General features: G+C 47.4%; 1 protein-coding gene and 2 long non-coding RNA genes across 3 annotated transcripts; 2 read left to right on the forward strand and 1 right to left on the reverse strand.

Moving 5' to 3' along the window:
* Window positions 1-11729: 11729 nt before the first annotated feature.
* On the reverse strand, window positions 11730-13693 carry ANKRD9 (ankyrin repeat domain 9). The gene is made up of 2 exons (XM_027674002.1): window positions 13644-13693; window positions 11730-13259 (listed from the first exon to the last, which is right to left on the reverse strand). The coding sequence occupies exon 2, from the start codon at window positions 13207-13209 to the stop codon at window positions 12334-12336; it is 876 nt and encodes a 291-aa protein (XP_027529803.1). The 5' UTR covers window positions 13210-13259; window positions 13644-13693; the 3' UTR covers window positions 11730-12333.
* Window positions 13694-16063: 2370 nt separating this feature from the next.
* Window positions 16064-25091, forward strand: LOC113963152. Its single transcript, XR_003532661.1, has 3 exons — window positions 16064-16272; window positions 17514-17610; window positions 24536-25091. It is a non-coding gene; the product is annotated as an uncharacterized LOC113963152 (long non-coding RNA).
* Window positions 25092-57509: 32418 nt separating this feature from the next.
* On the forward strand, window positions 57510-60687 carry LOC113963307. The gene is made up of 3 exons (XR_003532733.1): window positions 57510-57832; window positions 58504-58598; window positions 60503-60687. It is a non-coding gene; the product is annotated as an uncharacterized LOC113963307 (long non-coding RNA).
* Window positions 60688-60948: the final 261 nt, after the last annotated feature.

The raw sequence follows: 60948 nt of genomic DNA on the forward strand, positions 1-60948 counted from the left end.
AGTTGAGGTCCAGGGAGATAGTGAAGCATCTCTTCTTACTTTAATTTTTGTTTAAATAAAAAACCAAAGGTTAAACCAGCAGGTTTTTTGTATCAAACCTTGTCCAAAGTCTTTTGCAGCATGTTTTTCACCATTCCTGGCTGCTTGCAATATAGTAACTTCTTAAACCTGATTTTATTAGAAGACTTTCAAGACAGAAGGTGGCAGATGGTTGGTTGGGTATTTTCTTTTTTTAATGGGCGAGATGAGTTTTCAAAGCATACTGAGCAAGGTGAGCTCAGCTTTCACTTAAAAGGCCACGCTTCATTCAATCCCTGAATTTCGCAATCAGACAGCCAGTGATTTCTCAAAGCCAGTTTTAGAAGCAGGTTGGCATCTATCTTGCTGTCACCTTCAGAGACCTAAAGAATAATATTGTCTCTGCAGAACTGTGCTGCCAAGAGCCCAGATTTCAGTGTCTCCCTTAGCGCATTTGTTCTGGGCAGCATGGACAGGCTCGTCGCCTACATAGGATTCCCTGCCTGGTGAGTTTTGCCAGCTTCCGTGGTGAATAATAGGAATCTTTTGCAGATCCTGGCAAATACGTGGTTTCTTAGGTCTGTCTCTAAGGATTCTTCCTTTAGGTCTGGAGTTCCCTGCTGCAGATCCTGAAGTGAGCCAAAGTGGAACGCGTCAGTGTAACAGATACATAAATCTCATCCTTGATCAGTTATAACATGTGAAACCTTGTCTATGCTCTCTTCATGATGAATTTCACCAAATCTCATGCAGTTTTTCATTTGAAAAGTTAAAGAAGTTATCATTGAGGGGAGAAGCACAGCCCTTATTGTATCTACCATCTGCAATTTTTTTAGGACATTAATGAGTGACAAGGATTTTCAGCTTGAAATGGGTATTTTGAAATCCAGTGTGTAACGAACCCAAGAATTAGGCCCCTCACCCAGATAATTTGCATATTATTGCCCTATTTACATTCTGCATTCAAGATTCTTACCTTTCATTATTGATCTCTGTTAGTTTTACAGTTACTAACTTGTACAGAGTGAGTAGATGTAAAATAGCAATTCCCCAGATTCTGGAGTGGGTTGTCCTGGGTCACCACTAGAACTTTCTTACAGATTTTCCCGCACTTTTTCCATCAAGCTTTTAATAAAAAGCACTGCAGAAGTTGTACACTTCTGTAAACAAATGTGGCCTGGTTGTCAATGCTTGATGGAACATCCTTGAGAATCGCTGCTTCACAAACACTGCTGCAGTGGGAATATGTACATAGTTTTTCCAAAAAGAATAAATAATCCGACAGCTATTGAAAATGAGTTTACTTTTGTTTATTAATACTGGTATAATTGATGTCTTAGCTTATCTTCAGCTGTTTTCCCAATAGCAGAGTTACACTATCTGAATTCAGTTGTCATGTTAAGCTCAGGAAGAACTGGTCCCAGTTATAACCGTACTGTGGTGACTAGGGGAGAAAAACATTTTTGTTTTGGACTATTTTGAAAAATTATTTTGTGAAAACACAGCCAGGCAAGTAGGGAATATTGGAACTCTTATCTTTCATATTTAGTCCTATATGTATCCATGGCAAAGCTTTCATTACAATGGATCCTGGATATGGCTTCAGGAATATTATTAGTAGGATCTAACACTTTGCCATATGACATCCCTGGAGGCAACTCCGCTTCTCTTCAGCCAAGTATGGGATGTTTTTGGAAGCCATCCCAAGCGAGTGATTTTGCAAAATAAATGCATCTACTTGCTGTGATGTGATAGCCAGGTACTGAGTGTCTTTCTTCTTTGGTAATGACTCATAAAATTTTACCATGGATGACACTTGGGGAAGGAAACATGTTTTTTTCCTCTCTTTATCCCAGTGTCTCTGCTCTGGTTCACATAAGGGATATCTTTGGAAGCAGTTCTGTGCCACTGGTTGGAAAACAGGAGCTTATCTTTTCAAAAGATAGTCAAGTCACGGGAGACCTACATCGTCAGTTTTGTGTAATGTTTGCAGTTTTGGTCCTGGTTTGGGGTGAAGCTCTTCTGCATCCTGTAGTGCTAATGTAGTTTTGTTTCCCTCTGATATTGATGTGTTCACATCTAGGTTACTAAAACAGCTGGAAGCACCTAAATTTCATAACAGATGTTCTGAGAAAACCAGTATGAGCAGCGATAATGCTCCCCCCTGGAGAAGGGGATGAAAGTGGAAGAGCCTTTAAAGAATACCTGCTCAGGAGAGCAGAGGTAAGATGATGGTTTCAGGGATCACTGAAGAGAATAATTCTGATCTATGAAACAAGAATGAGGAAAGAAGAATCAGGCTTAATGGCAGGAAACATTTCCTTATAATAAGACTTAGTAGGTTGTGCTGTTGTCAGGAAATGGTGGTAGTTCCATTCCATGAAGCCTTTCAGATTGGACAAAGGGAACAATCACTGTAATGAGAAAGTGATGAGAACATCTATTTATCAGAGCCATTTAATGTTTTGTTGCTTTGGTTGATTCTTTTATGTAGGTGATAACACCTTCTTTTCACTTTAAGTACTCTTAGGTCCTTTTGTGTTCGGCTTGGTAGGTCTGAATGACATTAGCAGAAAGTCAGGAATCTTGAAGGTGAAGAAAATGTGCATCTTTCTTTGATGTCATTTACACCGAATCACAGCATATTCTGAGTTGGAAGGGACCCACAAGGATCATTGGGTCCAATGCTTGAGTGAGTGGCCCATACAGTCACTTGGTGCTGTGAACACTCAGCATTTCTGCACATCAGTCCTCCAGCAGTTGTCATATCCTTGAGAACATTCAGGGCTCATTGACGGCCTGTGTGAAAACAGGGCTCTTTATTGTAGAGGAGCCACGAAAGCAACGCAATCAGCTGGCTAATAACACGTGTAACATCACCTGTAATACCTGTAACATAAAGGGGTTTGTTTGTTTTTATTTTCAGAATCAGTATGTCAAGAGCATAAATAAGAGAGATTAATTTGACCAGTGATGATTTGGCATTACAACAATATGGAAGATTTGTAAAAGGAAAATGGTTAGACTTGTGTAGTTAATCCATTTTTGTCAAGCTCTAGGTGCTGGTTCCAGTGGTCTTTCTTCACAGAAGTGATCCCTCCACAAGTGGATGCTTACTTACAGTCTTTGATTTCAACAGGCCTGAGCTCTGTGATGTAACCCTTTCACTTATTACCTAGTAATTGTCTCCAAAACCAACCATCTTATGTATTTCTCCCTGTTTTCTTGTGGTAGCAGCACTTTCCAAAGGGATGATCAGGAGTAAATTTGTCTTTACCTTAAGGCAGATTAAGATGGAGAGGAGGCAAACAAGAAACAGGAGTTAAAGCTTTGCTGCTGACAGACTGACTGTGGTCAGGCAGTTCTCAAAAGCTGCTCAGAAAGGAGCAAACCTGAGTGGTGAGCAGGGTGGGGTGACCCTTGCTAACCAGTTCAGCAGAGTGTCACACTTGGAGCTACAGTGAGGATGTGGGATTTGGAGCAGCATGATGATCAGGGCAGGTACATCCTACAGTGATAGAAAAGTAAGCAACAAACCAATAAAGAGTTATGTTTTCCCATAATTCCATAAAGATTTATGTTGCAGAGGCTGGGGATCTAGGAAGGCAGGCAGAAATACCACAAGCATGGTGTTAGTTTCATGTTTTGATACTTCAAAGAATACAGGTTCCCCGTAGGCTCAGAGCTCAACACTTGCTGTCACAGGGCATGCCAGCTTTTTGCTAGCTGAGCTAAAAGTCATGGGCTCAGATAGCCAAATTGGATTTTTTTTCTTCCCAGACACCAGCTAGAGAGGTAGGACACACGTCATTCTGCCACACCATATTTAATGTCTAGGTCATCGAGGCCACTTGTGGTCAACATGGTATTAAAACAGCATGTTTGTTATGTGTCCTGTCTGGAAGGGTGTCTCCTACAGGGTCAGCTGCATCAGTGTCGGGTTTGGATCTGAGTAAAGCTTCAGTGTAGCCTAATTAATGAATAGGGCCTGGTAAGGTCACAGTCCAAAGCAGGGATTTGGTTGCATAAAATTCTATGCTTTTGTTTCAACAGGGAGTCTACAAAAGATTTGTTTGGTATCTGAGCAACCAGTTTCTAAAGCATCAAATCCAAGAAGGAGGCAGGAAAGACTTCTTTTGATTCTGGAACAAAAGACTTCCGAATACCCTCCCAGCTCTGTGTCCTTGGTTTGGTACAGTACAGTGCCACTTCCCATGCATGAACTGCAAATGCTGAAAAGGTGAATAGATGCAGATCCAGACTAACAGCTGGGACTTGTTACCTCCCAGAGTGAGTGCTCAGTGCTGTTTAGCACCCTCTGAAAGGCACAGCATTTGCTAAGCAGAGCTTTTCTTTCTGAATTGGAGGTGGGCAGAACCAGGCTCTGTGTCACTTCTTCCCTCTTCTGCTTGGCTCTAGCTTGGAAAATTACTCCTTCACTGTCAGGGCTGGCAAAGCAACTCACTTCCCCTTTTTTCTCCTCCCTTCAGCTAAAGTGGAAAGAGGATGGGAACACATCAGAGTCCTGCTGTTTGAGCAGAGCGTTGTGGTTCTCCTTCTAGCCCCAGAGGGCTTAGCTGCACAGCAGAGAGAAACACCTGCCTAGTACCAGCAAAAATGCTGTTTGCAGGTGCAGCATGGACCATTGCAGGACAATGTCTGCTGCTAGCTGGCTTGTGTTGTGAGTGCCTGCGAGACTTGAGGATTTAAAGGCCACCGCAGGGCCATATTGAGCTAGAGACCTCCGGTGATAAGAATATTTGCTGATATTACTGATAAGAATATTTGCTGATGTTACTCAGAAAAAGCTGGAGCTCAGAAGCTGGGATTTAACTGCTCTGTGTCTCTCTAAATTGGCAAGGGGAGTAGATGTGATTTGAGTTGGTTGTTAATCACGTGGGCAGTGGCTCAGTACCACAGGCACATCGTTACTAGGCATATCTAAGCTCTTACATAAGCACAGCTGATACTGTGTGGTACCAAAGAATTAGGACCTCAGGTTCTCACATTATTCATGATAAAAGTGTTGTGGTGCTTGGCCCCACTGTCTGCCGGGCTGTGCTGTCTTCCCAAACTCCCAGCTGCCTCCTACTCTGTGCTTCCACAGGGGCCTGATCTCACTGGGGAGCTGGGACTTACCCAATCCCTTCAACAGTGAAGGATAGGTTGGATGCTCTTTGCCCATTACCATGCTGGTAAGTGTGCTTTCCCTGTATCCTAAGGCAAGGGGTCAGTGGCAGACAAGAGTCTTTGGACAGGCTGTGCTGGTAGAGAGGACTTTATCCCTGAGAGAAAGAATGGAGGGTGGAGTGCCTCCCACTGCACACCCAGTCTGGAGTGACAACCCTCAGGAAGAGTCATAGTCTCATAGAGACCAGACTGACTGGAGCAAAGGATTATGAGGAGATACACCTTGAGTCTTTCACCTAGAGCACGATGGCTGATGGGATGATAGGCTTGCTGACCTATCGTGAAGGTTGGGATGAAGTTGCTGGGTGTGAACTGGCCATCTCTGGCTGACATGTTGTACAGAGCTCCAACACCACAGCCAGCGTTCTCCATACTGAAGGCAGCCTGGGTGATATGTAGCTGGCAGTTCACTTTGAAGGAAATTGTCTGGTTTTATCCTTCAAAATATTCTACCTGATGAGTGACTCAGTGAGTGACTCACCTGGTCTGCCCTTCCAGCAGCTCACAGCTGTCACAGGAGGTGTTTTTCTGCCAGGGTGTTTGTGGTTTCACCACAGCCCTGGTGCTGCTACTGGCAGGGAAAATGAGGTGGCAGCAAAGCTGAGTCAAACCTTGGGCATCTGAAGGAGGAGGCAAACCCAAGGGAGTGCCAAGCCCTTCTCACTGGCATGTGAGTGTTTTTCCCATTGCTAGTTCTGGGAGCTCTGCAGTGACTCTGTGGACCTGTGGTGCTCTCAGCAGTTTTCGGAGGCTCAGGGTCCCCAGGGTCCCAGTCCCACTCCTGCTGGGCAAGGCTGCAGATGTGTTACACAGAGTGATGTGTCCATCTCCTCACAGAAGCAGTGGGCAAGCAGTCACTTGGGTCACCTTCATTACTAGTTTGGGACTTTTATCCAGCCTCCCTTTGACCACAGCCCTGACTGAGCATGTCATTAACAAGAAACTGAAATCAGTTTGAGTCTGCATCCCTCTTTCTTGTCACTTTGAGTCACTAACCATCATTAGCTTTCCTTATTGCAGGAGTTGGAGAGAGCAGGAGAGCATTAGCAGATGGTTTTGGAGGAAAGCATGTTCAAAAACTCAGCTCCTCAAGGGACTTCATTCTCTCTCTTACTGTGAATTAGAAATTACTTATCCATTTAGGCTTTGCTCTAAAAACGCTGCTGCAAACATTGTCAGGGAAATGACATCACATGAAAAACAAGTGTGATGTAGTATGTGTTTACTACAATTTACTTGCCCTATTAAAAAGAAAAACCATAATGATTATAAAATAAAGCCTGAATATTAAGAGCATGATGGCAAAAAACACCCCTTACATCAAAACAGTAATTACCACTGGGGCTGGAACAAAGGAGCAGAGGGAGAATTTTGGGCAAAGGAGCTTTGCTGGCTGAGAGAGAAGATAGGGCTGCCCAGTCTTCCAAACAGAGTCAGGGGCTGTGGACACTGCCTGATTACTGGTGGGAGCACAGACAGTTGGCCCTCAGAGCCATGAGGCTGTGGGAGAGGAGCCGTGGTGCTCATGGCAAAGGGTGCAGGAATCAGTGAGCCAAGTAGCAGGGAGGGCGCTGCCCTCGGAGCTGGAAGCTGCTCCCTGTCCTGGCTGAGGCATGCAGCCAAGTGCTTTCTGCCTGGAAGTCTCTTTCTCCTCCCTTGGCCTCCTTCCACTGCTTTCCACAGGGGACCCTAAGGGAAGAACTTGGCTGGCCCCAATGCCTTGTTCATCTCCCTCTTCATATCCATGGAGCTTATTGCCCTTGTGTTTGCTTTAGTTGGGGAGTACAGGGAAGGGGAGACTGGCCCATCATCTCCCTTCATATTCCAGGTGTGCAGGTATCTTGCTGTGGCTCCGAATGGGTTGCATCAGGCCTGAACTGGGGAATTGGGCTTTTCAGGCCTAATATCCTTTCCTGAAGGAGAAGTGTTGATTTGCACTGTTTCCCATTAGATTTGTAGTACAGGGAAAATAACTTTACAATGGCTGGTGTGACTGGAGCTCACCCATGGTCCTGACTTACTGGCTCAGACTTGCTGAAACCTTGCTCACAGAGCTGAAGTCCAGGTGTGGGACAGCTCAAAGTCCTTCTTTGCCTTCCCTGCTTCTCTGAATTGGGTCTCTGCCTCTCTCCTTGCTGACTCAGATCCAGTTTGGTCCATTCTCACATTTGCATTAGGAAATTAATAATTTCTCCTACAGAATAAGGAGGAAGGGTTGATGGCAGGGAATGTTTTGGGGTTTAGGGACAGATGAGATTGAGGTTAGCTGGATGGGACCTTTGCTTGGCTCAGCCACAGGTTCCCCAAAGAGCTTTGGATGCTTCACAGTTTAAAAATCTATAAAATAGGGTTGAATTTAAAGCAGATGCTGTCAGTCAGTCATGTGATAAGCCCAACATGGGAACTGCTGGCCTGCATCATACACAATTGAGATTAGATGACTGGACTCTTCTGGCTATAGCAATAATTCCTAAACATAATGAGTTTCTCTTTGTTTGAGGATTCTAAAGATTTGCTTTGTTGATTTATGTGATTTTTTTTTCATTTATCAACTAAACCACTGGGCAAAGAGATACCAGTAATTTCAGAGGTCATCAGGGCAAGTGGGGACAACCTTTGTACCCCAGCTAAACTTGGATCCATTTCTTGTAGAAGCAGTGAGGATCTCTGATTTTTTTTTGCAAACTATATTTCTGTTTTTTGCTATGACTGCTGAGTTAGGTTTTGTGAGGGAGCTCGGCTCCTTCTGCTCTTGTGCTACACATGCAAACGTACCTGCATGGTGGAAAGAGCAGGAGTAAATCAGTGCAAGCAGCAGCCTTGCAGCACCATAGATGTGATTCTTGTGCATGATAATAGAGGACAGTTTGATGTGGTCTGAGCAAGTCATAAGCAGAGCTTCTTTTTCACATGTTGTAGGTGGAGGAGGAAAGACCGCTGAAGCCAGGCTGGGATGTAATGGTGGTGTAGCCTCAGACAGCTGGACACCAAGCAGTGATGGGAATACTGCCACCAACTTAGGTGTTATGAAAGTTGGTTTGCAAGGATTTACAATGTTCTTTAAATATTGAGCATATGGCACGGGTGCCTTGTTTGCCCAGACGGGATGATGCAATGCACAATGATCTGCTGATGTCAATAGATTTCTTATATTGCAAGTCAAAAACCCATATGGCTTGAACACCAGCCATAGGACAAATAGGGATTAGGAAACAAACCTGGAATGCTGGCCCATTTCTGCTATCTGTCTTTCCATGCTTCTGTGCCAGATCTTACTATTTTGAACTTTATTTTCAAACCAGCCTATAATTGCAGCCTCTTCTCCTGGCAGGCCTTGCGCTTGGTTTCATCCTTCATTTTCTCCTTTACTTAATGCCTGCCTCAGTTTGCAAGGCTTGTCTGCAAGGAGGAGTCTGTTCATTAAGAGCCCCATTTCTTTCCCTGTGAAGCTGTTATGAAACCCTTACCTGTTTGCAGCAGATATTCTTTGTATGGTCCTGAGTGTGAAGCTCATGTTAGGCTTCATATTCCATATCTGTGCATATTTGTGAAGCAAGTGATTTTTCAGGTGTGCTTAGTATTGGCATCTTCTGCCAAAATTAAGCACTGCCCACCTCTGGCAATGCTCATACCAGGCTGTGACCATGGCAAGGACAAGGATCCAGCTTGTATGGCAGGACAGTATATCAGAGACAAATGTTATAGTAAGGGATTTTTTAGACTGTTTAAACCACCTAATTTTGTGTTTACATAAGTTTGAATTCTTTAACTACTTAATATTTTAGGTAAAAGAAGACCTAAAAATCACAAATCCATCTTTAAATGAGTTACTCAAAATTACAGTAGACTTCATCTCCTTCAGCAGACTCTAGACAGGCTGAACTTTGGGAGCTGCAGAGAGGAGTCAATTGCAGAGTCAAAATTAAAAGTAACTCAGTGCTTCCTCTCTCCCCTTGCTTTCTGAATGAAAATGTTTCAGGCCTTTTTTACCTGTCACAGCAAATAAAACCACTTTGTACTAAGTGGTGGGTAGTATATGAATATTTTGGTTTTAAAGTGCTTGAGCAACCCATTGGAAATATTTATTAGATTCCATCACTGATGATAGAAAGTAGTTTTCATAATAGAAAGCAGTTTTTTAGAGGACTGGCTGTAACTAAGCTTTTAAGGAATGCTGGCTCTGTATACTGCCTTACATGCTTTTGAAAGCTTTTCCTACAGATGAGTGATTTGCCTTGTGTGACTACATTAACCTATGCAGGTAAGACAGAACTTACCTTGCAGGTAAGACTTTTAAGTATATCTCCTTACCCCTGTGCTCTCATGGTGTTAGGACTTGGTGAATCTTCTTTCCCACACCCTCGTGGCCAGCTCCTTGGCTCTAGCACCACAGTCCTCTTCTGCAGTGACATAATCCCTGTCCACATTTGCTTTATTAAGCTTGTCAGTGGTGGTGCAACTGGCAGTGATTGGCACTTTTGTTGGTAGCCTTCTCCAAGAGATGGAAAACTGAACAGGCTGTGGAGCCTGCACTCCACTGTGCTCCAAAGGTGGCAGAGGACAGAGACATGCTGGCAGGTCAGTCTGAGGAAAGCTGATGCTGCTATTGCTTGGTGTATAAACAAAGGGCTTCTGTTTCCAAAGCCAAGAAGCCTCAGCCTTTTTCCAAGCTGTGACTCTGTCTGAAAAACAAGCCTGGACCCAGTTGGGTGAGTGATCTGTGTAGTCACCAGTGCGGTTTGCCCACAGTTCCTCTCAGCCCCTCCATGTTAAGCATCGCAGACATCAGCGAGCCACACGCAGTGAGGTCTGTCTGTGATCTCCAGCAGAGCAAACCCCGGTGTGGGCTCAGCACTAAGTCTGACTTCTGTCCCAGAATAACAGGAAGGGCACAGCAGTCAGCTGGCTTTGGACCCATCACAAACATGTGGAGGGGATCTGTTTTGTTTGTTGAAAGGAATTACCCCAGGGCTGGTGGGAGGGCCATAGGGAATCACAGAGCAGCCTTTGCCTCGAATTCATGTTTTGTTAAGGGCTCATTTTAAGGTGCAGGATGTCCCACCCAGCCTGTCATGCTGTTCCAATGTGTAACTACCCTCACAGCTTGGGAGCAGGAGTGTCTTCCAGCACTCAGTTCAACTAACCAACTCCCCACTGCTGAATCGCATTATGTCTCTGTCAGCAAAGCTGATAAACATTTCCTCCCACCCCCAGCTCTGTCTCTTCCCCCACCTCACAACACTTTGCCATGTGCAAGTTAGACCTGACTGCTTTACTACTTGTAAGTGGCTGAGGGATTAGTTCTTTAGATTTCTGTATTTTTATAATCCACAAGGTAGCTGAAGAGAACAGTTAGAATTGTTCCATGCTTTCCAGCAAGGGACCTAAATTTCCCATGGTAATTAGTTTAAGCATGTATCAGCTTGGTTTCTTGGGAAAAAAGGAACATTTGCTCTTCTAGGAAACATTTTCAGTGCCCTTACTCTAAGAATAGCAATCTTCTTTCTGTTTCTTCTCAAATTTCAGTAGTATGGCTTATCTTTCATTGTGCTGCAGTATGGAGATTATTTTAGATGATATACCACTATGTTCTGCTGAAGGATGAACAGCTTATAGTGCCTCATTCTGTGGTTTTCTCTTTTTTTTTGCCTTAACCAAAATTAATTCACAAATAAAGACACTTGTGCCTTGAACACGGCCTCTTCTCTCTGAGCGCATCAGTTCCTTGATGACCCCAGAGGGAACAGCAGTGCTGAAATACTTCAAGTAGCAAACAACTCCCTGGCTATGAATTTAAGCACTGAAACAAAACCCTCCAGTTTCAATGACAACTTCCAAGAACAGAGCCAAAGCTCCAGTGCTGTGGCCTAGGAGATTGCTATCATTGCAGTGCCGGTGGAGCAGGCACAGCTCCCTGCAAAGGACGCAGGGACAGTGCCAGTTCTACAGGGACTGCCTGGAATGCTGTAAAGGTTGCAGAGCAAAGAACTGAAGCTGTACCCTTTGCTTGGTCAAAACAGAAGTATTGGAAGCAGGACATTACCCCTAAAGGGCTTTTTGATCTGGAGCAGCTGTGAGGGGGGTTTTTTTGTACCTTGGAGCATCTTAGAAGGGATAGTTGGGGGAAGGTTGGATATCTAAGCTACTCCTCTGGTACCCAGAGTGGACACGAAGACTGCTGCAGTGCTGACAGCTGAAGCTAAGCCTGCTGGGGAGAGGCAGTAGAGGGACCAGAATCCACAATCCATCCAAAAAGCCACACTATAGGGTCCTGGGCCCTTGCCATACCTCCTTAAATCCCTCTGGGACTAGCAGAGAGCAGGCACAAGCAGGTTGGCCCTCCTGCTGTGTGTTACCCTCTTCACCCTGCAGCAATCACACAGAGGGGCTCCAGGGTCCAGCCCTGCCAGGGCAGGAGCAATTTTGGCCAGAGCAGTGTGTGTACTCCAGGTCTCCACTGCCTGACAACAAGCACCTTGGTCCTCCAAGAGGAATAGAGAGAACTTTAGAAGGAAGCCAACTGTTATTTACGCATATTTTAAAATATATTTTGTTCACATGCACATCTCTGGCAGGCTTGTTTAGGAAAGTTGTAACAGTATCTGGCATCTCTTTGGTCTTGTGTACAAGATGAGGAAGTTTTCATCTGTGCCTTTAAAAAAACCCGCATCTCTGCCAAGATGTATTAGGAGAGCTGTAAAAAAAGGAGTCATCCTGTTCCAGGACGGCGAGGCTTATGTAACAGGGAAATCCTAACAAAAAGATACTCCCCCACCCTGCACACGCTCTTCCAAGGCACATGCCACTCCAGGGTTTTCAGTTGCTTGATTTGTATTTTGATCACATCTGCCACTGGTTTATTCAGATGTATTTACAAATATGTTCTTCCACATACCCTCATTTGTACATGCTATAGAACAGCTTTATAAAATGCAGCATGGCCCTCACCTCATCACAAGGGTCTTTAAATAAAATATACTGTAAAGTGCCATATATAATTCTTTTAAAAATACAGTTCTCATTAAAACAGATACTTGGCCACTGCATTAGCAGCTTTGTATACTGATACACTTTTAGCACAAGTCTATTTCTGTCAGGTGAGCGGGAGGCTCTCATACCGCCCCTCTAGCTCTCCAGTTTCAAGTCCAAAGGCTTTAGAAAATGAGGCAGAGGCAGATTGTCCAGAGCCTCTGGGAAATGCTCAGGTGAAATGGTCCTGATCAAGACACGCATGGCTCCGACAAACAGTGATGGGGGAGCTAAGCCCACCAGGCACTGGAACCTGTTCTCCCCCAGGAGGTCCTGCCACTGCTGCCGGTTGTCCAACAGTTGCTGTTTCATCGCAAACTGGAGGTCCTGAGGCACGAAGAGGAAGAGGCAGTCGAGGCAGAGGAGCTTGGCACGCATGTTAGCCGCCGGCATGTGGGAGATCTGCTGCAGCAGGGTGTCGACGGGGGTGTTCCCGGAGCTGTCCCGCAAGGAGGGCGATGCTCCGTGCCCGAGCAGCAGGAGCAGGCACTCGGGCCGCACCAGTTCGCAGGCCATGTGCAGGGCTGTCTTGCCGCCTTCCACGCGGCTGCAGCCTCGGCGGTCCAGGTGCCCGGCTCTGTCGCCCGGCGGGAAGGCTTGGATGGCCTTGAGGATTCGGAAGAGGATCCGGACGCGGTTGTAGCGGACGGCCATGGCCAGGTGCGGGGCCGACTGGCAGCAGCTGAAGCTTTGGCTGGGCACGGCCAGGGCGCTCTGGGGGAACTTAGTCAGCAGGTGCCGGGCGTAGGGCTGGTGGTCGTGCACCAGCGCGTACAGCAGCGCCTCCGAGGGCGAGTACACGCTCACCTTGCCCCCGTCCTCCCAGTGGAAGACCTCCATGGTCCGCATGTCCTCCAGGAACCAGACGGGCAGCAGGTCCCTCACCGCCTGGTAGAAGGCGAAGGAGGATTTCTTGCACTGCTTCTGGGACTGGGCGCCGCAGCCGCCGACCCACCGGACGCTCCAGGGCATGGCGGGCGGCCGGGCTCCGCCTGGGGCTGCCTCCCACCATCGGCCCGGACCTGCGGGGACGGACGGACTGTCAGTGTCGGGATGCTGACGGGATTCCCGGGGCTCCGGCCGGGAATTCCCGGGGCTGCGGCAGAGGCTGGCCGTCCCGCTCCCCCGCCGGCGCGGGGCACAGCGAGCCGCCGCGGCACCTCGGTGCAGGAGACACCCGTATCCCGGTGCCCGGGACGCCCACGTCCCCGGCGCACGGGCACCCGGTAACAGGGGAACGGCCTCCGCTCAGCGCACAGGACGCCCACGATCCTGGTGCACGGGAACCCGGTACGCGGAAACGGCCTCCCCGCGGCGCGCAGGACGCCCGTACGCCGGTGCGCTACGGAGAAACGGCCTCCCCCCGAGCGCACGGAGACCCCTCGCCCCTCCGTCCCCCCGCTCACCTCCCCGCCGGTCCCGCGGTGCCGCCCGTGCCGTGTCCGCCGCAGCGCTGGGGCGGGAGGCGGGAGCGGCGCGCGCCGCCGCGGGGCCCTTTTATGGCCCCCCCCCGCGCGGGCGGTGAAGGTCGGTCAGGACCGGGGAACTGTCCGGCCGCCGCCGATTGGCCGCCGCCCCGGCGCCCCGCGCGCCCATTGGCTGCGCCGGGAGGACGGGGCCCGGCGCCGGCGCGCGCGTCACGGCAGGCAAAGTTCCAAGAAACTTGGCTGAGGGCGCGGAGTCCCGGGGGGGCGGGGCGGGAATGCCGCGGGGCAGGGGCGGTGCTGCCGGGGCTGGGTTCGGGGGGGGACGGGGATTGGGGGCATGGGGTTACGGGGGCGTGGGGGTCTCGGGGTCTGGGGACATGGGGGCCCGGGAGCGTGGGGGTCCTGGGGGCATGGAGTCGCGAGGGTCTGGGGACATGCGGTGCCAGGGATATGGGGTCTCAGCAGGACGGGAGCCATGGGCTCCTGAGGTCCCAGAGGTATGGAGTGCAGTTACATGGTGTCCTGGGGATATGAGGTCCTGGGGATAAGGGATGCAGAGAGCAGAGAGCACAGGATCCCGGGGTCATGGGCTCTTGAGGTCCCAGAGATACAGAGTGTCCTGGGGGGTATGGTGTTCTGAGGATATGGGTTTCTGGGGATAAGGGGTACAGGGAGCAGAGAGCACAGGATCTTGGGGTCCTGGGCTCCTGAGGTCCCAGAGGTTTGGAGTCCAGGTACATGGTGCATGGTGTCCTGGGGGTATAGGGTGCTGGGGATATGGGGTTCTGGGCATAAGGGATGAAGAGAGCAGAGAGCATAGGATCTCAGGGTCACAGGGTCCCAAGTCTGTGCCTGGGGCACACCAGGGCCTGGACACATGGGTCAAGGGCACGTGGCATCTGGGCCACAGTGGGACCTGTGCACGGGGGCTATGGGACAGCCGGGCTCCTGGGCGTAGGAGGCTGCAGATGTGCAGTGTCCAGGCACATGGGTGCAGAGCAGGCGGTGTCACACCCCCCGCCCATCCTGGCAGGGCCCAGCCTGGCCTGTGCCAATCCCCGGCTTGTCCTGCCCACCCCCATGGGTGGCTCTGGCGGGAGCCTGGCACTGCCCTTCGGCCAGCGCACGTGTGCGCACATGTGCTTGTTGCTAAACTTGTGCCTCTCATATGTCTCCCAGACATTTGCCTTGAAGGTTTTGCTACAGAAGGGTGAAGAGATGGCCATGGTGTGGGGTGAGCCCAGCACTGCCTACAGCCCTGCACCAGAGATTCCCTTGGGGCTCCTGCAGTCCCTTGGCCCTAGAATGTGTGTGTACAGGGGACAGCCACACATTGGGAAAGCAAGTGCCGGCATTACTGGGATCTGCTCTCTCATAAGGCCTCCTTACTTATGGCAAATCCTGGGATCTGCTCCACCCTTATCTCCACAAGTGGGTTCAGAGCATTTCCCTCTGTGTTTGACCCCAGTGCTGCCCTGCTTGCAGCCATTGTCCGCTCAGTCACAAAGATCAGACTCTGCAGGTGGGCAATGCCAGTCAGGGATGGGTTCATGGCTGACAGCTCTGGTTTCTCCACCTTTGGGGTTTCCCAGCATTCCCCTCACCAGCACTCAGCTGCTGCTGTTCGCTGCTGGAATGGGAGACACTTTCCATACATCTCAGCACGACCTGTGCTCCCACATGCTGTGAGGAATCACCAGACATGGGCTGAAGTGCCCCACTTCCCTGCAGCCCTCTCTGTGAATCTGCTCGGGGTGGCAGAGAGACCAGAGCTCCCAGCGCTCCCCTTGACCCCAGTGAGCATGAAGCTGGTGAGGAACAGCTGTCCCCTTTGTCATGCCTCTTCTGAACCACCATTCAGCCGGGGAAACAATGCTTAAACTGTGCTTGGTTTGCTTTGTAACTTCTTCCCCGCCACGTGATGCTCACACCAAACCCCAGGGGTCTGCGTGAGGGGATGCAGGCAGGTGGGTCAGCCAGGCAGGATACTGCACACAGTGTCGTGTTTAGAAACTCTTGGTGACTACATCTGAGGAAGGGAATAAAAGAAGGATAACATGAGCTGAGCTGCTTTGCCGGAGAGAATTACGTCCAGTGTTTGTCAGCACGATTCGTCATCGGAGGATCCCCGCAGATCCACCACAGCTCCTGGCGTCTTGGATGTCAGCCACGGCACGGAAAATCCTCTTTCACCGCTCATTTCCGATTCCAGGTGAAAACTCATTAAAGGCAGCCGCTTCACCACTCCCTGCTGTCAGCAGGGCACTCACATATCAGTCATGTCCTATCACTTCAGGCATGGGACAATTTGTACCAAAGTGCAGGATCAAGAGAGATGGTTTAAAAATAGATAATTCTGCAGCCCTCCCTTTGTGTCTGCTGCAGCCTCACCTGCCTGTGCCTCACCACCCATCGCTGATGGCAGCAGTACCCGCCACCTCTCTGTGTGCCACCTGCTCTGGGAGATGGCCATGCGCAACCATGAGTCCCAAATCCTTTCCTCCTCATTGCCAGGACATTGTCATCGATTTGGATGTCTGATGTAGTGACCAGCCAAGTTGCCCAGTGTTTTTACTCATCGTCTACATGTGCCTGGGCAAGCCAAATGGTATTGAAGCCCAAAGGCAAGACATTAGCACAGTTGCAAAGCAAAATTGGCTTTTGTTCAGGAAAGTAATGTCTTTGGTTTGGAAGTGGGACTTTTTTTCGCAGGCCAAACGCTCCTATGGAGGTGGAGGAAAGAGTTACAACCATAGGGTGCTTTGGGCCCAGCACTGGCTTAAAAATTGGCCAGAGTTTGCTGAGTCCTTGCAACCTCACAACTGGATAACCCATAGGCTGGCCCCTGTTTGCAAAATGTGTTTTTCACATGCATTTGTAGGAAAGGCAGCCTTTTTGTGGGCTACACTGGATTTTATTTGCCCCCAAAATTGTTTATAGAGTGCCCAGCACTAGTGATGAAACAAGAAAGGTTTTAATTTTATGATATATATATTTTTTTTGTGCAGCACCATGGGCATGACTTGTTTGTTTGAAGTCCAGCCTGGTTTTAATCACCTTGAATTAAGTAACTGATCTTATTACTGATCCGACTATGAGAGGGCTTATCACAGGTTCCTTGGCACATGACGAAGATTACTCTGTTGGTGCAACCCCTTCTGAGTAATGTGACGTGTCCTCTCAGAGCTATTTTTGTCTTCACCCTCATGTGGGACCTTGATCCTTTGGTTTCTCCAGCCATTGACCAGCTAAAATCCTCTTAATGCTACGGAAACCCCAACTACGTAATGGGACGACAGAAAAAGCTCTGCCATTTCTTGTTGCAAACGTCATTTGCTTCCTGAGGCTTTCATTAAATTGAGGGCAGGATTGTATGGACTTAACGGACATGATTGTGGGTGTAATTAAAAACAAAATGAAAAGAGGCAGTATCAGGGAGCACACTGAACATGGTTAATGTTTAGTGCTAGGTTTGAGCATGAGATGAAAATGTGACGAGTACATCCCTTATCCTTGAACAGGGCTGAAGGATATGGAGTTTACTCCAGTCCTTGCAAGGATTCTGTGCATGGGTTTGACTCTGAATATTTACCAGTCTCCCCTCGAAGACCAAAGGTCAGCAGAGTTAGGACAACAGCTCCAGACCTGTAGTGGGCTGGAGCAGCAGAGCTGCCACTTTGCTTTAACCCTCTGGGGTCTTCGTCAACAAGTCAGAGAGAAATGCCTAATGTCCTGTTTAGCTAAAATTAAACATCTTCAGAGAGGAGTAGGGAATGAGGAGAGTCAGGGGTTTGCAGCAAGGGGCACTGGGCTGGAATATACATACTGTATGTCGCCCTCTTACTGCAGGTACATCACTGATCTCCAGTTTAATCTCTCTGTGCCACCAGCATCCTGTCTGTAGAAGGGGTGTAGTAATGCTCCTTCAACTGTCCTGTTTTAGCTGGTGAGTTCTTTAGGTCATGGATAATATGCAAGTATATTGTTTTGGTCCTTGAGGTCCTGGCTCTGTGTGGGGAACCCTCTGCTCTGCTGTGTTAGACTGGGACAGAGGCTGGTCATTCTGCGGGGAGACACAGCGCAGAGCTGCTGGCAGTCACTAGACAGGATTTATTCTCCTTTGGTGAGGACAAGCCATGTGAGGAGGTGGATGGCAGCCCCAGGCACTCTGTTCAGCTGTGATGAATAATAGCTGCTGCTGACACCTCGTGGAAGCCTTACACAAATATTTTCTCCAGAAACCTTTTGGTTTCGTTTCCCCTTCTGCTGCTGGTTCCCTGCCTGAGGAGCTGGCCCTTTGCTTCTGTCATCTCTGGAGCATGCAGCTGGGAAGGAGGCAGCAGGGCCCTTGTCTACCTGCAGCACCAGGGATGGGAAGAAAGCCGAGGAAGGCTGCCCGGGGCTGTCCTTTCCCTCCTAAAAATGGTGGTGAGTGAGGGCAGTTCACTATAGATATGTGTTGCACATCAGATGCAGAGAGGAGAGCACTCCCCTCCTATACATATCGGGGTCTGTAACACCCATCATGCACATGCCTTTTGTGTGCCTGTTTGCCCATCTCCATTTTTCAGGGGAGCATATTGGGAAGTGGCTGTTACAAATCACTCTGTCCTTTCATTTCAGCATCCCAAATCACTTTGAAAGAGAAAGAAAAGTTTTCCTGGGGAGTGCAAAAATATTTTCATTTGAGAAACAAGACCACTGAAGAAGCTGCAGAGTGTCAGTGGTGATCTGGGTTGGGGCATTGCTCCTGGCTCCTGTACTGGAACCATCAGATAACATCACTCCATCCGGGGGAGGAGTCGTGGCCTTGAATTTCGCCCTGTTCTCACCACTCACCACCACACTGCCTTGCTCAGCACCCACTTCTTCTTCCTCCTCAATCTTCATTTGTATTACAGTCACTCTCTACTTGCTTGACTTTGTATGAATCACCATTTCACACTGAGCCTGAGTTGCCCATAACTCCAGCTGCTTTGCTTTCTCTGCTGCATTATTGGGTCAGCTCCATCCTGACCCATGGCATGAAAAAAGATCTGCTTTGGAAACAACAAAGTGAGCAAGTCTTCACTTGTTACTCTTGTTTCCTGGCTGCTGCTGAGTGAATTCCAAAAATATGCATTCCAAATGATACTTGGTGACTGAGCGCTGGAACAGGTTGTCCGGAGAGGTTGAGGAATCTCCTTCCCTGGAGATATTAAAAGCTGTCTGGACACAATCCTGAGTAATGTGTTCCAGGAGACTCTGCTTGAGCAGGACTAGATGACTTCCACTGGTCCCTTCCAACCTTACCCATTTGTTATTCTTGGGAGCCCAAGTGATGCTCTGATACACTTTGTTTTGGAAAGGAAATGTCTCAACCAGCTCTGGAGGAAGTATATGATGTGAGGGTTGACCATTGCCAAACATCACTCCCAGCTGCTGGGAGGCTGAATAAATGGCTCAGTTGGTGTCATGGATTTTTTAAGGCTGTCATTGTCCACTTGGTGGGATAACCCAGTTTTTAACACTTTGAAACTTATTTTTTATTCTGGTTCCTCGATAGAGAAAAGTGGTCTTGCAGAAGTGAGATAGGCAGCAAGGTGATGAGATTCTTTAGCTGCAGCTGTCTCACAAGCCCTCAGGGATGCTCACAGGCTGTCATCAGTGTCCTCTTCACTTTGACTGAGTTCGTGGGCCACCCCTCATTAAGCCTTGATTTTGACACCTGTAATAAAAGAGCCACATTCATCCTTTTGGGAACTTGGGGAAACCCCCAGAGCTGCAGCAGAGATTAAATTTCATGTTACAGGGGGAAGCTGAAATGTGTAGTTGTCCCTTAAAAGACTGAAAAGTAGCCTTTGGGGAGCCTTTCTGTTTCGTAAGCAAGCGGTCGAGAGGGGTCAGAGAGCTCCTGGTGCCTGTGAAGGATTTTGGCCTTCAGCTTGATGTTGGTTGTTAAAAATATTTTCCCAGATGTATTAATACAACCAGACTGGATTGCATCTGAGCTGAACATTGTGAGCCTCAGGCAGGACATAAATATAGAAGCAAAACAGCCTGACATAAGAGTCATCTGTCCTCTTGTACACAAGAAGTGAAGGGGAAAGAGAGGGAACTTATTCTGTTGCAATTTTTAGACACTTCCAGGAATTAGCCCGAGCCTCAGAGATTGCCTGCACGGGGGTCCTGGGGCACAGAAGCCCCCATGTATCCCTCTCAGCCCCTGGTGTACTATGTCACAGGACTGCACATTTAGCACATTTTTAACTCAGGGTTAGATTTGCCTAGACAAGGTCTGCAATCGGGAATGACTATTTGTGTGATGTGTTTGCCTAACAGGATTACCCTTATCATAATGATATAGCAACCTGGCCTTGGCAGAGCAAACCCCAAGGGCTCAGGGGGTCAAACCCTTGCCTCCATTGCCCCAAATATGCACAGCACAGCTTGTCTCTTATCATGCAATAACCAGCCCTGCTTCAGCTGGCATTCAGATTTTGGAAAGAGCAATTGTGCCATGTACTGCTGCCTGCTGACATCACACTTGGCATTTCTCTCTCTGCACCCGAAAAAAAAAATCAATAATATTCAAAGGTTAGAAAAATGATGCAGTGTTTTACAATTAGCGAATGGGATGCCTTCCCCAGTGGGAATTGCTCTGAGCAGGTGCCTGATTGAATTCAGTGTGAATTTGTTTCCCTCTGGCTCCATAAGAAACAATGAGTTGCCTGCTTTTGAATTGTACATCTTAAAATCATTACAAAATCATCTGCTCATCCATAAAAGTATACCTGTGATTATTAAAGTTTGCTAACTTAAAAGACTTGAGGGAGGTGCAGGATGAAAGCTCAGTTTTCCCACAGATAAGTAGGACAAAGGCTTTGCTAAAGCAGAGCCTGACCCCACTGGTCTTATCCACCCAGGCTTATCCACTATAGTTTCTGGCCAGGCTGGGGACACCTCCTGGCTCCCTGTTGGTGTCATTTTAACCCCAGCACTTCTCAGGCCAGCTGACGTGAGCCTGTCCTTACCAGCTCCCAGGCTATTTGCAGAAGCAGAACCTGCCGCTCACTATGTGTCGGTTCCAAAACAAGCAGGATCCTCTATTTATAATGTGCTATAATTGGCCTGAATGAAACCTGTGGTTCTTCAGGCCATAGGGCCCCAGGACTGCTGATGCAGTGGCACCCTAATTCCAAGGGATGCTGCCGGGAATGCCAAAATGGCTCTGCATAAAGCCGAGGGATGTGTAGGTACGTAGTGTGAGCGGTACATTCACAGGCTCCTGGTTTCTGGAGCAGGCTGTACTCGCCAGGGCTATGTAGATCCCCTTCTCTAGATAAGATCTGGGGGGATGCAGCCTCTTTGGAGCAAAGCAGAGAGATATTTTTGTGCTGCAGCAGCTTCACTGTGTAAATGCTTGGGTTGCCACGGGGAGCATTACCTTTTTTTCCCCCCGAGGAATTTATAGCTGGGATGTGAGCAGGGCTCTGCGACTCAGACATTATCTATTCAACCATTGGGCCTAAAAGATTTGAGTTCACCTGTGATTAGTGTATATTTAATTGTGGTGGCGTGTGTGGCTGCTCAGACCCTGCTGTTCAGCATGGAACTGTTCTGACCTCGTAGCTCATTGCAGGACAAACTCCCGTCTAAGACAAAGAAAAGCAGCCACCTCACTTTTGTTTAGAGGCTGGTACATACAGTATAATGCTCACCCAAGGGTTGATTTGATCTGTCTTTGCTGTGTAAACTTCACCATTTGAATCGTAAAATACAATAGATGTAAGGCCAAGCAGAAAGATTAAAAAAAGAATTGGCTAATGCTTTGCGTGTCTTAGAGGACTTATTTTTATTCCCATTTGTTCATTCTCACTGCTCTTGGCTGCCGCTGGGGCTGTTGAAATAACAAACAGGGATGAAGAAAGAGGGCAGCTCTGCCGTGAGCTTCCTTCAGTGGGAAGTGGCTGCGGTGCAGCAGTTAACTCTAACAGCGACTGCAGCCTCTATAGCTTTGTGGCCTACATCCCAACAGGAAACCTGCCTTGTTTTTGTCAAAAAAGAGATTGGATTATCAGTCAAAAGCCTTTTTACCGCGAAGTGGTGTTTAGAAAGAGTCTGTCTTTCCCTTTTGCTCTGTCAAGAAAGTAGTCAGAAGTCTTCTAGCACTGCCTGCTGCTGCTCTGCTGCCAAGAAAACCTCCCGGGTCTGGTGATGAGGCCTCTGTAATATTTCCAGTTTCTCTGTAATTATTTTCTAATTAAATTTTCAAATCCAAGTACAATCATGAGGTTAAACCATAGCGAGTTCACAGTAGGGTCTTTCCGTTTGCTTTTTCTTTTTCTAAATCAGTAGCTATTCCCTACATGGAGGTGATAGATAATTATGTGCATATGAAGGTGCTCAGAATCAGGGTAGCAATGCCTTTTACCTGCTGAATTCAGCACTAGCATCACTTTATGCAACTTTCTGTTTGGAAGCATTGCTTTTCCAATTGTAACTGCCTGATGAGGTTTGTCCATTAGTATGTCTACTCATGGCTTATTAAGCAGCTGGGGCATTAGGGTGCAGCTCCCCTCGACAGCATTTTCCTCTGCTCCTCCTCATGCAATTTAGGGAAATGGGAGTAATGATGTTTCCAAGGTGTTGCCAGTGTTTTGTGATGCCTCCAGCTCAGAAATCAGAAATAAAAAAGGTCTAAAAAGATGATGTAAGGTAATGGGGAGATACATGATAAAAATAAGTCACGTATAAATAGTGAAGCTGAGAAACACCCAAGCCCAGCTGCTAAGCACAGGACAAAGGTTGGCTTGCTCCCTGCCCCTACCTGAGCTGTGCAGGGGCCCCAGTGATCTCCTCCCCTTTGGCTCTGCTCCCTGGACCTGTCCTGTAGCCCTACTTGGATACCGGGACCAGGACAGGCTCACTGGGCTCACCATCACCTTCCATCTCAGCAGCAGGGCTGCCTACAGGGGAGCAGCCACCACTGACCTGAACAGTGTGTTTGGAGGATTTTTACTGGAGAAAAGTGTGAAGCACACTTGGACAAGGTCTTGGGCTCCTTCGGAGTTTTTTTGCAGAGCTGCAGGTCTGGGCAGAGCTGGTGCCTGTGCTGGCCCCCCAGCCCATCTGTGTACCCCACACACACCAACATGGTCCCTCTCAGGCGAGGGTTGTTTGGTGGCTTTTGGGAGTGCTGATGTGTGGCAGCTCACTCGGACATGGGTACAGCAGCATCTCCTGAAACACCCAACCATGCAAGTGGGACTTTCACTCATGATAAGGAGCATTGCAGGAGACAGACAAAATACTCAGGCTCCCCTCTTTACATCTCTTCTCTGTTGCTGCCAGCCTTTAGCCCCACTCTCCTGCCCCCAAATCAGGGATAGCAGAATCCTGTATCCCAGTTTACAGTCAGGTGTTTCAGCTTAAACTACTGAGGAAAGTGGGTTGGGGCTAATATATCCGTGTGCTAGAGGAATGTAAGCCTTGGAGTAATGCCTGTGCTTGGGAGAGGTAATGCCATTGAGTTGGGTTGGGTTTTGTTTGGTTTGGTTTCTTAAGTGATGTCAGCATTTGAGATCTCCTAGACTTGTGTCTGGGTTAAACCCACAGGAAATGTAAGATTTTGTATCAGTTTACCCTGCTGTCTCTGAGGCTCAAGTGCTCCTGGAGCCAGCCTGCCCTTGCAATTCATGTGTTCTGTGAAGCAGAAAGAAAAACACACTGGCCAGGGTTCAAGCACCTTTCTTGGTTGTCTTGGTGATAAGTGCCTGATAAGAGTTCAAGGTCTTTGCTTGCTTGTGTAGAATAAAAGCAGCTTTTCTTAAGTTATGGCTGGCATCCATGGTCTCCCAGAGGGTGCTGATCAGTTGTTCCCAATGTCTGGGCTGTTCTTAGTGAGTAAGACAAGGTTGTGCTGTGTGGGTTTTAGTTTGTCCTACAACAGAGGTGACCTACAGGTTTTCAGTCTCTAGCATGCTGTAGTGGCTATGCCATGGCAAGCATTTGGGATAAGCTGAATGCATCCTCTAGAGGGCTGGGGCTTTGTGGAAGGAGTGCAGGATGGTAGCACAAGCCGACTGCAGTTGGTAGCCCACTGCACTGGTCCCTGGAAGCGAGCCAAAGATAGCTGCTGTGTTAGCACCATCATTAGGTTTCAGAGTTGACAGCTTGTGGAGATGTAAAGGCAAGGTAAGCCTTCTTGGTGCTGCCACTTCCAGCTTTTGTTGTCTGGGGAAAAAGGGAATGGTTCTCTGATGCTTGGTTTGTGCTCTGAGAGACTAAGCATGTTGGAGGGCTGGGGTTTGTTTAGCAGGAGTGTGTGGATGGCAGTGTGGGGAGAGGTGAGGCGAGGTCAGAGCAGTGGGATGGAACATTCAAGTTTGCTCTCAGGGCTCTAGTGGGCTGAAGCAGATGTCAGAAGCTGAAGTCTTTGGATCACCTGCAGCGGTGAGGATGGAGCTGCATCCACTGCTGCCTCCAGCCCATGCTCTGTCGAGGATTCCCCAGCCCATCTGCCTGACGCCATGGGACACTTCCCAAAGCTGGAGCCTCAACTCCCCTCATTTCTGTACAGGCTGCTTAGTCATTTCCCACTTATAAACAAACATTTTAGAGACACTGGAGAAGCTGAGCCACCAAGAGGACAAAGCTCCATTGCTTTTAAAGTAGCTTGTTCATCAACGAGTTTTATCATGCAGCAGCTCAGCCACTGATGAACTGAAACCACGCTCTGCTTGTGGTACAGGGAACAGGAAAATGTCCTTCTGGAGGCCAGTCTTTCAATCTTCAGCTCGAACATTTTAAGCATTGTAGTTGGGGTGCCTTTTTTCTGAGATTTTTTTTTTTAAGAAAAAAATTATTTTATTTTTCCTTTTCTTTTTTAGTGAGGCCTGGGTTTGTCTCACTGCCTTTCCACTGAGGAGCCCATGCTGTCTTGAGACCTCTCCTTCCTTACATGCAGAGGTCTTCCTGGATTTCTCTGAGGACACTTGCATTGACAGAGCAACAGAGATCTAAAGTGTGGTGTCTGCTGCAAACTAAAGGCAAACAATTCACCTCAGTCCTTGAAAAAGGAGGAATCTGCTCACACATGTTTAACTGCTCTCCAGATTCTGCGCTTTTCTAACCTTTATTTCCACTTGTGTGACCTGCCCAGAGGTGTGGGCTCACATGTTACTCCTGCTGACCCGGGCGGGACATCGTGTGCCTGGCGCCGTCCTGCACTGACGTGGTTCTTGAAAATCCGATGTGACTGAGGGCATCCAGAGCTTGGGGGTGAGTTGTTGCCAGGTCTCCTGGAGCACTACCCAGCAGTGCTGGAAACAGCCTCGGGGATAAACACTCATGCAAATGATCAGGCAGACCCTTCCTCAAAAAGGGCCTCCCAAGACAATGTTTGTAGGGCTTAAAGTGGAAAATTATTTCACCAAAAAAATTCCAGAGAGAGGGATAAGTAGTCAAAAAAACAATGGGAAATTTTTAAATAAAATTTTAAACAGCATACTGGACATTTTAATTGAGAGATTTATTCTTGTCTCATTAAAAAAAAAAAATCCAAATTCTGTTATTTACCTAAAAGCTGTATCATGAGGGGCGGAGGCTGCCAGCATGAGGCAGGCAGAGCTGTGGGGCTGAGCCAGAGCTCCTGGGTACCACCTCTCGTGCTCTGCCCTCGGGCTGTGGGCTGGCACAGGCACAGAGCTCCTTCCTGCCCACCGGCAGCCTGATAAACACGGCTGGTTTGTACTCACTGCTCAGCACAAGCTGGGTCAGGCACCTGATAAATCTAAGCCAAAAAAAGGAAGTGTACTGGGCTGCTGAGGATGGAGCTGCTGTCAATTTGTTTCTCTTGGCTCAGCAGTTTCCCCTGAGATCTCCATCAGTGAATCGATGGTTGGTGTCGCGCTGTCCTGTCTCAGCTCCTCATCCCGGGAGGTGGGTGTCCTCAGGCTGGCCCTGAGGGATGTGTGGCGTGCAACAGCCCCCCAGAGCAGCAGCCTGGGGCTGGCTCAACACTGAGCTTAACTCCCGTCGGAGCTGCTGAGGTTCACTTCAGAGCTCAGTGTGTGCCAGGTGCTCTCTGAACTGAGACACCTACCTGGCTGCCGGTGTGAGGAGTGCGTCACTATGTTACATAAACATTTTGGGTTCCTTCCAGGTTACTGCACTCCACTAGGAGCTAGAAAATAGCATTTTCTGCAGGACTACCCCTTCTGTAGCAACAGCCTGCTTCTGTCTCCATGAGGCAGATTCAGGTTTTCCAGTGACATTGGTCAGGCACAAAAATCACATGTTCTGAGAGACGCAAACCAACAGTTTTGGCTGCCTTACCCCAAATGTCAGATTCTTTTGGTATTTTTTTTAATGATTTTTATCTTTATGGCTCTTCTTGCTAAGCTATTTAAAACTAGAAAAACCAGAAGCTTGTTGTAATTAAATTGGGACCACGGTACAAATCACCAGGGCTCTTCCCACCCACGTTCCGGCCAAAGTTGACTTGCGGTGCCTGTTCCAACTTGCAGCAGCTGCGAGTGTATCGGCAGCCGAAGGTTCCCCCCTGCAGCACAGTGACAGCTACTGCAGGTGCCCCACGAGCTGGAGCTCGTTTATCCATGTGTATTTTCATGTTAAAAAAATGGGAAAAAAGAAGGCATCTTGCTCTGCTAAGATTCAGAGAAAATTCTACTGACTTCAGTAAACGCAGATGGGATTGTTAATGGCATGGAGGAATTCGCAATTATTGGAGCTTATTTTCTTTGTGAGGCCCAACCTGGGGAGTTTCCCAGGGAGACGTGTTAGGCCACAGGTATTGGTATAACAAATACGTCCACAGGTCAGCACCAGACACGGTTTTGCCCCTCAGCCATGATAAGACAGAAGAAAAAGGGGGCTAAAAGTTTAAATGGTTCAAGGGACAACTGAAAAAATTAATGGAGAAACTTGCTGAGGAATACTGAGGCAACACTACAGCCCAAGGACGTGCCTAAGAATCAAACTGTTGGAGGTAGTGAGAGTTTTGGGGAAAGCATTTTTATTGATTCTCTGTTCTTGTAGTACCCCCTCCTCTGGGTGCACCCAGGATGGATGGACCTTCACCTGATCCAGCCCCACAGCTCTTGTTCTCTTAAAGGCATCTGTGCCAGTGCTTTACAAAGCATTTGGGCTTTCTGTTGCTGCAGACTCTAACTGAATTTAGGCAATTGCAGGTAAATTTACTGCACAGAGGTCACAGAAAAAAAGCCCTTTCTAAGTTTACCTGGTTAGATCCTTTTCTAAAGGAAAGTTGAGCTCCTGAAAAATGTGCTGGCCTTGTTCATCACCTACACCAAAGTCTGCCCACTGTGTTCATCACCTACACCAAGGTCTGCTGCCCACCTTGTGCATCGCCTACACCAAGGGTATCTACCCGAGCATGTATTGACCTGCCCCATTTTAGGGACACAGTGGGGCTTGACCAGTAGTTGGCAGAGGCTCATAAAGCAGTAAAGCTTTGTTCATAAAGCTTTGTTCCCCTCTTACATGCACATACAGACCCCCTGAGCTTTAGCTGGCTGCTGGCGCAGCCCTCAGCTTAGCACAGACTGTGTTTTCTCATGTGAAATTCAATAAATTCAGCATTTTCAGGACCTCGGCATAATCAGGGTTTTCAATCTTCTCCTTCATTGCCTTCTAATATGCCCTCCTAACAATTAACTCTGTGTGTTGGGAGAATGCCAAATGCAGGGTAAAAGACTTCGTTTTTCTTTCCCATAATTAAATGTCGTGTTCGCTGCTGTCTCTCCCACTCGATTAAGTGTCCGTGTATGGTCTAAAATGCTCTTTGGTGAATTAGCATAAAGTCTGTGAGGATTTCAACCAACATTCTCCCTCCCGTTGCATCTGTGCAGCTCCCAAAGAGCAGCATTGGCTGGCGCTGGGGGCTGTTCCCCCGGCTTTTTTCGGGGGGTCGGGCTCAGAGAGCACTGTGAGGCTGCCTGCCCACCTCCCCTCACCCCCTGCCCAGAGCAGTCATGCCTGGATACAGAGCCTGTGACCCTCTGTACAGTGTTGTGGCTGTGCCTGGCTCGCTCCCACAGGAAACCGCTTGGATGTCAGAGGAAACAGCTTTTTACTGCAACTCTGTAAAAAACACTTGCAAACCTCTCCCTGGTCTCCATCCGTGCTGCAGGCTAATTGGGGCAGCTAGCTGTTAGGAGCCCTTTTCTTTAATTACATCTAAAGATATACTGGAGAAAAATTCCCCAAGAGAGACTCTGGTAACATCTACAGCACTGCATGTGATGGCAAAAATATAGTAGGGTGTCACTGGGCTAAAAGATGTGTGAGTTATGGGCTGGGAGGTGCAGTAAGTATCAGAACTTTCTATCAGTTCAGGGTGAGCTGGAAGCGAGATGATGGCTGGGGTCCTCAGCACAAGATAAGTAGCATGGTTGCCCTGCCTGGCAGCCCTGTCCTGGGGAATGGCTCATTCCTGCTTGGACGGTTTCCCCAAAATACATTCCCTGGAGCTAGTGCACTTTTTGCCACATCCCCCAGGGCTGGTCTGTGCTACACAACTCCAGGTAGAGGGTGCTGGTAGGTGCCAGGGCAGTGTGACATTCTCTAGGGACATGCTCAACTTCTGCTCAACTTTTCAGCACAGCCCTGGCTCCTGGCGAGAGTCTGTCCTTGTCTCCTTTACATCCTGCAATGCTTAGCCCCACTCTTTACCCTTCAAAATGTTCCTGGAGCCTTTTTTTCCTCTGACTGTGCTCATTTGCTTAAAATCATAGAGTTGTTTAGGTTGGAAAAAGATCTTTAAGACCTTTAAGATCATCAACCCAGCACTGCCCAGTCCACCACTAAACCATGTCCCTAAGAGCCACATCTACACATCTTTTTAATACCTTTAGGGACAGTGACTCCACCACTTCTCTGTGCAGCCTGTTTCAATGCCTCATCACCCTTTCAGTGAAGCCATTGTTCCTCATATTTAATCTAAACCTTCCCTGGCACAACTTGAGGTTGTTTCTTCCTGTTCTATTGTTGTTTCTTTAATTGTCATAATTCTTTAATCTTCACAACTTCAGGTTTGTTACCAAATTCACAAGCAGTCTCTGATACAGGAAGATGGGTCATTATAAGCTGGAAGAAGACTTGGTTGTGAGAGGAACAGAGCTGGCAGATAAACTTGGAATGTGGTTGTGAGTCCCAAGCCCTCTTTGCCCAGGGATGCCTCTGTTCCCCGAGAAGGGATCACACTGGGTGGGATCTTATACCACTGCTATTTCCGCAACTCCTCCTGCAGCTCTCTCTATGTCCCTTGGATAAACAGCTGCAGAAAAGGAGCCTTTGTTTCCAGCAGTGTTGGGGGAATGGCTCGTGGTGGTACAGATAACCCTGCCTGCAGACAAGCTGAGAGGCTGCAGTACAACCGGGAGGGTACACAATGTATTATTTGCCAGCTGTTTCCTCTCCTTTCAAGACCTTTTTTATAAAACCAGGGGATGGAAGTGATGCATGTGAGATGTGCAATCAACCACACAGAAGGAGTTTGAGCTTTTGTCTTGCTGGGTGCTCAGACCATCCCGGTCACGAGGAACTGGTTTGTGCAAATCTGTGTCTGGACCTCCGTGGTGTTTGACCGCAGGTGGCCCATAAATGTGTTTTCTTTCCTCTCTGGCTGCCTGCTGAAGACCTGAAAATCTGATTTACAGTGGTGCCAGGTAACTGCAGCTTTGACAGACGGTAGTAGGAACGATGCTTTAAACATACAGAGAGGCACTCCCATGACTGGGGTCTTGGGGCTTTCTGCTCAGGCCCCTGGGTGTTCACAGCCTCCCCTTTGCATGGCCCAGTCCCCAAGGAGGGGATAGTGACAGCCCCCCACTCCTTGGGCTGCAGATAAAGGAGATGCTCTCACCTGCATTGGTGAGGTGCTATGGAGAAAAGCCCATGAGAAAAAAATACAGGTCCCCATGTCCGAGTCCAGCACTGAGGAAAAACAATTGCCAAAGATGTGAATAAAAAGCATTCTTTTTTTTTCCTTCAATCTGGCTATTCAAATGGCCATGAAAAAGATGTTTGTTCTTTTCTTTTATAACCTCTTACAAGCTCTCAATTTTAGCATCCACTCCCCAGAGCCCATAAAATAAATGAACAAAATCCAAACCCGTAGCCAGTTCAAATTCTGTCTCATTAAATGCATATTAAGAAAAATGCCTCATCTTACATAAATATGTAATTGTTTATAAATCTGTAACTAATTTTAAGCTATTTGAAACAGTCCTATAGTAGAATGACCTTCTAGAAATGGAACAGGGTGCCAGCAGACCACACTAAAAGACAAGAACAGATTAAATGGGAAATACCTCTATTTTAATATATTTGAAATTTTTTTCCCTAGAAAACTCATGTTAAAGAAAAAGGTAAAATTTTTCATTTATTTCATTTATTTGGCTTTAAATAATATTTCCCCTATAGATGCTCAGCACCCTGCTATACCTGGGAACTGAGGACTTAACCTAGGGATCATCTGGCCAGGCACCTTCTTCTCCAACCTGTCACTTTCTAGCAGTGGGTACCCAACCTGCTTTCTACCAACACCTTCACCTCTGCAGAGCAACAGCAGAGTCCTGAGAGAGGTTATTGGGAAAGGACAGTATCCTCTTGCACTGCCTCTGCTGTTTGCATAACAGCTATCTCAGAGCTGGAAAACAGTCTTTTGTGCCTGCAGCTTCAAGGGAAACCCACGGCAGGGTGAACAGAAGAGTAGACATAAAAAAATATGGACAAACACATTACATTTCTGTTCTTTGTGCTGAATATTGATGCACAGTGCATTGCACCTGGCCTGTGCAGCCAAGTCCTACCCAATCCCCTGGCCCTGGATGATGAGAAATGCTTCCCAGCCTCCCAGGTCACATGTTGACAAGGTCTACGCATCAAGTTGAGACTAGTCCAGCCATTCCCCAATTCCAGCCAGGTGCTATTCAAAGAAAAGAAGAGCAAGGTTAAGTTCTGGATCCTCCTTCGGCACACTCCTTCCGGTACACTCCTGCTCCCAAGTGTACCTTTGCCATGAAACCAGAGGGTGGCTCCAGGCTTTCCCCCAGTCTGTCAGGGAAGAGAGGAAAAGGGACTCAAGTCTCCCAAGAGAAGGTGGAAACAACTGAGCTGGTAAGAAGACAATCCAGCCCTGTCCTAGCTGTGCCTGAGATCCAGCACTGATTCCCTCTGCAAGTACATTGGTGGGGAGTTAAAATGTTGCTTCCCCTTTTGTGGAAACTGAGCTGGCCCCAGAGTGGGGGTGAGCTTTTGCTGCTGCTGCTGGTGGGTGCATGATGACAACCCACATGACTACGTTCCCAGCAGTGGGTATAGCGAAGTGCTGCCAGATGATGACACCTCACACGGTCTCAGGGATGCTTTTAGATTCATCTATGAATAACTCCCTGTGTTTTCATTTCTGGAAACATAAATATGTATCCCCAAATGCTCCTGATTGTCACACGCCTCATCAGCCTGGAAGCTGGTAAATTGGTGACTGATTTCAAATCTGTCCAACATAAGGCTCTGTGATTGATCAGCATGGCCGGAGCCGTCCTCATCTCACTCCTATGCCAAAATCCTAGGAGCGTGTACTCATCACAGTGACAGGCTGGGAACAAGCTGAGGAGGAAAGCTGCAAGAGCTGGGTCAGTCCTGGAGCAGGCTGGCATAACTTCAGCTGATTTGAATGTGAATTACACCCATTTAGGCCAGGCCTGGAATTTGCCCCTGGCATGGGCTGGCTCTCTGCAGTTTCACTAAACCCAGTTGTTTGTGCCCCAAAATGCTGTCTGTGGGAAAAGAGCTGAGCAAAAGCAGATAGTGGTGCCACCCTGGGCTGTGGTTTTGCCTAGGAGAAGTGTGACTAATATGAACAATTCTTTCTTCTTGTGATCTAACTTAGAATTTAACTTTTTTTAAAAATTGCAGTAACGAATAAGTGTATGGGATGCAGACACATAAACTCTCATCCATGATCACACTCTCTAAATACTGGCTGATTCAAGTGTGTTTTGTTTCTGGATTTAAACTTCCTCCAGATTTAGTACTTTTGGAGTGGAGATTTTGTCACTCTGAGATGCTCAGTGCAAATATCGGATTTGATCTGGTTGCTGCCAGTTTCTTGGGTGATTTGGGATCTGGGCTTTGTCACATAATTCTGCCTCTGACACCAAAAGTCTCTTTGGGCTCTGGACTACCTGAGCTGCTGGGTTTTGGGGTACGAGGGTGTGTTGGTAGGGCTCCCTCACAGACAGGAGATCAGCATTTCCACTTCCCCAAGGGGTTACTTTGTAGCATCTTTTAGCTGTTGGGTGACTAAATTAGTGTTCCACTTAGTGGCAGCATAGGAGGGATATCAGTGACCCCACTGATGGGAACACACGTGCACATGTGTGTTCAAGACCAAGTACAGTGTAATGTCTATCAAGAAGATATTTGCAGGTGACAAATCTGCTGAGACAAGAATCCCCCAAACCATCCACTGCTGGTGGGACCATGTCCCTGTGCCCAGCACTGCCTCTCCATCCTCTGGCACCATGAAAATCACCCAGGGTGAGCTGCTGCCTCCAGCCAGCTCAGCGTGGATCTGCCAGTTTCAAATATCACCCTGAGCTATTATCTGTTACAAATGCAGCTCTTCCTGGGATCAAAGAAAGAAACGACATTGAAAAAAGACTCACCAGAGCTTTGACTTCATGTCCCCTGCTGGGGCAGGACAGCCACCCACAGGAGCAGCAGAGGACACAGCCATGCCCTGCAAAGGTCATGCTTCACTCCAGGTGGAAATGGCACTTTAGGGCACTCTCCAGCCTCTTTTAAAAGTCTTAATAATTTTAAGTCCCACATTTGGCTAAGGTAAAACAAATCGCAATTCTAGTCACTCACATGAGAGTTATTTTAGGATAAAGAGCAGCGGCATTTGCAGTCTGGTGAGACACTCCTTGCAAGTATTAATTTGGTCTTGTTGCTGGGGGGACTTTCTGGAGAAAAGAGTGTTGAGAAGAGGGGGAAAAAAAAAGCAGAGAAGGAAACTGGAAAGCGAAGGTCTTGTATCTGCTGTCTGGAGAGGATCTTCACCAACGGTGGTGAAATGTGCATGTCTAGATCTCTGTACCTGGGCAGAGATGGGGAGAGAACAGCAGTTTTGGCCCTAAAAATGCAGAAGTAGGAGGTGATATTTTGCTTTCCTGCTGCTCACCGGGAGTCACCCAAAAGCCTACTGCAGTGGAGAGCAAAATGTGGCCGCAGTGATCCAACACTTATCGAGCTGGGGAGGACCTGAAGTCAACTAATTTGGTAACAGCCTTTTTGTGTAGTGTAATCCCACGTTGGTCCTTAAAATACTAAATCAAGAGTGAAATCAAGATTTTTCTCACCACTGAATTTAGTTTAGCCTTTCCAAATGGGATAATACAGTGGAACGCCACATTTATTGGAGCTGATATATTTCATCCCATTTGATTTCCTAGTTTGTCTTGAGTGGTCGAGGACTTTCCCATAGAATAGCTTCATGCTCTGCAGACTGCTCAGAGCAGGTCATATTAACAAACTGTGGATAGTGCTTCAGAGACCATCTCAGAAACAAGAGGCTGTACCTCCAACCTAGGCTACAAGCCCCTGGGCTATCCAACATCAGGCTTCCTTATTCCAGCACTGGTTTTCCCAGGAGGACCCAGGCTGTATGAAACAAGCTATCGGTGAGATTACTGCATGGCTGGGCTCTGCTTCTGTGGGACAAGAAACTTCATTAAAGAACCAGTGCAAGTTGCAGGGCAGAGTGTGCACTGTGCTGAACTGGGTGGCGCTGGTTTGGAGGCTACTGGTACATAGGGAACAGCGGGAAGTGGTGTATCCTAATATTCAGTTCCCTGTGTGCAAAGGCTGTCACAGGATGTGTGACATACTTCATGGGCCTGCAACTGCTTTTGTTAATGTTGCTGGCCCAAGTGGGCTGGGAAAGGGTGGTCAGGAGAGATCCCATGGCAGACAGTCCAAGCACAGCCTCCTCTGCCACTGTAGTGGGATTGGAGGCAGTTCCCAGGGAAGGGCAGTGGGCTCAGGGGCCACGGCTGCCCTTGTCTGCCTCTGCCTGACCCGGTCCAGGAGGCATCCTTTCCCTGAGGTGGAAGAAAGGCACATGTGCATTGCAAGAAGTTTTTTGGGAATCCTTTGCCATTGGGTTTGCCATCCATTGCCCCTGTTTTCCACCAACCAGGTGCGGGATAGCCTTGGTAGCAACAAGGACTTCCCAGCCTGTTCCTTAGTCTGACAGAGGCATCCTGTGGTGCAGTGTTGTGAAATCCAATCTGTTTTGGTTTTTTTCTCCGTGACACAGATCTCACTTTACCTGCCTGTTTCCTGCCCACCAGCAGCTCAAGGAGCCAGATGTGTCTTAGACTGAGCCCTTGCTTGAAGTCAGAGGAGTTTCCACAGCTTTCAGTCACAGATCTGAGTGTGCCGATGACTGACTACAGCTTGCAAGGACCACTCCATGCACACAGTCTTCTCTGTCCATTGTGAAAGAGAGAGGTGTGACAGAGAGATGACAAACTGAATGAATCAGCAGACACTGTGTTTTCAGTTGTTTACATTCAATAGACCAAATCTTCAGGGCTGAATTTTTCTCTTTCAGTTCCTCTTGGGTGCTTAAATTACACACAATACTTTGCAAATATAGATTTCCACCTTGCGTGTAAAAACAACAAGATTAGTAGTTTTAGTGCAGATGGTTCTTGTAATACTGTTCTGATTCTAAATATTAAAGGATACTTTTAGAACCCCAGGTCCTCATTCATGGTATTAGAGTCAAACCTTAGCTTTCATTTTATTTTAAATTCTATTCCAGCTCTCAATTTCCAGCTTATAAATTTGCCCTAGAAAAGCTTAGGAAAATGAAAAAATTAAAAGACACTCTCAAATAAATTGCTTTTGAGATCATCGGTGATTTTTACATTAGATAATTTGAGCCTGGTGTTATCTCCAAGTTCTGGAATCACAGCTAAATAATGTCAAAAAAAAAAAAGGGTATTCTAGATAAGGTCCCTTTTAAACAAATAGTATGTGAGGAGCTGACCAATACTAAAACCTCTTGAAAAAAACCCTGTCACACAACCCAGTGTGTGAGTGCAACCCACCATGGTTTCTGCCTGGTTCCACAGGATGCTGTTTGGGCAACAATCCGGACCCACACCCAGGCCCAGGCCCATGCCCAGACTCACTCCCAACCCCTTGTACACCATCATTGCCCACATACCTGCAGAAACCCCCTGGGCTGCTAAACCCCTCACCAGGTAGGTGGTTAAAACATTCATTTAAACATCAAAACCTCCCAACAACCTACAAGTCCTACAGATTGGCTTTCAAGTGAATGCAGTTAGCTAAATGCTGGATATAGAGGGCACCTAGAAGCTGGAGGGTTTGGACTGGGAATCCCAAAGAGGAGTTGTTGCCTTGGGGTATTGATCTTTGCTGGTATGTTTGGTAGTGGTGTAGCAGTTCTGGGATTTGGGTTGGAGGCAAGCTTGTTTTGTTAATCTTTCTGCTGGGGGCTGAGCAGTGCCTGCAGGGAGCTTTCCTTCTGCCTTGGGAGATGAAGGTGGGCTTGTACCTCCCTGGAGGTTGTAAGAGCTGGGCTGGAGGCCAGGGAGGTTCGTTTGTGTTTTGGAGGATGGAGAAGCAGAGCCTATGCAATGAACAAGGGTTGGAGAGCTCTGTTCCTTGGGGGGCGTCTCCCAGAGGTTCCTCACAATATCTAGTTAGTGCTTTCAGGATATTGTTGCTGTGCTGGCTTCTAGTCTCCCTGGATAAAGTAATTATTACTCTCAGAAGCAGAACCTTACTTCTTCAGATGTGTCACTTTTAGGCTGATTTGTGGCTGGGTCTGGCCCTTCCAACAGCAACTGAACATGAACAGCTGAAGGCTTAACAGTAATATGCTTAGTGTAATAAGATCAATTATTTTAAATGCCTGATTAAGAGCCCTAGGGACCAGAATGCTCCCTCTGCAGGGGCATCAGTGAGCACCCCGGCACCAGTGGGTGAGGTTTCCCCTCCTCCAGCAGCTGTGTGTTGTATGCCTCACTCCCATGTCTAGCCCACTTTTAGGTGTAAATATAGGCATTTTGTTCTGTTCCTACCACCCTTCACTCCTGGTGCAGGTTGCATCGGGAACTCCTCTGACATGGGTTTCTGCCCTTTGAGCTGGATGGCCATGGCTGAGTTGCTTCATCCTAGATGGGAAACACACAGTGTGTGTGAGGGCACTGGAAATATGGGGCTCTGGGACACAGACCTTTGCACCCGAGCAGCTGTGTTCACACAGGGAGCAGTGCTACAAAGCACCCACACACGGCAAAATTAGCCTTAAACGTACTGGTGCCGCATGCAAAGTGCTCCAGAGAGGGAGAACCGGCTCAGAGTGAGGTGGGACAGAATGCGTTTCTTGCTCTAGCAGCTCAGCTTTCACACTGCAAGACAAAATATAAATTTCATATTGATGATAAAGTATATTCTACTAGATGTCTTCAACTATCTGTTCATATACTAGAGACTCACACCAGAAATTTAGGAGAGAATTCAATCTGAATATTAAACCAGCGATTCCCCAGAGGAAAGTTTTCTCAACTTGTCTGATTCTCTAAGGAGTTGGTATTCCCAAAGAACTAATTTTGTAACTAATGATCAGATGAAATAAGGCTCTATCTGAGGTTTAGAAGACCTAACTTGGCACCAGTTGAACACATATGGAATTTGTCATTAGTAATAATGAAAAAATTGTGTGAAACTTTTTCATTGCACATGCATTTTTTTCATTGAAAATGCACTTGGAACTAAAACCACTTTTCCTCTCAATCTGTGAGGTGAGTAGATGATTACACCCTCTGAAACCTGTATCAAATGGGATGTTCTACCTTTTTATAGCGTTTTCCTTTTATTTGAAGACCTTTTACAGAAGCCCACGGAAGTTGTCATGACGTGAGAGGCAGAAAAGTTGCCAAATGTCTTGGAAACACAGGCAGCTACTTCTGGGAAAGTGGATAGCTAAGGGCTAACAGGAAGGCAACTGCTTGATTCCAAATTTAGATTCAATGTCCCAAATAACATAAATCTGCTGAATTCCTGCTCTGTCTATTCAGGCCTCTTAAAAATCTTGCACTTGGGATGTTGTGTCTTAGGACATTTGAAGGTAAATTCTCTTCCTGTTTGGCACTAGCAGAAGGGCTGAGCTGATCACAGATTCTTTATTCTTTATTATTAGCATGTGTTGCAAAAAATACTAATTTTTCAACGTGCTCTTCCCTGGGCAGTGGAGGAACATGCAGAGCACAGCAGCTTTTACCTGGGTTAGGTGAAGGAGTTGGAAAGAGAGGGCTGAGGGAGGAAGAGGTGCTGCTGGGGAGAGGTTGGTGCTGTTCCTCCTAGGGATGGACTTTCCTGAGTGGGAGAAGGTGCTCTGCCTCCCCCCTCACTCAGCAAGAGCAGATGACCTGTTTCAGCAGTGTGGAACATCGTGGGATTGAAATGAGCCATTGCCAGATGACTGTTTGTTGGGTGATGGCTGGGAGAATCTGGGTGGATGTGTGAGAAAGGGATAGGAGTAAAACTGGGACAAGATCAGGAAAGAGAAATATTGGACTAATGGTGTAAATGGGCCTGTGTCTGAGAGGCACATGAAACGTGCTGTGGAGTCCAACAGTATATCCAAAGCTGGGCAATCAGCTGCATCCCAATGCCCAGCTGAAAGGGATTGTTCTCTTCAGTCCAGTGTCTTGCACAGCATCTGCTCCCAGTTTTCAGGGGAAAACTGAGTGCTACTTGCCTCCACAGTTCTCTCAGCAGAGACGGCTGGGCTGTTAACCCACTGACCCAGGCTTGGAGGAAAAGCACCCCTTGTTCACTGACCCCTTCCTTTCCTGCTCAAGCTTGGATATATTGTGCACCAGGACCTCACCTGTATGGTCTTCACACCTGAGCAAAGGCTGTAAGGAGTTCAGAAGGAGAAATCAAAACCAAAAAGCAGCTACAGACACCATGTGCCCAACCCTCCTTGAGTACTGTGGCATAGAAACACCTGAAACTCTTTCCTGGAGAGGTGTCGGCTAACTGGGAGGGGTAAGAACCTTCCTGATTGAGGTAGATGAAGAGATGGAGGAGACTTTGCTGCCCTTTGCATGTGGGTCCCTGCCTTCATGCCCTGGTGGGATGCAGTGATCTGATCTGTATCCTGGACAGGTGACACCCCCAGGAGACATGAGGATCCGCATGCGCCAGGCCCACAGGCCTTCCCTCACCAGTGGCTGGTGATGCCCAGAATCACTCCAGAAAGAGTGTGGAGGATGGGAGTGTGGATGTGCCCTTATGGGAGTGGGGGTTGGAAGTGTCCAGGGGGAACACCAGCCCTGGGAGGCTCTGGTCTGCATCTGAGCCCGGATGAGCTTCCCCTCAGCAAATGCTGGATCCAGCTGGATGAGTTGGTGGTGCAGTCGTGGTGGCAGCTGTCCAGCCCTGCAAACCACAAAGCAACAGAAACTTTAAACAGAAGTTGCTGAAGCACTTGGGGAGGGGCTGCAGAAAGCCCAAAGTACTCTGGTTGGACCATCTCTCCAAGGACATCTGGGACAGTACACGGATATCCCAGGGTACTGATGTGGCTGTTGGCATCCTGGGGTGGGTGAAACCTTTCAGGGAGCAAAGGGTGAGGATTGTCTGCTGACCTGTAAAGTAAAAATAGCCATATTTCTTTTACCTTTAGCTATTTTTAGGTGGAAGACTGGCTTGAAAGTCTAATTCTCCTCTCATTTGTGCTGGTTTTCCACCAAGCCCTGTCAAGAGTCTGACTTGTTCCTTGGAGCTAAGCCAATGAGCATGCCAGGTCTTGCACTGATCCTCCCTAACTGGATTTGGAGTCAGGTTGCCAAAGAAAATCAACCCCCTGTGAAGGTGGGCAGCTTTCATAGCGGTTGGTGATGCCTCTTGACTTTTTGTGTCTTCCCTTGAGGCTTCTCCTGTGGCTCTGCCGTGAGGAAGCAGGTAAGGATTCATCCTGAAATCACCGCTGGGAAAAGGGGCTGCTCCAGCCTCCCCTAAGCTTGGGGGGTGCCTGTGTCTCCGGACTGAACTGTGGCTTAAGGGCCTGTTTGTCACTGATTGGGTCAGCAGCTCCCAGCTGTGCTGCCCTTCCTTTGGAAGTGATGGACTACTGTCCTCATAGTTCACAGGTCCTGCAAGACCTTTGAAGTCTTGTTCTAAGGGAGGATAACCGATCTCTCTTTTCTCACCAGATGCCAGTGTGGGAGCAATGCAGAGAGAGCCTGCTGGGAGCCTGGAGCAGCTTGGAGCCATCACTTTGTTCCCATCACTTTGAACCCACCACCTCGGTTGAAGAGTTGGAGTGCTTCCCTCTCAAAAAGCACCTGCATTTTAGAGCACCACGGAGCAGCAGTTGCTTTGCTCTGGTGTTTCTTATTGTGTGGCCATCGTTTCCCTTCGCTTTGGGGCTTCCTTCCCCCCCCGCGGCTCCGCGCTGGGATCGCTGCCTGTTGGATCCTGTTGTTTTCAGAGAGCGGCTCCGCACGAGAGGGAGGAGCTTGGCTGGGAGCAGCTCTGCTGGGTTTGGATTTTCTTTTTTTCTTCCCCCCCCCTTAATTTTCCCAGTCATTGTCACCGCTGCTGACGGCTTTTTGTAGATCCAGCTCCACTAGAGGGCAACGTGATCTGGCGTGGGAAAGGCAGCGAGCCGGCCGGGGAATAGCACGAGCGCACCTATGGAGGGGATGGTGGTGGGCGATTGTAGGGACTGGTCTGGCGTGGGGCTGAGCCAAGGCTTCGGCTTATCCCTGAATGGGAACCCGGTGCTGTGTGAGAGCATCTCCTGTGTCTCTGCCAACAGCGCAGAGACAGGACAGAACCCGACAGTCCACGAATGTCTCGGAAAAGGCGGGGGAAAAGCCCCAAGTACTGCTGAGCGCTGCTGAAATGGCAAAGCAAAGGCGTGGGTGGGGGGATGGATGACATGCACGAGTACGTGTTCCTGCCGCAAGCAGAGGAGCCTGCTCTGGACACATCTTTCTCCTCCCTGGAGATGTCAAGGATGATTGCTCTGTGCTTTGAGCACTGTCCAGTGTGGTGGGAGATGACAGTGCATGTCACAAGTTGTCTGTTCTCTTGTCCTCCCCCGGGGTAGGGGAAGGTGGATGTTTTCATAGGGTTTGGGGGATTGTATTTTATTCAAAATATTGAAGGTAAAAGAGAGGGTCACCTTCCTTCCCTGGTCTGGGTGAGTAAGGTTTGTTACAACAACACATCACTCAATTTTGAGACAGTATACGATGAAGTGTGGCTTCTCTGGGACCCAGAAAGCTGTGAAAACTGCATTTCATTGTGTTATGTTTTGTTTTTGGTTTTGTTTTTTTTTAATTTTTGCTTTTTTAAGGGTGTGGGGGTTAGCTGATTATCTATGCTTTGTTACAGATTATCAGGCACAACAAAACCAGCAGGAATGCACCCACAGGGAAATGGAGGCAGGGGGATGCTCCAGACAGGTGACCAGACTGACTGTGGGGTGGAGGGCTGGGGGTGCACGGGGCTGGCTGGGTGGGAAGGTGAGGGTGACTGAGTTCCTTCATCGAAGAAAAGCTCCAGGCTTTGCCAGCAGCAGGGGCAGCCTCAGTAAGCGGCTGTGGCAGCTGGCCAGCAGCTGTGTGATGTGGCTGTTAAGTGCCTACACCTTTAAATATGGACTGCTGTCTGCAAGCTGATCACTCCCGTGGCCCTTCCTCTGCAGAGGGTCATGCTCTTCCAGGGCCAAATGCCGTCCCAACTGTTATGGTGACTGAGCAACGCGTCACTTGTCTATAGGGAAAATGTGAGGAAGATGACCTGAGGGAGTCTAGACCTACTCCAAATGTGGATCTGGGGTTTAGGGCCAAGTCTCCATTTAAGTCTGGGGGGGGATGTGCTTTGGCAGTAGACTCTAATGCTTCAACAGTGACTTTTGGTTTTGGCATTCTTGCTGTTCTGTCAGAGCCCCTCCTGTGGGCTGTGCATGACGGGCTGACCTCTGTCCCCAGGGAAGGCTGTGGAGCAGCATGAGCCATGCTGGAGGGGCCGTGAGAACCTGCCACAGCTCTTGGTGGCCAAACCCTTCTTGAGCCCAGGGTGGTCCTGGCTCTGCTGTAAGCTGGTTTCTGGAGTAGACACAACCAAGTCTAAGGGCTCCCCATGGGGGAGGCAACACCACAACAGCTGCCTGCCCTGCTGGAAATTGCATCCATTAAATTTAACGTGGAACCTGCTGCAAGATGGCATATCAATAAAAAACATGAATTGCTGACTTTGACATTCTCTCGCATGAAAACTGACCTTGGGAGATGATAAAATGCAGCTGTGCTGAGGAGTGACCTAATGAAATTTGCCTTTAGTTATTCTAGGCTTTCTTCAACTTTTGGTAGGTGTTTTCACTGCATTAACACTGTAGTAGCTCTCCTCTCCTCCTGCCCAACACCTTGGGCACCAGCATGTGGGACTTGGTGACCCCTTCCAGAAGGCTGGCAAGAAAGCAAAATTAATTCCACCTAAGTACATTGTGTCATTTTATTTTTCTTCTGTGGTTTATTTTTCTTTAATTTCATCTGCTCCAAATTTGGTTAGGCAGAAATTTCCACTTCAACCCAATCTGTGAGCTTTTGACAGACAGGCTTGTTTAAGACCTACAGCTGGAAGAGGTAATTAAGGTTTAACTGAAAATGCAACTTCTTGACCTAAGGCAAAAGTACTAAATTTCAACTTAGTTTTACTTTATGATCTCAGGTTCAACTTCACAGCTGTGTAACATTTTATTGCTGATTGTGGAAACAGGGAGCTTGCATCCCCCTTTTGTTTTTGTGGTGGAAGCTCACAAAGGCATAAGAAAGCCCCTGAAAACACATTTCTCTCCCTTCACAAAGCCTATGACAGGTTTCTACCAGTGGCAGGGGGGCATTATTTTTGTTATCAACTAATGTTTAGTATTAGAGGTGCTGGGCAGAGAAGTATATATATCCTCATCCCAGAAGCCCTACGGAAAGGATAAGCGAGGAACATGGGCAGCAGAAGGTGTGGTGAGTGCCTGCCATGTCCAGAGCCCTGTTGGATTCCCAAAGCCTGTGAGTGGCATCACCAGCAGGTGATGCTTCAGTGGCGGTTCAGTGTTGTGGCATGTAGGTGGCAAGTGATGGGTGTGCAGGTGCTGAAGGGGATGGATGAGGAGCAAGCTTTGGCTTCCCTTCCAGAAGCCTGGTGCAGACTGGGTTTGCATCAGCCATGTGGAGAGCTGGAGGGGTGTAATGAGGCAAAACCCACCAGGGGAAGCTTGATCTTTTCCCAAAGCATGTTTCCACCTCTAGTCTTGGCTCCTTGCTCTCCCACTTCTACATCCATGGGGCTGCTGGTGTAACCTGGGGAGCATTTTGGAGTCAACCTCCTCAGCAGCCCCTTGGGACAAAGCTGTTCCCCAGGGACCAGAAGGTCATGTCAACAGCCTGGGCGAGATCTCAGTCAGGCATAAGGGGCTGGCAACACAAGGAGCTGTGGGAACTTCCAGGTCCTTTGCGGAGCAGCACAGAGAGGCAAGGAGAAAACCACCAAGCTGAGAGGTGTTTTATCCAAGCTGGTGTGGGGTATCCACCCTTTGACAAGGTTTAGAGAGGGGGAAACCCACTTCCTCAGTACTCTCCTTGTGAACCAGGATGCAATCTGTTGGGTTTTAGGAGTTTGATTTAAAAGGACCACTTTTGTGTTTGGTGCCTGCCATTGGAATGGGAAGCCTGTGTGGGTTGTGAGTTGACAGGGGTGACTCTAACTCCAGGTTAGAGGAACAGGTCTGTCCTTGGTAGAGTACATCAGGTAGCAAGTCTTTTAAAAGCTTCAGAAAATACACATTAAATTAATTTTTTTTTCTATTTAAGGTGCAGCAAACAAGCACTTTTAAATGTTCACCTCCACTGTAGGACTGGTGTTGTGGGAGCCAGAGTTTGTCCTTGTTTCACCAGGACTGAGATGAGTCCTGTCTCCATGCCTGGTTCTTGCGCTGCTGGCATGAGCTTTGGACCTTCCAGCCCTGAGAGTGTCCTAGGCAATACCTGCCCCAGGTCAGCTATGGCCCCCAGAGCTCTAAATGTGCTTCCAGCCCCTTGCCCAGCGTTGGCCATTGGGATGGGAGGGGAAGCTGCACCTTGCCTGCAAGTCCCCAAGAACAATTTCCATGCCAGAGCTGGGGGGAAGTTTAGGCCTGGCTCAGGGAGAGGGTGTGTAAAACTAACACTACAACCACCTGGAATATGCTCAAATGGAAATATACTCAAATTTCAAAAAAATCAATAAAGAAAGAAAGTAGTCTGGAACTTTTAGAAAATCAGATGCTCAAAGTTTTGTCATAGAACAGCATTCCAGGCTGATTTTTTTGTTTATTAACTTGCAGGTATCCTTGAACCACCTTCTCCTTCCTCCCCTTCAACCTGTCTAACAGTTTTCCTGGAAAGAGTGGACAAGGAAACTACTGATGCTCAATGGAGAACTTAAAACCAACTGTTTTAGAATGAAGACTTTTAAAATAACTGTAGGGATGAACCTTGCTCCATGTTCTGGGAAAACTTTACTTGATTAATTCTCTTGGATGAATCACTGCTGTTAACAGGAAAGCCCTGCTGGTCTTGTCTCTACTGCTTCCTCTTACACCAGTACCTCATCTCCAGAATATGTGCTGTTAATCCTGTCTGAAGCCTGTTGCTGCCTTAAAATTCTCCCTTTTTGGTTGGTTGGGGTTGTTGCTACTGTTTATTAACAAGCATAGTTAAAATATGCTACTGCTTTTTGCTTCGTGCCAGGATGCAGATTTGTCTGACCTCAACATCAGGAGCTGGATGAGAGGAGAACCACGAGCTTGGTTTGCTGATCCAGTGAATACCTGCTCCTGGAGTTTGGATCACTGCTGTCACAACCCCCTTGCCACAGAGCAGTGGTGCACCATGAGTTTCCTCTGCACATCCAAGTGGGCTTAAAGCATTCTGACAAGGAAACTGTATCGGCTGGCTTGATGCAAGATCAGATAGAGTTTGTCAGGGCTGCTCCAGCCACATGGTTCATTGGAGATTACCCATCTTCTCACAGCTGGCATGGCCCTGGCATTTAGCACCCAGCCAACCACAGCACTCAGGGTAATTCAGTTTCCCTGTGCTTCTACCTGGCCAGGACCAGTTTTGGACCGTGGGTGACCTGCTGGTGCTCACACTTGGAGAGGGTGATGCCATGCCTGGAAATGGGCTCATTCCACCCTGCACTTGGCAAATACTGCAAAGGAACAGTGTTTTAGGTGGGCAGGAACACAGACTCCAGGGGACTGCCAATGTGCTCGGGTAACCCAGCCCAGGCAAAGCTCTGCTGAGGCACAGACCATCAGCCCTGAAATGGGGAGGAGCTCGTGTGGTCCTCAGCCTCCATGAACCCAGAGGCAGCTGAAGGGGTGTAGTCCGAGCCTGGAGGGTCTATTCTTGTCACAGTCAGAAGTGTGGTATTTGTGAAAGAGGAGATGGACTGTGTTTGCTCAGTGGTCCCAGGAGAAGCTGTGTCCCGGGGAGCAGAGAGTGAGAGGCAAAGGGAAAAGCAGAGAGCAATTTAAAGGAGTCCTTCATTCGCTGCCTGTCCTGTGAGGTCAATGAGGAGGCTGTTTGGGAGCTTATGGCACTGCCACTGCATTGTGGTGTTTGCTAACACAGCTTCTAAACCCAAGGGGGAGAGAGAGAGAGAGGAAGAAATCAACTGAAAATTTTGTTTTAATTTAAAATAAAATCCTTTTGATTTGGCGATGCAGAAAATGAGAATAACTTTATCCCTGTCAAAATATTTTTTGATAGGGTTTTGTGTGCAGACTGCCTCATTTTCATCAATTTTGCAATAAAAAGCACCCGACTTCTCACCGGGGCTGGCTCTGGCAATATCCCTCAGTGACGCATTTGCAGTTGGCAGGGGAAGGAGGGAGAAAGTTCATGTGGGGTCAAACACATCCCAAGTGGGTGTTCCTCCAAGCGGGAAGAGCTGCAGCGCAGAGTTGCAGCTGCGGTGGCTCCTCGTCCTCAGAAAGGCCCTGCGGGACTGGGGAGTGGCAGTAGTGTCCCTGTGCCAGCTCTTATGTATGTTCAGCAGAGCCCTTTTCTAGTCTTTGGTCCCACTGGCTCCCTGTGGGCTCCTCATGGTTTGAGGAGGGGCTGTGATGAGCTGGGGCAAATCTTCCAAAGCGTCTGCACTGGCTGGTGGTCGCAGCAGGGAGTCTCTGCAGGGGGGGGTCTGCTGGGGCTGTTCTCAGCAAAACTGGGCTTTGGGTGACACTTGGGTGGAGTTGGCCATGAGTTTACATGTCTCAACAGCCAGTTCCTCAGTCACCCCCTGTAAGAGTGGTACCTTCTGCCCTCTATAGTCTTTATGGGCCCTGGAAAGAGGCAAAGTTTGGGTGTTACAAGCAGTGCTGGCCAAAACCCAGTGCCTGTGTTCCCCTCCTGCATCCTCAGGTGGATTGTGCATGTAAGCCACACTGCTACTGACAGATAAGTGGTCTTAATGTTTTCAAAGTTTAAAAAAATCTACTTTTCTTGTTACAAATTATTTCAAAATGGGAGTTAATTGTCTAGATGATTCCCCTTGTACCAGAGAGTTCATCTTTCCATACTCAGCACAGTGAGGGCCTTGTCCAAGAGTGGGGCTTTTGCTGCTCTGACAAACAGTGATGATCAGGAGGAAAAATGACCGTGACGTTGAAACACAATATACTGAGCTGGACTGGTTTTCTTTGCAAGCATTTTTTATTCTGACAGCTGGACAAATCTCTGCCTGGGCATCCCATGCTGTGAAAAATACCCCTGGGAAAAGCAGTTCAAAGGCAGTTTTGGGAGGGAAAACTTTCTTCCAGCCCAGCTTTGGCAAAAGGATACACAAGCGTAGCAGTATAGACCAAAACCCTTCTGACCTCTCCCAGCAATGGGCTGGGTTCCTCAGGAGCCACAAGCCCTCCTCTCTCTGCTTCTTGACTAGAGCCAACCCAGATATTAAGGGCTTGGCATCTGAGTCCTACAATTTGTCGGTGACCTGAGCTATTTGGAAACTTGGGAATGTGCCACCAGGATGCAGAGCAAGACTCTGTTTATAAGTCACGCTGCTGCTGGTAACATATGTCCTTGAGGGCAAGTAGCATGAACAGCAACTCTGAGATGAAATGCTCCTGTGCAGCTCTGTTTCCCCTCACAGGGAGAGATGTGCAGCCCTTCCCGGCAGCCAGCATTGGCTGTGATTTGGGTCTGCAGTGGAGGAGTTTGCATGCAGGGCTGGGGATTCTGGAGGAGGCAGGCAGCTGGCATGGCTGTGCTCTCAGAGCTGGCGTTGGAGGCTGACCTGCTGGTAATGATCTGACCTCTTTCCCTTAATTAAGAGAGCGGGCCCCGGTTGGGGTGATCATCATTATGGTGGCTCCTCGCTGGTGCTGAGCTGCACAGGGAGGCAGACAGACACGTAGCGTGGGGATGGGGATGGGGCAGCTTTCTGAGCAAGGGTGTTTTAACAGGGGTTGTGAGAGCCCCCACAGACCTCTGGAAGCACTGGGTGGCCTCTTTATCCCAGGAGGGCATTAAAGGCAATCCCAGAGGGGAAAATGCCAAGACAGGGGGGTTAGGAAGTCATGAAAAGGAGTGAGGGGGAAGGGAGGCAGAGAAGATGTTTGTCGAGGGCCTAATTAGCACGAGTGAAAAAATGATAATAGGGTGGAGATAAACTGGGAAGGAAGGGAGAGCTGTGTGTATGGAGAGACCAGCTGGTGGAGAGAAACCAGATGAAAGGGAAGGAAACAGAAGCAGGAGAGGAACAGAGATGGGAAAATGGGAGGTGGGAGGCAGAGAGAGAAGGCAGGAGGATTAGTTATTTTGAGGGACTTTTTCAGCAGAAGAAAATTAAGGTTAAGGGAAAGGAAATCTGTGGAAAGTAGAAAGGAGACATGAACTCAGGGAGGAAGACTTGTGTTTTAATATTTCTCCTCTCCTGGGAGAGGAGAAAATGGTTTCAGGATAGCTGTGTGTTTGGTTACACTGAGAAAAAAACCTGAATAGTCAAAGCAGGAAAAGGAACAGAAAAAGAGCAAAGGAACAGAACAAAACTATCAAGGTGTTTATTGCACAGAGACTGCAATTGAATTTTCTTTTTCCTATTACAAAGGATAAAAGTGGACTCACCTCCCTTTCTCTCTCTGGAGTAACCCTGGGGTGGCTGTTTTGCTGTTTCTCTGTTGATTATGCTGCTGTCAGGTTATATCCATGCTGTCCACACGTGAGCAGAACTTTTCCATGGAGCTGTTTTCCATTCCCAGGCCTGCCCCAGGGGCTTCTCCTGCAGGGCTGGGTATGGGCACTGGCTGTGCCAGGGTCTGCAGTCACAACACCGGGCACAGGGCTCAGAAAGCCGTGTTGTGGGGGAGGTGCTCTCCCTCGTCAGCTGCACCCCAAGGAGCTATACCTCTGTGGCAGCCTCTCCTGCTTCATCTCCCATCACATGAGAGCTCAGTTTTAATTAATGAGCAATAAACTTTTTCACCTGCCCTTTGGAGCCCCCAGTGCTGAACTATGGTGGTGTGCAGTGCTGAGCCCCTGCATGTAGCTTCTTATCATACCACACAGCTGGGAAAGAAATGCAAACAGCAGAAGAGCCCAAACCATGGGGATGTGGCTGTGGTGGGGCCATCTCTGCTGTTGGGCAGGTAGATCTCTCCTGTCTGTTGGTTTCTTTCTGCAATATCTACCCTCTATAATTCTGGTTACATGAGTGTAATCATGTCTAGAGGTCTCAGTCCCTGTTCTTCCCAGTTTGTACAGCAGTACTGGTGTGCTGCCTACAGGTTATAGGCAGAGGAAACTTGGGTCTGATTCAAGAAAAACTTGTTACTGCCTGGGCAGTACAGGCTCTGCTCATAGCTGATGGCTCGGCACATGCAAAACAGCACTGGTATCCTGGAAACTGGATTGTAGGAATTTTTTGATGTGTGTGGTTTTTTACAACTTCAGTTTCTGCATGTGAATTTCTGACAGACCTGGTGAAAACGTTCAACAGCTTCCACATCAGTTAAAACACACCCCTGTCTCCATTCCCTCACCGTAATAGGGCATTTAGTAAAACAGAACGAGAACTATCCATGTAGTCTATCAAAGGTGCTTATGGAAAGGGCCCTTCTCTGAAGTATAAATAATTTTGCATTTTAATGCACTTCTGGGTAGCTTTTGGTTCTGTGTGAGGTTTGCACTCAGCAGAGAGGGGGGGAAATGTCTGTTAAGCAGAAATCATTATCAAAATAACGACACCATAATACAGGTCCAAATCCCGCTCCTTGTCACCATCCAAGTAATCATGCTGGACCAAATGCAACCAGAAGTGAACTGCCATTCCTATAGGAATGTCTAAATCAACTGCAGTGGTGGTGTAAATCAGGAGTGACTCCAAAAATCAAAGCATCACCCTTCCTTCTTTGTTCTTCATGGGGAAGGCACACTATGAACTGTGAGGTCAGGGATGTGAGTACAACATGGTCCTACATACACCAGTGCCCTGGGCAGGACTCCACAGCCAAGGGGGAATCACTCCCGGGCACTGTGTGTCCCCAGGAAGACAGCAGAGGGGGATCCTCCTGCCTTTGCAGCTGGCCTACAGCAAAGGGGTGCTGGTTTGCTGTCCATGTTCCTTGCCCTTGATGCAAAATGTACACCACTGTGCAAATATGGCTTTGCCTTTGATGGGGTAAGTGAAAATCCAGGACTGGGCAAAACAGAAAACAAGGTGATCCCAGATGAGTAGAGTGAATCCTTATGAGAAAATCCTCCTTAGATGGGCATCTCTGCTGTAATATAACTGCACATCTGATTTGGCAAGAGATAAAGGCAATGAAAAAGTGAAACTTTTCTTGTTTATTTTTCTTAGCTTTACAGCTCATAACTGGAGTGGCTGGGTTTCTTCAACAAAAAGACACAAAAATTCAATGACATTGAAATGGCTGAAAGGTAAGGAAAAATAAAACTGAACAGTTTTCTGTTTTTCTAAAAATTTCAAACAACACTTTGTTTCAAACTTCTCTTTTTACTCAATTTTTATTAATTTTAATTAAAAACCTGAATTCCATGGTTCGGCACCAAACCAAGTATTTAATTTCACACCAAGCTGAAGTGCCAGTAGAAATAATAATCATATAAATAGCCATTTTCATAATACAAAGAAAGGAACATGCTGAGGCTGGAGACTTTGTTTGGAAGGGGAGACTCATTGGGACCCTGGTGACAGCAGCAAGAACAAGTGCAGAGAGTGGTCTGTCCCTTTAATTGACAGAGTAAGATCATACAGTCAAATCAGACAGTCACTGGCCTTACAGACAGTGGGGCCCTTCTGGGATGGAATAAGGAAACTACAGTCCCTCCATTTCTGCCTTTAACTGCAGTTCGAGGCTGTGGATCACCATGTTCCCCTCCCTTCTCTCCTTTCAGTTATAGGAGGCCAAAGTGAGTTTGCTCGGTAAAAAAACCCCACAAACCAAAGCCTCAGAAAAAAATACCAAACTCCCTCCTCCAGCCAAATTAGGCATTTTTTGTAGGGTGACATTTTGAGGGAAGCAAACATCATGAGAGACAGCAAGCACTGAGAGAGCTCTACGTGATGTGGGATAAACTGAAACCATAGCAGGTTGGGGTGGTTTAACTGTTTTAGCAGCCAGCGGGCAGATGCAGAAGGGTGGGAGGATGTGAGGATGTAGATACAGTCCTGCTGCCCTTCAGGACCGAACCTGCGATCAGACTGACCAGCAGGGGGGTTCCCGACCTCCGCTCCCCAGGCTGCCTTGCCCTCGGCTCTACACGTTTGCTTCACTTTTGAGGGTTTTGTTTCCTGTCCTGTGGTGGATGGGTTTGCAGGCAGCGCTTCCTCTCAGGCATCAGTTGTGGACCACAAAGCGAGCCAGATCAATGGTCGCACTGCTGTGACATCCTTTTGATCAGTGCAGGGACTCGGTGGCCAGGTCCCAGTGTCCTATCAGCTGCCCTTGGCTTCAGGGATCAAACTGAGCCAGGCTGGGCCCCTCTTGGAAGCGACAAGGTTTTCTATAGCATCCTGTTATTGGCAACTTCTCCTTTGTGTCAGACACAGACAAAAGACTTGCCGGGTTTCCTCTGCCTGAGGAGAAGCAGCTGTAGATGTCTCCCCTATGCAAATGTGCGCGACCAGGCAAAGAGCACAGCCACCCATGGGTGTCAGGGTCCCCTCAAGGGTCTCCAAAGATGTCTCTAGTTTTCTGGTCACAAATCATTGTAATAAAAACACGCTTGCTTCACCCTTCCCCTCCACCTCCAGAATGAAAAGAATGTGTAAAGGCAAAACCACGCAACTTCCAAGTTCTCTTCTTGGTCCCATCTTGGTGGTGGGAGAGTGCTTCCCCATCTGTTTTATAACTAAAGGCTGAAGGATTATGTTCAGCCTTTTACTATCCAGTTCCCTTTCTCCACTCCTTCAGACAGTGTCACTCTGAGAGGAACCTGGTGGAGCTGACTTGGCCCTATTCTGTGCTCTGGCTCTGAGAGCTGGTGCCTGGCAGCCTGCCCACCTCAAACTGCTGGTCAGGCACGAACTTTCTCAAGCACTGTATCAATAAAAATGGATATATAGATTTTCCCTGGCCTTGTAATGGAAAAAAAATATTTTCACTGCACTGATAATTTTTATTTTTGTTCTTACCTTTGCAAGCCCATGCGGGCAGTGTGACAGGACGGAGGCTGCAAGGGGAGGTGCAGATGTTAAACTGCTCAAAATAGTGATACTTTCACCATTTACTTTCAAGCATTCTTTTGTGAGGAAAAGATTCTTTAAGTGAGGAAAATACTAGCATCACAGAAGCACAGAGCACTTTACATTTCATTTTGCCCCTGAGGCTAATTTAGATATCAGCTGCCCCCCACAGCAGAAGCGTGCCTGGGCTGTCCACCTCTGGCACAGCTGAGCCCCCTGGCAAGGCAGGTGTCAGAGGCCACCAGTTCCACCACTGCACTGCCCCTTCCTGCCATCAGAAAGTGCTGGCATGTTCTGATAATCCATTACTGTTTGATGTAATTGAGGAAAAATGCTGTATTTATCTTTTGCTCATCTTAACTCAGCTTGAAGAAAAGGCTCTGCTCTTGTAGCTTGAGGAAAACGCTATCCAGAGAAGTTAACAATAGAGGATGTTTATACAGGAATGGAGCTTCCCAAGGAGGGAGCTGGGTGGAGGAGACGTCTCCTCTAGCTGTCATTCTAATTTCCTGTTTTTAAATGATTGGTTTCAGCCTTTCAAGAGGGATGTGTGTTGGATGTGTGCTTTGCCATTGTGGCGGTGTGAAATGAATAAACTGATGCCTCCAGCCCCACTCGTGGAGGCCATCGTGGCTCAGAAGCCCAACATCTGCCATGGGTTGGGTGGTCCTGTCTTTGGAAAACAGCTGCTGGCTGGAGGGCCCCTTCAGATTAACAATGGGAGGGCTGTACCAGTGTCACGAGAGACTTGTTCTACCTCCAGTGCTGCTCAGTATGGTACGTGCCCCACAAGAGTTATAGGGCAGCTGGTGTGGTTATTCCATAGGCTCTTAAACCTTATTCCTGCCCACACCATCACAGAGGTTACACCCAGCCCAGTAGCAGCACCCAAACCTCTTATGGGTCTCCAGTGGTGTCGTGTCAACCTGCTAGACAGGATGGAAAAAGACATGCCGGCTATCTTCTGGAGGTAGGGGCTGGAATAGCGTTGTTTTGACTGCAGATGCCAAGCCAAATTCATGCATCAGCACAGTCTCTTTCCCTATCCTGAAAGCCTGAGAGAAATTGTTCCATTGCTCTTCTGCAGAAGTCACCTTGGAGAGGTGGGGACCAAAGCAGTTTTGGGGCACAATTACCTGTGTGAGGACACCAGCAACAGTTTGGAAGATAGGTGGGAGCCAGTAGACTGGAAAGGTCATTCCTGCTGCCCATGGTACCAGACTGAGGTTGGAAATATTGATGGACAGGGGATGTTTGTACCAGTGAGGGTTGCATTATAAAGGGGCTAGCAGATGGATGCTTAACATAAAGGATTATCCAGTGCTGGCCTGCACTGTGGGCAGCCCTTGAGAGGATGGGCATGGGGTGCCAAGCAGCTCCCCATTTGTCTCAAGTGAAGCCATTATTCTAGTTGGACTCTATAATAAGATGTGGGGTTTGCTGTGTTAGTGGGAATGGGATCAGAAATATCTATGTAGGAGGCACTGCACACAAACAAAAGTAATTCATCAGTTTTTCATGATTTGACTAATATTTCTGGGAAAACAAGGGCTCCTGATGGTGATGCTTATTTAAAATTTCTTCTAGGTAGCTGCATCCTGCCATGTCCTGCCCCGACCCTACATCGTTTTCAGCTGTCACCAGCTGTCCCTGCTCTCGCCTTGTGAGCTGCGTGAAACAAAACAAGAATAAGTACAGCGTGAAAGTGTGAATGGCCTGTGCTGCAGCCCACCCTCTGGCTCCCTCCAGGAACGGAGGCTGGGGGTCAGCGGCTCTGGAGACATGCCCAGTGCCAGCTCCAGGAGAGACAACCTGCTCTGCACACCAGCAAAAAACCCGCCTGGCTGAGGGGCACCAGGCTCCTGGCGCTCGCTGAAGCAGGCAGGGTGGGGTGGGGACACAGAAAAGCAAAGTCTTTTTGTGGTCTCTTTGTGGTGTCCAAATAGATGGACTTGGACTTCTGGGCAAGCAGCGCCTGCTGAGCACTCTGCTTTCCTCTTCCCAGTGCAGCAAGGGAATGGGGCAGCTCTTCCTTAACTTTCTCATGTGATGCATCAGAAAGTCTGTTGATGCTGCTCAGCCTGGATCTCAGACAAGCTGCTCAAAGTCTGGGCCTGGCTGACTGCAAAAAGTGTCACCCAGCTTTTGTTCCCTTGGCTTTCCTTTCCTTTTTGGTTTCCCCTCTTTTTTTTTTTTTGTGTACGTGTGGGGTTTTTCCTTGTTTGTTTGGTTTTGTTTGTTTTGTTTTTTTTTTTGTTTCATACTGGGTAAAAGGAGCATTTGAATCCCCAGCAAAGATAGATTTTCAGCAACACATAACATATCCGTGGCTCTCCCTCAGTTGGAAGAGGCCAGCAGAAGGACTGTGCTGAACTGCAGTGACTTGGGGGGGGCTTTATTATCCATGTACACCAACATTGGAGCTGACAGCCTACGGCCAGCAAGAGCAGCCACATGTCCTCCTGGCTGCTGCCACAGACTCATGCTCCCTGGACTCATGCTCCCTCTGCCTTCTCCTCTTTGTCAGACGCGTGGGTCTCTGTCTGTCTATATATATTTATATATGTGTATATATATATTTATCATAATGAGTGACAGAAGAAATATTAGGCGTACCTTTGGGTGTCTGTTTTTTTTGGCACGGGGATCATTTGACCTCTCTCTGCTCTGCAAGGAGAGGAAGTTGACTGAACGTTTATTACATTTGGTAGATTACATATGCTCATCCACAGCATGTGTTTACAACGAATTTATAGATCCCTATAAAGGGGCTTTCAGGTATTATATTTAATTAATGTGGCAGAAATTATATCATTGTAATAACTGCCTGGCCTTTAGAGGTAAAACTCAGAGCCAAAGATTCCCAGATGAATCATTTCTGATAAGAACCAGAAATGACACAGGCCATATATTGTATGGTGAATTTGTTTGGATTGGTACCTTTAGGGTATTCAGCCTTGCCAAGTCTCTGCGGTGCTGACACAGTTTATTACACATTTTCATTTATTAAGAGATTATTTGACTGCAGTTTGTTGTTTTATTGTACAGCAGGTGATAATTTTACACTAAATTAACTGTAACATCTCTGTTAGGAACAGGCCGAAGAGGCTTCTTGCTATGATGCTAAATACTAAGTAATGGTTTTTATTCATCAAGGGAGTAATTTACTGCCATGTGCAGGGCCTGAATAAGACTCTTCACCAACCTGTTATTAGACTGTGCATGTTCATGTTAGGGTTAATGGTCTTGTGCCAGTGCAGGCTGCCTCTTAAAAACAGATATCTGTGCTAACATTGCATAGCTCGCTACTTTCAGGCTCGACTAAAAAATGGTTTGAGGCAACCAAATCTGCACGTAGGCAGAGGAGTGGCCACCAAGGTCTGGAGGTGGGTGGTGCTCATCATGTCAGCCCACAAGCTTGGATTTTATCATCAGAAGAGGATGGGCAGGCAAAAAAGTGAAAGCTCCTTGCACAGTTTGACTCTTCAGGAAAATAAAAAGATGTTGTTTCCATTCCTGACTTAAATATTTGTTTTTTCAACCAAAGAAATAACTCTACCAGAAAATAATTTTCAAACGCTTTATGAAAACAAAGGAAAAAATGAGCAACAACAACCATCCCTCTTTTCCCACAGAAATTAATAACTTTTGAAGGAAAAATATTTATTCAAAAACCCTCTTTTCCATTTAAAATAGATGACAGATGAAAATAATTTGCCTATCCTTTAATGAAGTCCATTATACCAGACTAGTTTCATAGTCTGTCTCACACAGATACCGTTGAGTTAAGCTTTGTGTTGGGAGATGGGAATTCCACACCAAATTGAATTGGAGACTGAAGCAGGAACAATTATGGCTGCAAATTATTAAAGCTTTGCTATATTGGAAATTCACAGCATGCTTATAGCAGTAACTTACTATTAAGAAGAACCATACTACAAAGCTAAAAAATACAGAAAAAATCAGAACCATATTGCTTTGATCACAATTCCATGTTTAAAGAAACTAATCATTGGCAAAATAATCCCCTTCCTAACCGCGCCATGGATTAGCTTTGGTTAATGCTAAAATTTCCTTTATATGGGGCACATCAAGGGAAAAATTATCAAATAAAATCTAGGGCTGTCTAAGTAATTCACAGTAAATAATGTACTCGGGGGAACCCCCTGACACACACACACTCTTTCTCACTTATGATTTTTCTGCGATCCAACTCTGACTTTCAGGGAGCGATAACTTCCCAAGCGGGTGGCTGTGAGTCACACACATCTGCTCTGACTGGACAAGCAGATGAAGTGTTATATTTCTAGCTGATGAAAGGATGATCAGAGCTCCTAAATTAGGTGTCCAGTGTAAAGCTTTTTATGATTAGTTATTCCAAATTGTCTTCTGGGGAATATTTTCTAGGGCTTCTTTTAAAAATTTGCTGCTCAAAGATTGTTCTGCAGCAAGCTTGTTAGCTGGAGTGCTCATGGAAAGCTGCTCCCAAAGCAATGTGCATCCACATGCTGAGAATATGAAATAATGTTCCTAACTACTTCTTTGCAGTATTCCCTAGATCTAAAAGCAATGAAGGGGTGTGTCCATTCTATTTATTTGGTGTTTGTTATTACCTTTAGGTGAGGCAATATGAGACTATATAAATGAATGTTGTCTTGTTGCCTTTTGGGAATGACCTTTGATTTCTGCCCCCCCCCCCCCCCCCCCAATTTTTTGGAGTCCCTGTTTTCTGTGAAGGGAACATACAGCAAATTTCCAGCTCGTCCTTAATGTGGGATGTTGGGGTTTTTTTCAAGAGCAGGAGCAATATCAGCCTATGAAACAAAACTCTCCTGGGGCCCAGGCCTGGGAGTTAAGTGTTTGTGAGTGGAAGGTTCTGCCTGTGCATCCCAGCTCAGGTGTGAACATTTGAGGAAAAAAACCTGCACACTTGGGAGCAGAGGGGGTGCATGGCACCCTATGGACACCACAGACACACCTGCACAGAAGGTACACTCGAGAACGAATCCTTTGCTGGATAGCTACAAAAGTTGCTGCTGCTAAAGCCACCAGCAAAACGATGAGCAAATCTGGGAATGAACTGAGATTCAAACAAATCTTTTGTGTATATTCATCATATTTTTTGTGTGTAGTTGAGAATTTAAATGCAATCAATCCTTCGAAGGAAGTTTCAGTGGATGTGGTTTTAGAGGGATGTGGTCATGCACCTGGACTGGAACCTGCAGGTCCCTTCTGCCCTAGCCTCTGCACTATCCCAGTGATGTACATCTCTGTGGTTTTTAGCTGGCACACAACAGCAAAACATGAGCTTGTAAAGCTCTGAGAGATCCCTAAGTGAGGGCTGTTCTACAAGGGCCCCCGGAGATTACGAAGTCCTGTTGTGTTCAGAGAGGATTGCAAACAGTGAGGTGAGCTGGCATGAGTGACAAGAACATCAACTAGATCATATCTATTTTTAACATCCAGCAAAATTATTAAAACCACTACTGGAGGACTAAAACCCTCCCAGAAGGCCAGGGCATTGTGGGACATTCCATACAAAGTGATGCTTGGAGGTTGCACCACAGAATATGTTATTACACCACATTTCTACCCATCTAGAATCCCGGCAGCCTGTTCAAAGAACTGTAAGTAAAAGCTGAGCTGCTGATAACCACTTTACAAATGAAAACCCTGATTTTATTTGATGGTGTAAGACGTAAGAAGAAAATAGGGGGAAAAACACAGAGCAGAATAAATTTTATTAGTAGAGTAGATGTGGCAGAATAATTACAGTTTCTGGGAGAGTGTTGGGAACAGCATAAGAAGGCTGGAAAAGAAATAGCAGCTTAAAATTTGATTGTCTGTTTGGGGTGATAGTAAAGTCAAGAGTGCCATTTCCAGTCTAAAATCCCTATATCCAATACTAAAGAGCATTAGAGCCTAAATAAGGATTTGAATACAAATGTCTTCAACTCCGTCTCACCACAAAATTAAAGGATCTGTTCCAGGAAATACAGTGTCTGCATGAAGAGACCCCCCTAGACCTATGCCTTTGAAGCTTAAGTTTTAATTTGGGATTAAAAAAAAAAAGTTGCACAAGGCCCTGCAGAAGTCTGACACACTATCCTAGAAGAGATCCTGTGCCACTGCCAGCTCGAGCAGAGCTGGGCTGGGGGTTCTTGCCACTTGCATGCCTTGTAGAGGGAACACTGCCCACGGTGATGCTGCTGATGCGAGAGTGATTCAGCAGTGAACACGGAAAGAAATTCTGAATCCCGGAGAGAAGCACTGAATCCAGGACATGCAGGATGGCTGAGCCCTGCTGATGCTGATTTTAAAGCCAGACACATATGGTTTGGGTTAAGGATGGCCCCCTCTGTCCAAATGCATTGCAGATTATGGATGATGTAGGCTTTGCATGGGTAATTTGTTCTTTTTCATCTCAGCATAAGGCAGCCCAGGAGACACTATCATGTATGATGTGAGCATTTTTCTTGTGCTCTGTGTTTCATTTAATCGAAAGAGCTTTCTTAGCAGCCCAGATACATGGGGTGACCACTTCTACTATTCTCAGCATTTTGCAACACTATTATTTTGCCTGTCCTCTTTTATGTGCAGGCTTCAGTGCACTTGGAAGCACCAACCACAGCTCACTGAATTCGAGACATCTGATCTGGGATAAAATAAGACAGTGGGTAGCTTTTAGCATCACACCTTTACCTCCTTCTGTAGATAGAGCTGGCAGTAGGGTCATCTTCAACAGGCGCCCCTGGGTGGCCCTATCCAACAAGATGCCTCAGTGCTGGAAGTGCTGTATCCCAGCAGCAGGGATGGCAGAGTCCAGGGATGCAGGGCATGCTGCCAGCTGGGCTGCTGGGAGCTGAGGTTGGCCCACAGCTCCAGTGCTGGCCCATCTGGTGTCGGAGTTTGTGGCCTCTGTGGTGTTCTCCCCAGGTTGATGTCACAGATCCAGGAGTTGCGGGAGGCTCTGCCTCAGGGTGAGTGGAGATTCACTGCCCAGCCTCACTGATGCTCTGCCCACTGCCCAGTTGCTCTGCAAGCAGTCCTGAGACTGGGTTTCGGTTTTATTTATTCCATTACATAAAATATTCAAATTTGAAAAAAAGACCACAAGCCATAAAAATTACAAATAACCGAAGATATTTTCAGATAACATTTCCCTTTTGCTCCTGCTGGACAGGGTCTCTGCCCTTTCAGCTCGTAGTGCAGCAGTTTCCATTTTGAGGTGTGATGTTCTCAGGTCAGACCTGGACACAGGAACCTATCCGAAACAGGGGCATCCTAAGCCTGGTTCATGAACCACTTGCAAGCTCCCCTCCAAGGTAAGTGTATGCGAATTCACTGGTTTTACTCCTTGTCTTTCTGGAGCTTGTTGTGCAACGAAAGATTGGTTTCTGAGTGATACCACTGTGAATCCCAAGTTCTGCAGGGAGACATGCCAATATGAGCCATATTAGTAAAAAGATCTAGTAAAGGGCTCAGCATTTTAACCAGTGAGAGAATCTGTGCATCACAGCTCAGCTTGTGCTTGGAGGGCAAGGAAACCTTCGGTGAGGGGCTACTGGGGGCAGAAAAGGGTTAATTTTTTCACCTGGAAGAGCTGCATCTTCCGGAAGAGGGAATAGCCTCTGAATCTCTCCTGTGAGCTCTGGAAAACATTTTGAAAAATTTTTTCTTCTTCAAATAAAGAACTCATTAAGTTTTCTGTTCCTCTGAGTGCCCGTGCCTCCCATTCCCAGAGGCATAATATTGAGCCTAATCACCAACTAGAACAACTGAGGCCTTTATTTTGGTGTAAAGCTGCATGAAAAAAGAAAGTCCCCTGTGTATGCAGCTGTAACACTTGCATAATTGTAAGAAATATGGAGAAACTCACAACTGATTTCCAAATCTGCGTCTTCCTCTTTCCTATAATGAGTGTGATGCATAATTGACACAGGCAAGAAAACCTACAGAGCTGATTATTTTTTTCTTTCTGTTTGTTTTCATTCAGTTGCAGAAGGGCTGGAACTGCAGAAAGCTGAGATAAGAGCCCTACCCCTTCCTTGGCACGGCGAACACGATATGAAGGATGAAGAGGAACTCAAGGTACAACCATGAGGACTCGGGTCTTTCCCGCAGCTATCAAAACCAAATATGTCTCGTCTGCTTCCTGTCTTGAAAAGAAGGAGCATGAGAGCCATGGTGTGAAACACTCAGTGATGTTGGGGGCAATCACAGCCTCAGCCACTGAGATACTTGCCCACACCCACGACTGTGGCAAGAAACTGCTGACTACAACCAATATTATAAAAATTCCTCCCTGGATGCCATAGACATGTCGACAGTTTTGCATATGTTGAAAACTCCCTGGCTAATGACATATTTCCTCCTTGGGCTGACTCATGAGCTGCTTCTCCTGGTTGCTATGAAAGTTGGAAGCACTTTAACACTGCCTGCTGCAAGTACATTTCATGAAAAGAGAGGAAAATCTCTGTATTATTTCTGGATGCACAGATTTGACCCTTTCACTTTTGCAGTCAGTAAGCTTTGCCACTTTGACACTTACTAAATAGCTTGTTAGTGGCAGAAGCAACAACAATAAAATTTGTGTGTATAATTTAAAGCAAACAATCTCTGCTGTTAATCCAGCCTTCAAGGTCTGAAGTAAACAACCACATTTCAAGGGAATGCTACTGAGAAAAGGAAAGGTCTGTTGGGTGCTACTTGCTTTTAAACATTGAGACAAAATGTTTAAGAGCCTAAAAGCTCTAAGCCCTGCGTTGGTATGGGGAGATAACAGCTCCATTAATTAGATGACCAAACATTACTTCATTATTATATTCTTGCATTGGTCTAGGATAGCTTGTGCTTGTTTATGAGACATGTGACTTTCTTCTTTTGAGGTTATTTAATGTAATTGTCATTATTCTCTAATCCACATATTTGCATCAATGTTGTGTGTTGATTATGACCTGGTTCAGGGTATTTATCTGTGATCATTTTCAACAGTTCTCAAGGAAAGAATAAAAGGTCTTTTCGTGATGTTCAAGTCTGCCACCATATCAAACCCTGATTTCTGTCCCTCATGAGGAGAGGTGAGGCTCGTGAGTCTGTGTACTTGAGCTCATTCCAAGTTAGCACCATGCCAGCACATGTGCAGAGGGAAAAGCGAGAGAAAAGAGGTTGGATAAAGCCTTTGGGGCTGCTGACAGACAGACCAGCAGCCAACCTAGCTCCCTTACCACTGACTCCTGAGCAGGGGCAGTTTATATGGGGATGAACAATATCTTCCACTGCGTCTGCTTGCCCCGACCCCATGGCAGTTAAATCATCTGCAAGCTGTGATGGCCAGATCTTACAGCCTGGGGGTTTAAGGGAAACTAAAATCACTACTAATTCACCTTGAAAAGCGGGCTGTAGGCAGAGTGCTCGGGGGTGCAACAAGAGCTGGAGCAGGGAGCCAAGGGATGGTGTCAGAGCTCTGCCAGCAGAAGTTACCCGGCCCTTGAGCCAGCGCCAGGCTGGCTTACAGGGACATGGGCTGCCCAGATCTAAATCACTGGTGGATTTAAATCAGTCCTAGCATTTCACAACACAACTTCTCCCTGTAGCTCCCTATGCAGAGCCCATACACATTTGTATATCATACAGCTCCTTCACAGCCTGCAGTACTTTTAACACATAATATACATATGTTTATCTCAAAGCAGGATAGACACCAATTAACACTGCTCATTAATGAGGGCAAAATCAACTTGCATAACCTTGAACCACTGAGTGCACACAGTGATGTATGAATGAGAGGTTAACTGCAGATGACAGCTCATTTCTTTTTGCTCTTCTGCCCAGAACATCCTGCCAATACACATATTATAAATAACATGTTCTTGTGATGGTGATGGGGGGGGCATTTCAGAAGCCAGCATTGCTTCTTTGTTTTAGGAGTTATTACATGACATTTGGGGTTTCTGCCTTAATACCATCTATCACCTTTGCTGCTTCCCCCCCAGGATCTCCTCTGCTGGTACCCTCAACTGCAACCCAGTTCTGCTTTCTGAATTAGAAAGTTGAATGTGAAATGGATTAACATAAAAACCTACAGAAAAGGGCAACTGGCATTTCTGACGTGCCTGAGACACCCGTGCCCATGTGACTCACAGTTCATGACTCGTGGAGTGATGCCATTCGTAAGTCGTAATTCACCCACACACCCCATGTTAGACACTGCTTTTCCATGGAAAATGCTCAGCCAGCGATAAAGCCCCGTTAGCATCACGCTGCCTCGGCTCTCACACAGATTATGCCACATGAGTGTTCTTTCTGTGGGGAATATATTTACTTGCTGTAAGGAGCCATCTAGTGAGGGTTTACTGCACATAAAATCAAAGTAACTGCTTCTTTACTGTTTCCAGGCAATACCGAAAGAAAAGCCACTAATTTTTTCCCCTCTTCCCCC

This window comes from Neopelma chrysocephalum, unplaced genomic scaffold, assembly GCF_003984885.1.
Source record: "Neopelma chrysocephalum unplaced genomic scaffold, ASM398488v2 Primary Assembly neopelma1_24, whole genome shotgun sequence".
Classification (NCBI taxonomy): domain Eukaryota; kingdom Metazoa; phylum Chordata; class Aves; order Passeriformes; family Pipridae; genus Neopelma; species Neopelma chrysocephalum.

What these genes read in the sequence shown, in the direction of transcription:
- ANKRD9 (XM_027674002.1), bottom strand. Translation starts at nt 13,209, where the DNA reads ATGCCCTGGAGCGTCCGGTGGGTCGGCGGCTGCGGCGCCCAGTCCCAG.